Source organism: Pelobates fuscus, chromosome 5, assembly GCF_036172605.1.
Source record: "Pelobates fuscus isolate aPelFus1 chromosome 5, aPelFus1.pri, whole genome shotgun sequence".
NCBI lineage: Eukaryota > Metazoa > Chordata > Amphibia > Anura > Pelobatidae > Pelobates > Pelobates fuscus.
Genome location: NC_086321.1, coordinates 353281428 through 353353516, shown reverse-complemented (window position 1 = coordinate 353353516; position 72089 = coordinate 353281428). Strand labels below are relative to the sequence as shown.

At 44.0% G+C, this 72089-nt stretch overlaps 1 protein-coding gene across 1 annotated transcript; it reads right to left on the bottom strand.

Moving 5' to 3' along the window:
• Positions 1-24639: 24639 nt before the first annotated feature.
• Positions 24640-37220, bottom strand: LOC134610367 (splicing factor Cactin-like). Its single transcript, XM_063453319.1, has 3 exons — positions 37181-37220; positions 36354-36637; positions 24640-25317 (listed from the first exon to the last, which is right to left on the bottom strand). The coding sequence occupies exons 2-3, from the start codon at positions 36514-36516 to the stop codon at positions 24827-24829; spliced, it is 654 nt and encodes a 217-aa protein (XP_063309389.1). The 5' UTR covers positions 36517-36637; positions 37181-37220; the 3' UTR covers positions 24640-24826.
• Positions 37221-72089: the final 34869 nt, after the last annotated feature.

The window sequence follows — 72089 nt, the reverse complement described above, 5'->3', positions numbered from 1 at the left end:
CCTTCTGCCTTCTTCCCTTCTTGACCACCTTTGTATTCCGGGGTCGATCAAGGCTCTGGCTGCGTGTTTTACAAGCTCTGTTTCAGCTCTGTTGCAGCCTGCGAGGTAGTCGTGTCGCTGTCGGCCATTTAGTCGGGTCCGCGTGGTTGCCATTCACTGTCGGCGTTGGGTCGCCCTGGCGTGCCGCCAAGATGTTGCTTGCCTGGTGGGGACCGGGATAACCCCCACCGGTCCAAAGGGGGGGGGTGAACGGGGCTGGGAGGGCCCCAGCCGCATTGTGGATCTCATTAGCCTGGGCGGAGAGCGAGGCAGCGGCCGTCCGCCCCACTCCCCTCCCGGATAGGCCTCAGTCTCCCAGCTCCAGAGCATCACACCAGGACCCAGCGCCACCTGATATCAGGTGCCCTATCTGCACCGGGACACTCCAGGGCCATGTACCACAAAATTCCAGGGTGTTCCAGGCTGAGTAAAGTGGGTTTTTCCCCGATATTAGTTGGGTTCCTCAGGAGCCATAGTGACTTGCAGCCTGCTAGCATGGCCGCCCGGCCCCGCCCCCCGCGGTATACGTTTTTAATGTGTCACAAATGGCTATAATCAGTGGCGGAACTACCTCGGTCACAGGGGTCGCAGCGGCGACTTGGCCCATCACTGCAGGGGGCCCGCCCGCCCTCTGTGACATGGGTGCCTTGTGGTGCGGCCCAGACCGCATGGAGCAACCACTGTGGCCGCAATGAAGGGACTGGGACCCATCGGGTGGCCCATGCTCTTGGGGCCACCCGATTGCAATGGATTTCCTGGGGCATTGTAGTGGGCCCTGGGTAACCCGGCTGGTTACCTCCACTATTAATAAAGGACCAGACCCATTCCGCCCCCCCCCCCCCCCCCAGTAACTGGACGACAGACAGTTCCAGGAGTACAACAACAGCTTTATTGACCATACTTGGCTTTATACTCTCCCCATGCAAGGGGGTGTAACACAGGTAAGATACAATGTCCCCTCCTAGGGTCCTCCCCCTCCCAGGGACACTTATTGTCCCCAGTTCCCTTTGACCCCAGTTCCTGCCACCCAAATACTAGTTGCTGGGCTTTGACTAGGACAAGAGAATCTCTGGTTTGGGCTGTTCCAGCTGCCTTCTGTGATTACCCACATCACTAGCACTAGAAACCTATCTCCTTATTTCGCACAGACTTTTTTGTTATGTGTCTAGCCTTATAGCCTGCTGTTTGTTTTTTGTTTTCTTTCACAATTTCCTGGAATTTTTATTTTCTATACAATGCAATACTTGTATTTAGTGTAGTAATAAAAGGCTGATTAAAATGTAATTTCCTCTATTCTTATCTGCAAAGTGTATAACAGTTTTAGCATTCTGAGACAGATCCTTGATTGGTTGTTTTTCTTACAAACTAAAGTTTAATTTCAAAGAGTGTAAAGCTGTTAAAAGCTCGCCTGATCAAAAGAATGTTTTAAGTATAAATTGACTAGTATGCATCCTCTCAGTATTTTAATTAAAATGCAGTTTCATTTGCACGCTCCAATTAAGTTTGAATTGTTCCATTCATTTGCTAAATGTTTTTGATTCGTTAGAAGACTAGTGGGTAAATGTAATCAACCGAACAAAAGTTCCTTAAAAGGGCATGAAAATAAACATATTTTTATTTCTTTATTGAGATATTTCTATTTTAACACAGGACGACAAATAAATAAAACATCCTCATTACAAGGACCAGAATATGAAAGCATGATCAAACAACAAAACAAACAGTAATCGTGATAATACATTGTTAAAATCAGATGCAAATGAAAAGCAATCTGTTGAAAATATTAGCAAACAGAAAAAGAAAATAACATAAGAAAATTACTGTAACGTCAAAATTAAAAAGTGTAAGTAGATTGCTACGTGGTCTATTTGTATTTTTTAATCAAAAAATTCATAAATACAGTCATTGAACATTGGATTGCATGTACATAAGACTACAAAACAAAGTATACTGTAGACATCTAATAGCAAGAATTGGTTCTATAAATGGACTTTAAATCACTGGATTGAAAGAAATATATATTTTTTTTATTCTGTTTTTTTGTTGTGCACATGTAATAACACAAGCTTGTCTTGCCACAGCAGCAGCGACAGGCATAATCATGACATAGAGATGATGGACAGTAATCTGGCATTTGAAATATTGGCACATTGTTTTTTATATAATAACATTTAACATACGAGTATGAAGAGCCTGTAGTGAAACAGGCAGATGAGGTGAAATTGGTGACATTTTAGACCTATATGTCGGGAGAGAGAGATCAAGAGTGGTCATGCCGGACTGACAATACAGTGTGTTAAACAAAACGTGTATTAGAACATGTGTAATAGGGTATACCTGTACTCCTTGACTGTAGGGACAGCGAGAAGTGTATGACACACATGCCTGGTGAGGATTGGTTAATATGAACTAGTTTAGCAAACTTAGTATAATGTGGCCCCGCTAGGTGAATTGACTTAAACCGTTTCTAATGGTTGATTAGGGTGCAATAACAGAGCTGCTAAGAGCCTCTTGTGGCTAGTAATGTGCTCGGTAAGCTCATTAGCCTTGTGAGATGAAGGCAAGTGGTCAGGGCCGGCCTTTGGGGTGTGCGAGCTGTGCGGCCGCACAGGACGCCATGCCAGTAGGGGGCGCCATGCTGCTGACACAGCTCACACGTGGCCCCAGTGAAAGCTGTGAGTGAATGCTCAGTCAGAGCTCTCTCCTAATGCTGGTCACGCTGCACAGCAAAACCAGCATTATAGGAGTGCTCTGAGCACCCCTAACACAGCACCCGGATTTTATTATCCTCCACTCTAGTGTATTAGAGAGCCTGGGGCGGAGCTACACGACCGGCGGGGGCGGAGCTACACACACTGAACCCTCTGCCTGGTAAGTGAGAGGGGGAAGCAGGAAGGAGTGCCTGCTCCCTCACATAGCTTCACACTGCCCTGCTCTCCCCCACCTACCCACTGGGCTCCTGCTCCCCCCCACCTACCCACTGTGCCCCTGCTCCCCCTTACCTATCCACTGTGCCCCTGGGACTGTGTGCCGCACAAATATCACACACATATATGACACAATACAACCATTACAAATATTACACACAACCTACACGCCTATCGCACACAGACACCACGCACACTACATAATATTATTATGCACCTGGTAGAGGCGCCGACCAGATTCTTAGCATACTGAATCACCAGAGATCATCATGCCCCCCTCCCTGCAAGGTAACAGGGAAGAGGGAATACATTTTTGTTTTTAAATAATTATTAATTTAATAAATATTATATATAAACTTAACAAATATTGCCACACACTACACATGGATGATGGGGTATGACTGGCGGGGGGGGGGGGGGGGGGGGGCGCTGTGATGAATTTTCGCACAGGGTGCCTAAAGGCCTAAGGCCGGCCCTGCAAGTGGTGCAGGTAAAGGGCAGGTTAATAACTGTGCAGGCTGAGCAATAGGTGTCGTCGATATAGCTTGGTAACATAAGTGAGCAGATAATTAGTTCTACAGCACTGGTACAGCAACAGAACCAACCGCAGGTTTTGTCTAAATGAAGCTACAGTACCTAGAGGCGCTTTAATGGTTAAAATCTGCCCTGATGGGTTAAACATGCTTTACTTAACAACTTTAAAGCAATACAAGAATGAAACAAAACAATATGTAATGAGCGGTACATGCTCAGGTTGTGACCGCTGCATACGGATCAGGGGTGTGCTGTCGTCGGACAAAATGGGAAACTCTCGCCAGATCCCAAGAGCGGGGGAGTTGCAGTGTTGAGCCCTGTGTCTCCTGCGTTAGTTCCTCAGGGGGCAGGCCGAGGGTATGCAACAGTCACTTAGCCTCCTGCAGATCGTATATAGGGTGCCGAGTGTTCCCTTGGAATATGATTAGCGTGCGGGAGAGCCTTCACTGGTATTTCTCCATTGCAGCAGCGCCCGAGGAATTAGAAGGTCAGCCTGGTGTGAATGTATGTCAGGTTGCCTGCCAATCATGCAGAATGATCAACTAAGGGCATACTATGCAGACAGCACCCCGAGCTTGGCATAAATGTGTCTAATGATGCGCTTGCTCAACGCTTTCTAAGGACTGTCCTCTAGCACTCACTTGTCCACTCCTCTCCTAACATTTTCACTAGCAGGCAGAAGCTCCTGTTATTCAGTCTGGGACAGAGAAAAGGTGTATGTAGTGAATGTAGAAGAATGGGAACATGCCACAATGTTAGAGAAAAAGTCAGCTTTACCTTAACTAATTTAATTGTCAGCTAGTCCACACGACTTTGATTCCCTACATCCACATGTGAAGAGTAGTAAAAATAAATACATTTTTATTTCAATCTGATGTTACTTACCTTCAAAGTTTTAATCCCCTGCTCTGTACATTAACCCTTAATCACACAGGAGGCTCCTGCAGGGTATAGCAAGTTATAAGCCATGCAGGAGGTAAGAAAATCTAAATGTAACAGAATTTGTAATATAGGAAGTATAAACATTAGATGACTCTTTACAGGAAGTGTTTAGGAATGTTGTTTAAGTCACATACAGGGAGGTGTTACTAGAGCTGCATACATATACATATATATATACAGCTGCATATGAATGGGTACACTCATATATATTTTGATCCATGTTAAATAATTTATTCGCTACACGTTAATGATAAACATTAACACATTAACACTGTAAGTCTTTCGTAAATCTTATAATTAGATATATAATATCAGCGATACATTATTGAAATGTCATAACTCTTGTTATTAAAAAAACATGCCATGTCTACACTTATAACAACCAGCAATTGTACTCATTCCACAACCAGAAGTCCACCACCAACTCTACTCATTCCACAACCAGAACTCCACCACCAACTCTACTCATTCCACAACCAGAAGTCCACCACCAACTCTACTCATTACACAACCAGAACTCCACCACCAACTCTACTCATTCCACAACCAGAACTCCACCACCAACTCTACTCATTCCACAACCAGAAGTCCACCACCAACTCTACTCATTCCACAACCAGAGCTCCAACGATTCCATATATCGTTCTGTATGTAATAATCTACATGTCTCTCTATATATGGATTTAAAACAATGACTCATACGGAATCAACCAACTTTCTTCAAGCAGGATGACACAACAAGCAAAATAGAATTAACCTTGTATATCACACAGTTGAATATATTTGTATTATGGCATTCAAACACAATTTACAGTTGGTATTATTTTAAGACTACTTTGCACTAAAATGTATTGACCTAATGAAGAGCTACTATTTTTCTACAATACTGTGGGATAAGGGTACAGAGAAAATAGCTAATCATTTCCTTTTTTCCTACATGAGTTTATCTGTGAGTGACAGATATAATTCTAGTATAATACAGTTTTAGATGTAAACGGTAAAATGCCAAACATATACTAGTAAACACAACTTGTACTGTAATTTCAAGAAGAACATTATTGGGAAATGCATAGTTTTACTAGATATGATGTACGTAAGGAAAGTGGGCAATTTATTTAGTTTATGTTTTTAGAATAGTTTTTTTAAAGGAACACAGTAGGCACTTTAACAATTTCCTCTTATGGAAGCTGTTCTGTTGCCTGCCGTGCTGGCCACCCTGTCCTACACCCCCCGACCCCTCTCCCCCCCCCCAAAACCCTATATTAAACTGTATAGAAGTAATGGAAAGGCGTCTTCAAGCCATAACTCCATGCCTTCTAGGTATGAGAGCGAGGAATATTACTTCCCCGGTCTCATACCGTACCACACCATAAAAAATAGTGAAGAAGGGCCATCACGGCAAGATGTGCAAATAAAACGATATTTATTGAAGCCACATGTTTTAGATGTGCAAACCTTAATCACGTATACACGTATAATTACATCCAGCATATATAAACCCCATCAGCCGTTCCCATTGGTTAAGTGAACAGTTACATTGGAATATCTAATCACACATTGGGATACCATAGAAACCTTGACGTCAAGCGTGCATGCGAAGTGCCATCACAGTCTCCCACGCAGCTTTATTGCATAGAATGACTCTCTATGTAGGGATCATAGGTGCATCGTGACCGCGCATGCGCCTACGTTCCCCAATCGTTCCTCTGTAAGGAGCATTGTATTGGCCTGTCATAATGGAGGCATGCCACCAGGATGACTTAATCCGAGGTGCAGGACGCTGCAGCGCTTGGAGAAAGAGTTATTCAGGTTTGTTAGTTTTTCTGTTTTTTTATTTTTATTTTTTTACACATGGGGTGCCTGAATGACAAGTGGCATCAGGAAGAAATAAGTTAGAATACATAGAAAGGAACAAAAATGGAGACTAAGCAATTGGCAAAAAAAGAAAGAAACTAGAAGTATTTCTGAACGTGTCAGTATTGAGTTTATATGCATTTTATTTTTACTGTACATTTAGTGTCAAGTCAGGAGCATGATTATTATTAGGTTTTCTATAGTGCCATCTTATTGTACAGCACTATACAATCATACAGTGGGGATATATAACAGCAAGTAATTGACATACAAAATAATGTGTGCAGAAAGCCCTACTTAAAATGAGCTCAATATTATTATTATTATTATTATTATTATCTATAAAGCAAAAAAGCCAAAATATTTTGCAGCTCTGTACAAGGGGTGGACTGACAGACACATAGTTTAAACCAGACACAGACATCCCAACATGCAAACATGTATTTAAGGGAGGTGGCTTCACAAGCTACTGCACCGCGCCCCCACCTCCCCCTGCGCGCCTCCTGCCTCCATGCTGGTGCCTCCTCCCTCCACTCCTCTCATGCGGGCAGGTGTCTGTGAAGCAGGGAGGAAGTAGCTGTCACTTCCTCCCTGGTGGCTGATATCACAGGGGCTCGGTCGGCTCTTAAAGGGCCAGCACCCGACCGGGCCCCTGTTTAATGAGTAGTACGAGGGGGCACAAATCATACACAATATAATGGAAATCACACACACATCAGATTGATGTGATTTCCGGGATACTGTGTATGACTTGCGGGTGTCAGGGAGCCTCATTCAACATGCGGGAGTCTCCCGGAACTACCGGGAGACTTGGGATGTCTGCAGACAAGATGGATGCGCAGGAAGAGAGGTGTTGAGGACCCTGCTTGATGAGCTTACATTGTAGATATACAGGGAGTGCAGAATTATTAGGCAAGTTGTATTTTTGAGGATTAATTTTATTATTGAACAACAACCATGTTCTCAATGAACCCAAAAAACTCATTAATATCAAAGCTGAATATTTTTGGAAGTAGTTTTTAGTTTGTTTTTAGTTATAGCTATTTTAGGGGGATATCTGTGTGTGCAGGTGACTATTACTGTGCATAATTATTAGGCAACTTAACAAAAAACAAATATATACCCATTTCAATTATTTATTTTTACCAGTGAAACCAATATAACATCTCAACATTCACAAATATACATTTCTGACGTTCAAAAACATAACAAAAACAAATCAGTGACCAATATAGCCACCTTTCTTTGCAAGGACACTCAAAAGCCTGCCATCCATGGATTCTGTCAGTGTTTTGATCTGTTCACCATCAACATTGCATGCAGCAGCAACCACAGCCTCCCAGACAATGTTCAGAGAGGTGTACTGTTTTTCCTCCTTGTAAATCTCACATTTGATGATGGACCACAGGTTCTCAATGGGGTTCAGATCAGGTGAACAAGGAAGCCATGTCATTAGATTTTCTTCTTTTATACCCTTTCTTGCCAGCCACGCTGTGGAGTACTTGGACGCGTGTGATGGAGCATTGTCCTGCATGAAAATCATGTTTTTCTTGAAGGATGCAGACTTCTTCCTGTACCACTGCTTGAAGAAGGTGTCTTCCAGAAACTGGGAGTTGAGCTTGACTCCATCCTCAACCCGAAAAAGCCCCACAAGCTCATCTTTGATGATACCAGCCCAAACCAGTACTCCACCTCCACCTTGCTGGCGTCTGAGTCGGACTGGAGCTCTCTGCCCTTTACCAATCCATCCATCTGGCCCATCAAGACTCACTCTCATTTCATCAGTCCATAAAACCTTAGAAAAATCAGTCTTGAGATATTTCTTGGCCCAGTCTTGACGTTTCAGCTTGTGTGTCTTGTTCAGTGGTGGTCGTCTTTCAGCCTTTCTTACCTTGGCCATGTCTCTGAGTATTGCACACCTTGTGCTTTCGGGCACTCCAGTGATGTTGCAGCTCTGAAATATGGCCAAACTGGTGGCAAGTGGCATCTTGGCAGCTGCACGCTTGACTTTTCTCAGTTCATGGGCAGTTATTTTGCGCCTTGGTTTCTCCACACGCTTCTTGCGACCCTGTTGACTATTTTGAATGAAACGCTTGATTGTTCGATGATCACGCTTCAGAAGCTTTGCAATTTTAAGAGTGCTGCATCCCTCTGCAAGATATCTCACTATTTTTAACTTTTCTGAGCCTGTCAAGTCCTTCTTTTGACCCATTTTGCCAAAGGAAAGGAGGTTGCCTACTATATATGCACACCTGATATAGGGTGTTGATGTCATTAGACCACACCCCTTCTCATTACAGAGATGCACATCACCTAATATGCTTAATTGGTAGTAGGCTTTCGAGCCTATACAGCTTGGAGTAAGACAACATGCATAAAGAGGATGATGTGGTCAAAATACTCATTTGCCTAATAATTCTGCACTCCCTGTAGTGGGGTATAGTGATACAAAAGTGAAAGGTAGGATAGAAAATTGAAAAACTGAGGGCTTTTTTTTGTTTTTTGTTTTTTTTAATGACATTTGCAATGGAGGAATCAGGGTGCGGGGAGGGAAAGCTGTTAATAGTTTAATTGATATGCTTTACTGAAGAAGTGAGTTTTGAATGATTTTTTGTAAAAACTGGAGGGTAAAGCCAAACAGAGCGGGGAAGGAAGTTCCACAGCAACAGTGCAGGCAGAAGTCTTGGAGGTGAGCATCAGAGGTGGGAGTACGAGCAGAGGATATACGTAGGTCTTCAGCAGAGCGTAAGGGCCTAGACAGGACATACTTCAGTATGTGCTGCTTCAAAGGAGTCTAAGCCTTTTCCCTACAGTATAAGATTTTGTCCTTTAACTAAAGGTGTCACAGACGTTTTACTTTTTTGTTTGCATAATTTCATTATGATTAACGGTTTTCATAGATTATACAGTGCTATAATATAGTATATGTCTCAAAACAGAAACTGAAATTAAAAAGAAAATCTGCTCTTATTACATCCAAATGTGACAGAATTAAAAGTTTCAATATGAAAGTCTCTGTGCAATCTCCTGTCATGATAATGTGATGGGAATATGCTTTGTCCTAATACAGAGTGTTAGCAAACAAATTAAAATTATACAGAGTGCCCTTGGGCAAGGTGGCCCTATGTATTACGTAATTGTGACACAACTTTAGGCAGGAAAATCTTGCGGTAAATAGGTATAAATGGTCCACACAGCAAACAAGAAGGCACACAAAACTGCTATGTGTGGTCTCTCCTTAACGCCAGATCTATACAATATATTCAAAAATAACCTGCCTCTGGAGCAGTATATGAACTTGAACATCCACCATAATTTAATCGATTTAATTTCTTTATATATTTAACACTTGGATTGCAGATTTGTATACATCCAATGACTAAACAAGGAAGGTTGTGAGCTAAAACTCAGCTGCAATGCATTAATGTCCCGTGAATACTTCCTGCCTTCTATCATCAAAACAAATTCTCAATTGTGCATTTGGAACATTTCCACCAATTTGGTGGCTGAAAGATAAATTGAGCATGGAATCATTAATCTAATGCTTTTTGAGTTTAGCAATAGAAGAGCTAGTATTCTTGAAAATTTAACAGTGGCGTTTTATTTTATTTCATTTTATTTTGAGTTAGCGTTTGATTCTGCATAAAATACACATTTTGTTAAGTCTACATTATCACTAAAATATTCAAGACATTTGGCGAAGCTTACGTTTGTCACTACTGTTGGTTTCCATGAACATTTACGCAATTCATTGTCCAACACTCACACCCTCCATTTTTTCAGCTACATTACACAAGAGATTCTCGCAAACTGTAAATTAAGTACTTACTTTATCACTTAGCATTTATAGCAACTGGATAGAATTTCCAGCAACACGTTGCTTATGAAAAGATTTAGACAGAATATAAAGTGTTGTATTGCATGGGTCCAACTACAAAATGTTGTTGTCCACCACCTTTTCTTTTCTTTTCTTTTTTGTCAATCACTTTTTTAAGGTAAAGTAGTAAAGGTACAAATTAAGTTTTTCAATTGTCAGATACATCATACCTCATTTTTTGTGCTACATTAAGAAGATTGATATAATAAGGAGTTACAACATTGCAATTCGAAATGCTATAAGCATCATACAGTATGCTTCCTTAAATCTGCCTAGAGTAGTGTTATCTGTAATATATGGGGGGTCTCCTACTCCTGATAGATTAACTATAGTGAGGAATCACTAAGAGAACATTTGCTAGGCTAGCAGGCATCCTAGACTATCTAGGGAACAAAAATAGATTAGAGGCAATTAGAAATTCCCAAGCTATGGGTACCAAAACCCCACCACCTTAAAACATTTGTCTGCCCTCCACTGCTGTTGTTCATTCCCCACTCTTCTGTGTCCATACCTGCTTCCCATAGATTATATTGCCCTCTGCACTACAGTTAAGAGACAAAATATAGTTCATGCACATCCTAAGTACAGCTCTCCCCATTTTAAGCCCTTATTGTACGTAACTAAACCCTGTTGGTGCACCCCTAATTTCCACATACCTAATAAATTCCCTCCAGTATCTAGCATACCATTGATGTATTTTTACTGTCCTATGGCCTGCCAGGTCTTTATACCTTTCTTTCATGATACTTGCCCCAATCCATCCTGCTGGCGTTCCTGTTCGCTGGCCATGTGCCATTACTGCACGGCGCAGGAACGTGATGGCGACCATTGGGGAACTGGCTGCATCTATTTTAAATCCTCTCATCATTGCCGTGAAGTCCTGCTGTGGATTTTGTGCCCGAGACTGTGTTTGTGATTATAATTGTTTGTTCTCAGTAATCTTTGGCCTGTTTTGACTTTGTTAATTTCACCATTTGAAGGCGCTGTAATATGCTCTGTTCTCTCTATCTATACTGTCTCAGGTTTGCGTATTGGGTTATACTTGTATTTTTCATGCAAGAAGTTAAACATACCCCTTGTCAACATGTATGTGAAAGTCATGTGTGACTTCATGTGCCATACAAGTGTGTATTGAGGTAACACATATGTTTGAATAGTGACCATCTACACGGGGCAATTTACTTGAGATATTTTAACAAGTTCGGGCCATTTCAGCACTGACCATAGGCTACAAGCAAATCTTTTTTTTAGTTGTCACCTATCAGCCTAGACAGAGATCTTGTTCAGGGGTGCCCATAAGGTACATCCCCAAGTGTTTTAAAACTACTACTCCCATGATGCTTTGTCATACTAAAGGCATGCAAATCATCTTAGGAGTTGTAGATCTACAACATCTGGGGATCTACCTTTCGGGCACCCCTGATCAAGTTGCTCTAATGTAAAATACATACATTAGACTGATGTGATAAAATACCTATAAATAAATTTGCCCTAGCTGGGTTTGTAGAAGACTTTAAAATGCTATCTCCATCCAAATGCCCATCTGGAACTCTTTGGGAATAGCCATGAGTCTATGGGATAAGAACTAAGCAATGTATTAATGTTCTCTTTCTTAAACTAAAATAGTGGTTTTCAAGTATGTGCACCAACCATTATCCCAATACCATATAACCCTACAGTAGTGGCAATAGGGAGTACTGAAGCAATTACGACCAATCTTTAATTGCGGCATGATTATTCTATCAGAGCACTGACGTGCATCACTAATCAGTGACTGATTTCAGGAAACAGATTAACATTCGATAGCCTAATTCACTTTTTTTAAGCATTAAATTAGAATTAAAAACAAGGCGGACATTACAGTAGAAGGATCATAACAAATTTACTAGCGGGAACAATTCCATTGTCTCCATGAAACCAGACTAAAAGCATAGATAATCATCGATTGTTCCATCAGATAATAACTGCTTGTCACATAATTTGTGTTTCTACACTAAATCTAACTCTTGTTTTATTTTCAGGATTTTTTTTAACTTAGGTCTCACATGTCAATAGCAGAAAAAACACAGTAATTATTGAAAAAAAAAATCAAAACAAATCTGTGAGACGTACATCTAGTTCAACATTCCACACTCCCCCCCAAAATAAGGGAAACACCTCAATGTAGTTCTTTTTACCCCTAGATCAACATGGTAATATTGCAATGGATGACCATGTTTTCTCTTGTCGTGTTAATGAACGTGTCAAGAGATGATTGTGTTGACATTGTATGTATTTGTATAATCAATCACATCCACCTAAGGAAATGTATTGTCTCGTTTAAACTTCTCCAACCTCTCCAGCCTTTCTTAATACTTAAAATAGTTAGTTCCCTTTACTTAAAGGGAACATCTGGGCACAATAACAACTTCACTGTAATAAATTATGGTGCCAGAAGGTCCCTACCATGAAGGCTTCAACTATTAATGTTGAATTTAAGCCATTTTGTGAAGGGAACTACTGATTGGCTTAAAGCATGGGTCGTCAACCTGGTCCCTACCGCCCACTAGTGGGCGTTTCAGGATTCCAGGTGGGCGGTAGGGATTTCCAGGTTGCGACTGGGTACCGCTGTGACCGTTTGCGGCTCCGGCCCGCGCGGCAAACCGCCGGGGCCGCCTTCCAAAGTGTCCATCGGGTGGCCCATGCTGTCAGGGCCACCCGATGGATGCGGATTGTAAGGGGGCCCGGTCAGCGCTGGGCGCTTTAACAGCGTGACCGGGCCCCCTGTGATGACATCACAGAGCTGGGAGGAAGTGATTCCCCGGTCACTCCTCCCAGCTAAAACTGAGAGCTGCGCGGGAGGAAGACCAGGGAGTCAGAGTGGGAACTCTGACTCCCATCCACCTGAGCCACCACTGGACCCCAGGGAAAGTCCCCCTCCTGCACCTTAAAGGTAGGAAACAGGAGGGTGACTTAAATATAATGTGTGTGTTTGTTTGTGTGTGTGTGTCTTTGTAGGTATGTCTTGTGTGTGTGTGTGTGTCTTTGTATGTCTTGTTTGTGTGTCTGTCTGTATGTATGTGTGTCTTGTCTTTGTATGTATGTGTCATTGTATGTGTGTCTTGTGTGTCTGCATGTGTGTGTGCATGTCTGTGTGTGTCTGTTTGTATGTGTGCTTGTCTGTTTGTATGTATGTGTCTTGTGTGTTTGTATGTGTGCCTGTCTGTGTGCCTGTCTGTGTCTTTGTGTGTGTATGTGTGTCTGTATGTGTGTATGTGTGCCTGTCTGTGTGTCTGTATTTGTCTGTATGTGTGTCTTGTGTGTGTGTGTCTTGTATGTCTGTGTGTGTGTCGTATGTGTGTCTGTATGTGTGTCTTGTGTGTGTATGTCTGTTTGTGTGTGTGTGTATGTATGTGTCTTGTGTGTGTGTGTGTATGTGTGCCTGTCTGTGTCTTTGTGTGTGTGTGTGTATGTATGTGTGTCTTGTGTGTCTGTATGTGTGTATGTGTGCCTGTGTGTGTGTGTCTTGTATGTCTGTGTGTGTGTCGTATGTGTGTCTGTATGTGTGTCTTGTGTGTGTGTTTGTCTGTTAGTATGTGTGCCTGTCTGTTTGTATGTATGTGTCTTGTGTGTGTGTGCCTGTCTGTGTCTTTGTGTGTGTATGTATGTGTGTCCTGTGTGTCTGTATGTGTGCCTGTCTGTGTGTCTGTATGTGTGTCGTGTGTGTCTTGTGTGTGTGTGTGTGTCGTATGTGTGTCTGTATGTGTGTCGTGTGTGTGTGTATGTATGTGTGTCTTGTGTGTGTGTGTGTCTTGTATGTGTGTCTGTATGTGTGCCTGTCTGTTATAGTGGACTATAGTAAGTGGGCTACCTAGCTCAGCCTTCCTGCTGGGCATTGCTATAAGGAAGGTTAAAAAATAGAAAAAAGGGGGAAAAAAAGGTGGGGAGGGGAATTGAGGAGGGAGAGGAAATGAGCTGACGCACAAATGAGAAATCATATTATGCGCAAACAGAGAAGTCGTCTGAATATCACTGAAAGAGACCTTCGTTTGTTCCTTACGAAAATCTAACCAGATATCAAATATTTAGTCTCGCAGCATAAACCTCAAGGATCTCATTATTCACTAGTAAAGGTAATTTCAATTTACTTTATTGTTTTCTCATTAAACTTTATAAAGTTAAAAACCTTATAAACCTGCATTAAGTAGAAATAAAAAGATAAATGTACGTACATTTATTTTTTTTAAAACACCCTCCTTTCTTAAAAATATTCTGCATTTGCGCGAAAACTGGAGGGCGGTAAGGAAATTTTTTCAACCAAAAAGATGCATTAGTGGGCGGTAGGTAGAAAAAGGTTGACTACCACTGGCTTAAAGTATCAGCTAATAAAAAGAGCCACCCCCCCGTCCGAGGCGCCTCTCTGGCGCTTGTACAAGATTCATGGGAATGTACGGTTGACCAAACCACCTCTTCAGTAGGTGGCAACACTTGAGAGTTCATACATGGACTTGGACTCTGATTTGTTATCTGATCTAGCTTTGGACCTTCTATGCAATCTGTGCTCCCCCTTGCTACCCAACCAATATTCCGTGCTCCTAATGAGCCCATCCTGCTGACAGGAGTAACAGCGTATTACTACTATTTGACCTGACAGGGCAGACTTGGAAGGCCTGTTCAGAGTATTCCTTGAGCCACAGGTACTACGAGAGTTATAGCGTGGGCAATTAGTCTTAATGTGTTCTGGTTAATTACAAGTGTTGCAAGTGAGTAATGCACTTCTCCCTAGAGCTGACAGGAACCTGCCCTGAAAGGTTGGTGTAGGTTGGGACCCAATGGGATCATGGTGGGTAGAGGTGTCTAATCTTGTAGTCAGGGTGATGGCTGTACGGTGTGTGTACCTTTCCTTCTGTCCACATACTTGCGCACTAAGCAGCTTCTTCTCCCACAAGGGGACATTTCAGGAGGAAAATGTACATAAAACTGCACCATAAGTATTACTTGTAATACCTCTTCCACTATGGTAACCTGGCACACTTTCCACCAGTTTGACTACTAAATCTATTCTTCGTGGAGTCCTGTTCCCTTTTCTGCAGGTCATTAAATCTCTGTCAGTAGGCCTCCGGTGTCATAGCATACCGGTCTAATAAATATTCCTTTGCTACAGAATAGTCCATGATACACTTGTCTGGCATTACCCTGTAAGCTTTTGAGCCTCTTCCCCATCAGCTAGTCCCCAGTACCCAGTCCTTTTCCTTGGAGGATGCTTTGCCTCTCAAAATCTTTCAAATAACCATCAATGTTGTCTTCCATTTCCAAGAAGATGTTGAAGTAATTGTGAAGGAGTTTCTTCCTCTGTTTCTCAATGTCATTATGTGGGTGCCATGCCCCTTGACGTAGCTCAAGTTCCTTTTCTACCATTCAAAAATACTCTTCCTCTATTTCTTTTCCTGGAGAATTTTAGTGGCCACTGCGGACAAATGAACTCCAAAATGATTTAATAGTGAGACAAGATGGAGGCAGGCACTCAGGTCCAGGGATGGAGGTAAATACAGTGGTTTGAATTTCTACATAGAATTTGTAGAAATCTATGGATTTTTTTTTTATTTCATGTCATTTATTTCTTCTAACAGTAAGGAATCATTTTATATTACAAATGATAATAGTTCTCTTTTAATATAATTTTCTGACATAAGATAACATCAAATAAAGTCAAGGATCACATCAAGTCTGATGTAGTAAAAGACTCAGTAGTTTAAACTCTCAGAGATGGGCAGAGATGTGCATTTGGCACTTTAGAGTAGCAATCATTTTTTGTTGGTCTAATGCAAACAGTTCCCAAGTAAATTAATACTTGGCTCGGGTCTGTTGTGGATCAGAATGTTGATCTTTGTTATATTCAGAGGAAACCCAAATTGTTGTTACAAGTGCACTCGGAGAAGCAAGAATTAGACACCAGACACCTGTTGGTATTCAAAATAAGCCTCTGACGTTTTTTATTCATCAGCTGGGTTTTATACATTTAAAAAGTAAGTGCTTACGTGCAAATACTCTTAGAACAAAAATAGCAAGGGAATACAGATAAGACATAGGAATAGGACATAGGATAAGACATAGGAATGAGCGCCATGTATACATAACAAATAAGTTTCTGGGTAAGAGAGAACAACAAGATTAGAGTAGAGACATCTTGGGTGGGGGCTCTCTGCTCCCGGGACTTAGACATATATGGTCTTAAGTGTTGTTCAAGCATCAAGCAATCAATCCTGATTCCAAGTTAGCCAATTTTAATACAGGATATCATTATATGACACCTATAAGCTTGAGCCTTGGAATCGAGATAAATTCTATCACAATCCCCTCTTTTGATCCAAGGGTCACCCAAATGTCCAAGGTATATCCAGGCCTGCTAGCCAAAGCCTGTGGGACTTTCATTTATTGCTTCACCACGGTTCCCTTGGACTGAGCGACCACCAGAATCAGCGGAGGAGAGTTCTTTCATTTGTTAGGCGAGGTAACATCATAAAACCTTTCCGAGGTCGGAGCTGGAATGTAAGTTAAGGTACGACCAACAGTAGGTTTGCTTTTACATAGAGAGGTTAGTAGACATGAAAAAAATCTAAAGGTTAGAAAAATAGCCATAATGACAAATATAGCTAATAGCAAAAAGTACAAAATTTTCTTAATTAGTAAAGTCAACCATGTTCCTAGCCCAAATGTCCAATCCCAATCCTCAAATAAGCCGTTATCTTGTTTGATATCCTGTACTAAGTCATGTAAATCTTTTATATGTTTATGGATCATAGTGCCATGGTCAGATAGGTTAAAACAGCACATACCTTCAATAGCTTCACATCCTAAGTCATGTTTCATTAGTAAGTAGTCAATGGCTGCTCTATTCTCAAGGATTGCCTTCTTATTTGCCTGGTTGTCCATAAGTAGCTCTTCTAGGGCCTGTGAAGTGGCATTTAAACCTTTTGCAAGGGAACAGGCTACAGCATTAACTACTCGGGTATTATACAGTGCTAAGCCTGGGACTCCTACCAAGGTGTACGCTAGGGCAGAGTATTCGGCTTTGGATAAGAGAGTGATTTCAGAGTTACAATCAGAAGTAAGGGTGTTTTTAACATCTCTCCTGTCTCTCAGCAGTTTGTGTAGCTGGGTGGTTTTAGTGATCAGGTCAGATTTGGAAAACATGGTCATGGTTAGTCGAGAAATTGCACAGGGACCTCCTGTAATGTTACCTGGGACATAAGCATAAGTAATATTTCCACAGGAGAAAGTCCATCCTTTAGGAAGATAGACATTGTAGTGGTAACTCATAACTTGGTGAGTTTTGGTACAATTCATAGTGGTGCTCAGGGCTCTACAATTCGTGGTATTTTTCCACCATGTGGGGCAAAACAGGGATTCAGTATTAGGGTCTCTTGAACAATTACATGAAAAAGACCAACATAGTTCAGCGCCTGTCACATTAATTGTCTTCAGGGATAGGGGGGGCATGCCTACCAGTGGTTTGAAGGCATAAGAATATAGTTGTAGAGATTTATGGGGTCTATGGGTATGTAGGTACTTCCTCAACAGTGAGATTGGTGTGGGGACAGCTATAAGACAAGATTCTATGGCGTTTTCAGTACTAAGGAGAGGGTTGAGGCAAAAGGAGGTTAAATTGAAAGCCTTTGCTATCTGCAACCATATATTTTCCTGCCATGCATTATTATTTTCTGGTCTCAAGTCAGAGTAGCATATCTGAACAGAGCATAATATGGTAAAGGATATGAACAGCTTCATGTTGGTGGATCAGTCGGAGTGACTTGTTTACAGTGACTGGCGTGTATCCACGTGGCTTTTCCTTCTAGTTTTACCGAGGTAGCCGTAGTCAAGAGCACTTGGAATGGACCGTCAAAGCGTGGTTCAAGTCCTTTCCTCACATGCCTCTTTATCACCACCCAATCACCAGGCTGCAGTTTGTGAGTTGCAGAGTCAGAGTCTGGATCTGGAATAGAATCAAAGACTTGTTTATGCACCTTGTCTAATCTTTGGTGTAGGGCCTGAACATAGGCAGTCATACTACCATGCTGCATCTGGAGGGTTTGGGGAAAATAGAGGCCTGTCTTTGGGGCACATCCAAACAGGATCTCAAAAGGGGATAGGCCATGTCTGGAATTGGGGGTGAATCTCATAGAAAAGAGTGCTAGGGGAAGGAGGCATTCAGTCCAGGGCTTCCCTGTGTCTTGCATGGCTTTTGCAATCTTGTTCTTTAAGGTGCCATTTGCCCTTTCTACTTTCCCACTACTCTGGGGGTGATAAGGGGTGTGGAAGGCCTGACTGATCCCTAAGGCTTTCATAATTTCTTGCATTATTTCCCCAGTGAAATGGCTACCTCTGTCACTTTCAATCACTTCAGGTACTCCATATCTACATACCAGTTCCTTCAGAACCTTGGAATCGAGATAAATTCTATCACAATCCCCTCTTTTGATCCAAGGGTCACCCAAATGTCCAAGGTATATCCAGGCCTGCTAGCCAAAGCCTGTGGGACTTTCATTTATTGCTTCACCACGGTTCCCTTGGACTGAGCGACCACCAGAATCAGCGGAGGAGAGTTCTTTCATTTGTTAGGCGAGGTAACATCATAAAACCTTTCCGAGGTCGGAGCTGGAATGTAAGTTAAGGTACGACCAACAGTAGGTTTGCTTTTACATAGAGAGGTTAGTAGACATGAAAAAAATCTAAAGGTTAGAAAAATAGCCATAATGACAAATATAGCTAATAGCAAAAAGTACAAAATTTTCTTAATTAGTAAAGTCAACCATGTTCCTAGCCCAAATGTCCAATCCCAATCCTCAAATAAGCCATTATCTTGTTTGATATCCTGTACTAAGTCATGTAAATCTTTTATATGTTTATGGATCATAGTGCCATGGTCAGATAGGTTAAAACAGCACATACCTTCAATAGCTTCACATCCTAAGTCATGTTTCATTAGTAAGTAGTCAATGGCTGCTCTATTCTCAAGGATTGCCTTCTTATTTGCCTGGTTGTCCATAAGTAGCTCTTCTAGGGCCTGTGAAGTGGCATTTAAACCTTTTGCAAGGGAACAGGCTACAGCATTAACTACTCGGGTATTATACAGTGCTAAGCCTGGGACTCCTACCAAGGTGTACGCTAGGGCAGAGTATTCGGCTTTGGATAAGAGAGTGATTTCAGAGTTACAATCAGAAGTAAGGGTGTTTTTAACATCTCTCCTGTCTCTCAGCAGTTTGTGTAGCTGGGTGGTTTTAGTGATCAGGTCAGATTTGGAAAACATGGTCATGGTTAGTCGAGAAATTGCACAGGGACCTCCTGTAATGTTACCTGGGACATAAGCATAAGTAATATTTCCACAGGAGAAAGTCCATCCTTTAGGAAGATAGACATTGTAGTGGTAACTCATAACTTGGTGAGTTTTGGTACAATTCATAGTGGTGCTCAGGGCTCTACAATTCGTGGTATTTTTCCACCATGTGGGGCAAAACAGGGATTCAGTATTAGGGTCTCTTGAACAATTACATGAAAAAGACCAACATAGTTCAGCGCCTGTCACATTAATTGTCTTCAGGGATAGGGGGGGCATGCCTACCAGTGGTTTGAAGGCATAAGAATATAGTTGTAGAGATTTATGGGGTCTATGGGTATGTAGGTACTTCCTCAACAGTGAGATTGGTGTGGGGACAGCTATAAGACAAGATTCTATGGCGTTTTCAGTACTAAGGAGAGGGTTGAGGCAAAAGGAGGTTAAATTGAAAGCCTTTGCTATCTGCAACCATATATTTTCCTGCCATGCATTATTATTTTCTGGTCTCAAGTCAGAGTAGCATATCTGAACAGAGCATAATATGGTAAAGGATATGAACAGCTTCATGTTGGTGGATCAGTCGGAGTGACTTGTTTACAGTGACTGGCGTGTATCCACGTGGCTTTTCCTTCTAGTTTTACCGAGGTAGCCGTAGTCAAGAGCACTTGGAATGGACCGTCAAAGCGTGGTTCAAGTCCTTTCCTCACATGCCTCTTTATCACCACCCAATCACCAGGCTGCAGTTTGTGAGTTGCAGAGTCAGAGTCTGGATCTGGAATAGAATCAAAGACTTGTTTATGCACCTTGTCTAATCTTTGGTGTAGGGCCTGAACATAGGCAGTCATACTACCATGCTGCATCTGGAGGGTTTGGGGAAAACAGCTTACTCGCTGTTATCTTCTAACCAACCTCTGTAATTTGCCATAAATTCACTCCATATATGTGGGTCTAGAGTGCCCTCTGAGGGCATGCCAGCTTTCTTAAGTAACCTCTTAACATTCTTAATTGCTCCTTGTCCTTTGTGATGCTTGACAATAGTCAAAGCCGTAAATCCCCCTTGGGTACTTTCAGAGCTACCCATCTTAAAACTTGTAAGGGTTAATTACTTCCTTACACAAGACAAACTGTACAATAACAGTGTATTTAAACACTTATGACCGCTGCAGTGGAATTTTCACAGTTCTGTCTTCTAAACACAGATCAGGAGATCTGCCCTTGGAGGATTCTAACTCAAATTATAAAACAAATGACAAGGCAAACAATACAAATAACTTACAACCCACAGTTCTATTCCACTATCTCAAGATTCCTTTCACAAGACATAACACAACCTCCACCTGAATATAACCATAATACCACAGAAAACAAGTTCTTTAGATCAGACGTTTTTAAAATCCTTACCCACCCGGACCGGGGTCTCAAAGAGCACCAGAGAGTCTAAATCATTTATAGGTAGAAAAATAAAAGCTTTTTCTTACCCGCTGCAGCTGATTAACCGTCTGGGCTCCGAGCCAACCCTTCTGGGTCCGGATGAACTGGATTCGTCTGATCCCGGGGTCACGGCACCAAATTGTTGTGGATCAGAATGTTGATCTTTGTTATATTCAGAGGAAACCCAAATTGTTGTTACAAGTGCACTCGGAGAAGCAAGAATTAGACACCAGACACCTGTTGGTATTCAAAATAAGCCTCTGACGTTTTTTATTCATCAGCTGGGTTTTATACATTTAAAAAGTAAGTGCTTACGTGCAAATACTCTTAGAACAAAAATAGCAAGGGAATACAGATAAGACATAGGAATAGGACATAGGATAAGACATAGGAATGAGCGCCATGTATACATAACAAATAAGTTTCTGGGTAAGAGAGAACAACAAGATTAGAGTAGAGACATCTTGGGTGGGGGCTCTCTGCTCCCGGGACTTAGACATATATGGTCTTAAGTGTTGTTCAAGCATCAAGCAATCAATCCTGATTCCAAGTTAGCCAATTTTAATACAGGATATCATTATATGACACCTATAAGCTTGAGCCTTGGAATCGAGATAAATTCTATCACAGGTCTCGCTGCTAAAACTCATCCTGCAAATATGTGCTGGAGAACTGCAAATGTTTTCAGCTCTGTATTGTGCTGGAGTCAATGTTTATTGAATAGTTTAGTGGCTGATGTTGGCAAAAGCGAATCCTAAATAAGGTACAAGGAGTTCAGAATTAACATAACTCTGGCTGTGTTTATTAACAACTTCTTTTGCGAAACAGGTTATGGCGACAGTCTATGCTGAGCCCTCGATTCATCACAGTTTCTCAAAGCAATTGTGTCAAAGAAATGTATTTGGTTCAAAGGCTCCAGAGCCTGTCAAATGTGACATTTATACAATTCTGTACAAATACTGTACAATGTCAAAAGTAAGAATCATTTTGAAACAGTTTGCCAATAAGGAGTTACTGAGACACATGGAGGGCTGGGGAGTTACTGAGACACATGGAGGGGATGGGTGAGTTACTGAGACACTTGGGGGTTTACTGAGACTCATGAAGGGGCTGGGGAGGATTACTGAGACACATGGAGGGCTGCGCGGTTACTGAGACACATTGATTGGCTTGGGGAAGTCAATGAAACACATTGAGGGGCTGGGGGTTATAGAGACACATGGAAGGGCTGGGGGGTTTAATGAGACACATGGAGGGGCTTGGGAATGGTTAATTGGGCACATGGAGGACCTGGGGGCTAATGAGACACATAGAGAGGCACACAGAGTTCTGGGTTGGGGGACAAATGGAGACAGAGGAACTGGGGGGATGACAACAATGAGACACACAGAAGGGCTGGGGGTGAAGAGAGAAACAAAGTGTGTGGGGGGAGAAAGAGACCCACAAAGGGGTTGGGTGATAGGGAGGTGCAATGGGACAAATAGACAGAAGAGCTAGGGAGATGGTGGCTGGGGAGGACAAAGACACGCAGAGGGGCTGGGAGGGACAAAGAGACCCACACACAGAGGGGCTGGGTAGCACAAAGAGACACACAGAGAGCCTGGGAAGAGAAAGAGACACACAAAGGGGCTTGGTGGAAGAGACAGAGGGGCTAAGGAAGGTGTGGGGGGGGGGGAGGAAGTCACACAAAGTGGCTGGGAGAAGAAAGACACACAAAGTTGGCCATTTTTGTTAATTTGAAGTGGGGGCGCACAAGTAGCTGGTCTTGCCAATGGCACAAAATAGTCTTGAACCGGCCTTGTGTTTGTCTGTGCATCTGCATGTGTGTCAGTGTATCTGTGTGCCTGTATATCTACATGTGTGTCAGTGTGTATATCTGTATCTATGTGAGTGTCATTGTTAGTGTGTGTCTGTATCTTTGTGTAATGGTTTGGATCTGTGTGTCTGTACATCTGTATGTGTTTCAGTATGTATATCTGGGCATCTGCTTCAGTGTTTGTTTTTGTGTCAGTGTTTCTATATTTGTATATGCACATGTCAGTGTGTCGATCTGTGTGTCAGTGTGTATCTGCACTGTGAGAAGCAAGGGGAAGCCTGGAGAATCAGGGGACCTGGGACAGAGGAGAAGCAGAGGGAGATCGAACAGAGAAACATGTATACATTTGAAATAACAGCAACTAGAGTAATAACAAACATGTCGCTAATTTGAGGGGTACAATTTATAGAAATGTGCTGACAAGGGGTACTCAAGCAAAAAAAAAGTTTGGGAACCACTGCTCTAGGAGATAGCACACATGGTCCAATAATTGTAGTTTTCGATCAATTACTTTAGCTTGAAGATCATTAGGAGAAGAGATATAGAAAAACTCTCATAGTTTAGAATTGCACTCACAAATCACTCATTAAAAGTGTGATGGTATGTGTGTTATTACGTCTTTTGTAAGTTACCATGGAACTTTGTTACCACAGCAGAGAACCTTCATTTGATATCTGGATTGAGAAGCTTTTAACAGAGGACAACACGCAATTGCATTTCCACTAATTTACTCAAGGGACTGGGAGTTATTGTTCCAATAGTACTCACCAGGTACATTGTAGTGTTTGCTGTTTTGGTCCTCTACCTGCCCTTCCTATGCACTATTTCCAGACCAGCGGACTGGAGCAGTAATGGTACCAGGGCTGCCCCAAAAATAGATCCTTAGATGTTTTAAAACGCCAGCTTCCATGAAGCTTTGTCTTTCAAAAAGGAATGCAAAGCATCAAGGGAGTTGTAATTCTAACTGTGGATCTACTTTTTGGGCATCGCTGCCCTAAACAGTTTACTAATGGTTTGACAACTTACCTGGCATCCACTTCCTCCCATTAGCTCTCCCTCAGAATCCTGCTGTACAGAGCCACCTCATTGGTTGAAAGTACTGGTAAGTGGATCACAGTCAGACAATGAGTTAAGCCCTGCAGGCAGGATTATCTCAATACAGAATGCTTCTGGCACTCAGGGAGAAGTCAGCGGGCACCCAGTAGACCCCAGATAAGTTGTTGAAACCATCTGCAAATGTTTTAACTCCTAATGGGGGGCAGGGTACCAACACTGCAGTGGTTATGGTGCTTTGAGTGTTTGATTAGCAAACATAATGTAACAATATATGTACCAGGGAAGTATAGGAGGCTAAAATTTAACTATGGCTTACTAAACATTTCCTAGAAATATGTTCACTAATGGACAAGTCTGTAAGAACTATCCAGAAATCCCCTTTGCTTCTCCTTCCACAAATCACTGGCATGAGCTAAATGTTAATTGTTTATATTTGGACATCATCCTTCGAAATGTTTTCTTTTTTACTCTGCTAAATCTAATTAATTTTCTTCTTTTTAACATTTAACTACCACTTCTCTAGAAATTATACCATTCAATAAATTATTAAAAATCACATAACTCAGGTTAACCATTCTCCCCCCCCACCCCCATGTGATGCTCTATAATTAAATTACAGTTAGTGGGCACGTGACAAACAAAATCTGGATATAAAACGGTGTAATAGGTGAGGGACGTGCATATGAGCTGAGTGTAAACAATAGAGCTAAGGATTCTGGGCAATATCTCAATAGAGACTAATTCAGGTGCCAATACGGTTACAAGAAGTTGCAAAAAGGTTGTGTTTGGATAATTTCCATTTAACCCCATGGCTAACAATAAACAAAAAAAATTTGTATTTGTACAAAAGTATTACAATCTCACCCACCAGTGAGGGCACCCAGGATATTTGGCAAAAACATTTATTATGGTCTTGGGTGGAATTTCTAAAAAGTCTTGGTTTGTTTCCATATTTTTTATTTAACACTAAAACTCCAAATTTGATTTTTGTTGCTATACAAAAACAGGAAAGAAATGGTCTAATTTCAGGTCATGGCTCATCTTCTGTATCTGTAGCGCTTAAAGTGGAACCACAGCTGGAAAATACCATTAGAGAACTGACAACGGAAGCCGTGTCGGTGAGAATACTCCCACTCGCGATTGACAATCTTGAAAGCAATGTCTTCATAAGGAGGCCCAGCATGGAAACGTAATATAGCAAAGTCCTTGTTGTCATGGCAAGCCTCCAAGAAATATTCCGGAGTAGATCGTTTGTCAATCAAGTCTGGATAAAATATGTTGAATTTGTAGCCCTGGACAATTTTGGGGGGAGGATTGTCAAAGTCATAATGCGTTTGGTTGTATTTGTTCCACTCAAAGCCTGTATGGACACGATTGAAGAAACAAGGTTTTCGAGGCCTATATTTGTCCGCCCATAGGTAAGCTTTGCTTGTGACTGGGATCTCCACACTGAACTGGGCCTCATCACCATCCATACCTTCTTTCGCTTTCCTGATAAAGATGTCTTCAGGGCTCTCACTGGCATCACCTGGGGAGAACAAAGAAAAAAATATCAGTACTTCCTTCTGTAATTTAATATATGCTATGCAGTACAAATATAAACACAAAGCAGCATCCCACAAAATGTATTTCACTTCTTACTCACACAGTCTTTCAAATCATTATATCATTCAAAGTGATTAAATGACTTTGAGCAGTTAAGTTTGTAATTTACAGATCATTAAGAAAAACACAAGCTTGAAACTTTATTTTTCTAAATGATTAGAGGATCACAAACTATTATAGTTACTTTAACTTTTCCATTATCTACATTTATTTCTACTACTATGTACAGCTTAACAGCTGCCCTCCAAATGGCCAGCAATTTAGAACATTATCAGAAACCTCTCCTTCAATCCAACCCAGTTTGCCCACCACCACAAATGCTGGGTCATTTTCCCTAGGTGATCATTGAGAGTGGGATAATCCAAGCTGTCCATTTACTCTACGTCTCAATGCCTATTAGCTTCTTGTCTCAACTCCTCAATGCCTTATCCAGCTGCCGAATCAGGTTTGGCTGCCAATATCCATCCTCTACCGTAAAAATGTTATACGCAAATATTATATTATAGGAGAATAATATAAATTGAACATCTCAAGACGGGTCAGAGAGCGCTCTAGGAGTGAGACATCCACTAAATTTAGGGCAGGCATGGACATGTATATCCTGGGGCTTCACAGAAATGTAAGGTCCCCAAATGTAGGTATTTTATTTACCCTAGTTGATTAGGCTATAGATTTAAACTTTGATAAACCCCAGAGAATTTTTTAACTATACATTTATTAAACCTCCAATGTAGGAGGACATGAATATTAAACTGCATCATTCAAAACAAAATGATCTCGTCAAATGTAATCATATAATTGCACTAAAGGCTACTTTGTTTGGAGTAAATAAAGTTGTCTGGTGAAGAGTAACTCTTTAAAGTGCTTTCTCCTGCCTGAGCACTATCCATGTGCTCGAGTTTCACTACTTTAGATTGTTCCTCAAAGTTCAGGTAACACCTGCAAACATTCTTCATAAGGTCTTTGGAAAAACCCTATACCATGTCTATGGTTTCAGCGCAATGCTGCCATCTAATGGACAGAATACAGCATGCAAACAGCTTATTGGTCACTGCTGAAAAGCAGCAAATAGTTTTGAAGTATTTCTTTATAAAAACTGGAGAAAGATTTGAGTTTTGTTTTTACTCTGAGCACAGGGTTCTTTCCTGTAAATCTACAGCTGAATAATGCAATAACAATAATAAAAGACAGAAATAGTTATAGTAATTGTACTTCGCACTCATTCTACTGTAAAGAAATAATACATTAAAATATGCATGTTCATTTTAATGCATGCTCAATTCTTATAGAAAAGTAATTAAATGAGATTTCCAGTTGTGGATCAAGAGAAATTGCAACAGCAATTAAAGGAACACTTTAGCTTAACCCCTTCAGGACCGGACTGTTCTGGCCATGTTCTACGTTAAGGACCAGAGCTGTTTTAACACTTTTGTGGTGTTTGTGTTAAGCTGTAATTTTCCCCTGGGGGTTGGGAGGGAGAGGGGACCTGCAGTGCCAGGAAAACGGATTGTTTTCCTGGCACTGGAGTGTCCCCTTAACTACTAAAGCTAATGAAAGAAACTGCTAAATAGATTCAAAGTTTTGTCCTGAGTAAAAAAAAAAAAAAAAAAACACCCAGTGTTTACATGCTTTTTTTTGCAAGTTATTGGGCTATAAGCACAAGTAGGAAATTGCTGTTTCAAAATATATATTTTTAAAATTTATCAATAGTGACATTGTAACACTTATCGGTCATAAATCTCTAAATCACACCTCACATGTACATATATTTTTTATTTTATTTTTTAAAGTAGACAACCCATGGTATCCATATGGGGTATGTTTTCTTGTAGCCACTTAGTCACAAACACTGGCCAAAGTTAGCATTTATATTTGTGTGTTTAAAATGCAAAAAAATGGGGGGCGGGGCCGGACCGCAGAGCTGGACGGTCGCAAGAGAGTTCAGCTCCTGCAACCCATTCCTAATCAAGCATAAAAAACAAAGAAAACAACCTGAAAACGGACCGACAGCGTGGGTCTTCGATGCCACAGAGACACCGGATCCAGGGAGAGGCTGGCTCCATGAGCTTCAGTCCCCAGGAGGTGAGGCCACCGACGACAGAGTTGGGGCCTAAACCAGCAGTGAGAGGGGCAGACTGCCACTGCCCCACTATCCTGCCCATGGGCTGGTTGGGGTGATCCCGGCCCACACCCGGGGGCTGTGCAGCCGGACCCCAGAGACACCAACATTCTGATTGAGGGCCCGAGCACGACACCCAAGATGGCGGTGACCATGTGCGCTAAAACCGGCAGAGGGGATGTCCCTTCCACAACAACCAGAGTAACCAGCGGGGTACCGAAACACGGGTCTAAGGAGCTAGAAGAGTCCTTGCCTAGCTGAATCCCCCAAGCAACTCCACAAGCGACTACTCACCTATCCACTCCATGAGCCATGACACTGGCAAGCGGAGCCGGAGACCTAGCAGGACCCACAATGACTGCCGTGCTCGTAGATAGCCACACCACGCACTGTCTACCTCTGCCAAAGATAACCAACCCCGAAGCGGAGCATGGTGTCCTTACAGTGGGGCTGATCACAAGCTCACCCCACATGCATCCTGCAAAACGGCGACCCCGTGGAAAGCGTAACAAAGCTGCCCAGCAACTTGTAAAAATGCAAAAAACTATTATGAACGCTAACTCTGGCCAGTATTTGTGACTACTAAAAAAGACTGAACATATTTCAATACCCCCATTTGCAATACCTTGGGTTGTCTTCTTTTGCAAATGGTATGCCATAATGGGTGTAATCATTATTCCTGGGCTATCATATGCTCTCAAAGGTAACATAACCAACCTGGCAACTTTCAATGTAAAAAAATGTGACCCTTATATCTGACCCTGTAACTTTCAAAAACACTATAAAACCTGTATATGAGGGGTACTGTTATACTCAGGAGACTTCACTGGACACAAACAGTAAAACGTATCACATGACAGGTGTATAGTCGCCATTTGGGCAGTCGGAATCCAGGACAAACCACCCCCATAACCTAACCCAATAACACACGGACACTAAGTATTATGGGGAAATTTGTCCACAGCTTTATTAACCAATAATTATAATAATAATAATAATAATAATAATAATAATAATAATAATAATAATAACAATAATAAATTAACATATTAAACATGGGTCATTGCCCCCCATACTCCGCCCCCTGGCATCCTGTTCCTTCGGCTACCATACAAAAGGCAATGACCCCCATATAATAACACCTATACATATTTATAACATATTTATAACATACACCAACATTCCAAAGTGCCAACCAACCATTAACCACGGCAGGGGTATACCCGGATACCCCTGCCCCACCAGGTTCTGAGTCACCTCCAGGACTCGAAACCTCTCAACCACCGATGACCACAATCTGTTATTCCACCTCACGTTCATCCAGGGGAGCCTATTTTCTCTCCTTCGGCTCCCCGTCCCGCCACAAGCTCAGACCTTGACCCCTTAAGCTGTCTGAGCTCCGCCACCCCGAAGAAACAGAGCCATCCGGATACCATCCTGCCAACCCAAGTTGAGCAGGTCCAAACCAACCTCCGAGAGGTGAACACCATCCGAGCGGTAGTATCCTGGCAACCCTTCCTCCAGCTCAAGGTGCCGTACTACCACACCCCCAACCTTCCGCACAAAGCTTGCCATCAAGCTATTCACCTTCTTCCTGCACCTATCCATAGCCAACGGATCCCGAGCGTGCCGCCACCGGCGCCTCGGGACAATCTCCGACCACACCAACATGACCCCCCGGAAGCAGGCCCCTCAACTTATTAATGTCCTGCTTCATCCACTTCACCAGCCGTCGTTGCGGCGTAAGGCCCAGGTCATTACCCCCAATATGCAGGACCAGTAAGTCTGGCGCGTATCCCGCCGCCAGCATCCCAAACAGTTTACCACAAACATCCCCCCAGCAGAAACCCCGATACCCAAACCAGCGAACTGCCAACTGGCCCCTCGGAAAACCCAGCTGCTGGCCTTGCGCTCGAGCTGCGGCCCTCCTCTCGGCCCAGAAGACAAACGAATGGCCCACGATCCATGCCTCACGCCCTGGGGGGAAAAAACAAATGATGAGGGAAGTCCGACAGAGACCCCCACCCCAGCCCAAATAACACAGAGAACCGTTACAGTACAGCCAGTTACAAGTCGCTCATCCCCAACATATATACTTTTTTTTTTTTTTTTTTGCATAAAACGGTCCCCAAACTCATTATTCCAACAGACCCAATCGGACATAGGAACGGAATCTTACTGATTCCCACCTCCCGATCCGTTTCACCACCTCGTCCCCCAATCCCAACCGAGCCGCCTCCGTGGCAGCCCCAATACGGAACGAGTGCGTTCCAAATCGTTCAGCATGAAACACTAACTTGCCCAAGCCCAACCGAAAAACTTTCGTGAACTGAAACCGAGAGAGGGAGGATCCGTCGGCATGCACCAACAAGGAACCCCCCATCACTGGCCTCCGAGCCAGGTATTCTGCCGTAGCAGCCAACGGGCACAAAGCCGAGCCCGGCAAGGCCCCCAGTGCCACGTCCCAGCCCATGCCGCGGACATCCGTTTTGGAGCTGCCAAGGTGCACCACCACCTTCCCATCCAAGACACGAACCCCCGAAAATTGCAAGCCCCCTTGCACCATCTTATTAGCGCTCACCAATTCCCCAATTCGGAATGCCCCAAAAAACGCCAAAATAAACGCCACCTTGAACAGAGAAGCCTCGAACCCATCGAAACAGATTTCGGGCAACAAACCCACCAAATCCCCCAGTAGTCGAACCGACACCGGGCGCCTGGTATCCGGCGACCTGCGTCCCTTGCGATAGCCCTTCAGGGCCTGCCTGATAATGAAGGTCTTAGTAAAGTCCTCCTTCCCATGCCATCTGAACAAAAACGCCATCGCCGCCATGGACCTGTCCACCATGGCAGGCGACGCCCTCTTTGCCAGCAACTGACAAGAGTACCACAGGAAAGCATCCCGCAGGGCCTCCCCGCTGTCCATGGCCAGCCCGTCCAGCGACCGCTCCCACAGGCCCCAAACCTTACTGTACGAGGCCCAAGTGGCCGGTGCCAGAGAAGCCTTCACAAGTCCTCCAAGCAGGATGTTCCCAGCTGCCAAATCTCGTCCGGGCAAGCCTGCCCGTCCTTCGAAGCCCCCGGCGCCACCAGCCAGAATCGGGACCACTGAAAACGAGACAGAGCGTCAGCCACCTCATTCAAGTAACCGGGAACATGCCGTGCGCGAAAAACAACATTCCGAGACATACACCAATCGCCTAAGCAGCCTAACCACCGGCCTCGAGGCCGCAGACTGACGATTCACCGTGTGAACCACCGCCATGTTATCCGAGAAAAAGACCACTTTCCGATTACGCAGCCTGTCGCCCCATAGTGCCATCGCAACCACTAACGGGAATAACTCAAGGAAAGCCAAGTTGCGCATAAGAGGGCTCGAACCCCAAGAGTCCGGCCACCTCTCCGCACACCAACAGCCCCCAAAGTATGCCCCAAAACCCACACTGCCCGAAGCATCCGTGAAAAGCTCAAGCTCGGCCGATGACCTGCCCTCCTGCCTGAACAACACTGTCCCATTAAAATCCCGCAAGAAGGCATCCCAAATGCCCAAATCCTCCTTCATGGCCGCCGACACCCTGATGAAGTGGTGCGGAGACCGAACCCCCGCAGTAGCAGCCGACAGGCTGCGACTGAAAACCCGTCCCATCGGGATTACCCGACACGCAAAATTGAGCAGCCCAATCAAAGACTGGAGCTGCCGCAGAGTAACCTTGCGCGCCCCCGCTACAGCGGCCACCGCCCCTCGAAGCCTGTCCAGCTTATCCCGAGGCAGCCTGCATTCACCCAACCCAGAGTCAATCTCCAGACCCAGGAAACTCAGACACGTGGTCGGGCCTTCAGTTTTATCCGCCGCCAGCGGAACCCCGAAGTGGCTCGCCACCCACTCAACCGTTCGCAGTAGGCGCAGGCATTCCAAGGAATCAGCCGGCCCCACGCACAGAAAATCATCTAAATAATGTACAATAAAACGATTCCCTGCTTCCACCCGCACCACCCATTCGAGAAAAGTGCTAAATTTCTCAAAATAGGAGCACGAGATGGAACAACCCATGGGCAGGCACAAGTCCACGAAGTAGTCCCCTTCGAAGAAACACCCCAGCAGGTGATGACAGTCCCGGTGGACCGGCAGCAGTCGAAACGCGGCCTCAATATCCACCTTCGCCATCAGAGCCCCACGCCCGGCCCGCCGGACCAAATCGACCGCCCGGTCGAAAGACGCATAAGACACCGAGCACAAGTCCTTATGAATACCGTCATTCACCGACTCACCCTTCGGGTACGAGAGATGATGAATGAGCCTAAATTTACCCGGCTCCTTTTTGGGAACCACCCCGAGTGGGGAAATCCGCAGGCCTCCCAGTGGAGGCACTGTGAACGGGCCCGCCATGCGGCCGAGCCCGACTTCCTTGCCCAGCTTCTCCCTAACCACGTCCGGGAAGTCAGCCACAGACTTCAGGTTGCGCAGCCTTCCCGATCCCCCCACCCGCTCCTGAAACGGAATGAAAAACCCCTTCTCAAAACCCGCCCGGAGAACCGCGGCATCCGCCCTGTTAACGTAGCGGCTTAGCCATGGCTCCATCGCGCTTAGCCTCACTGGGGTTAAGCCCAGGGGAAGCGGATGCTCCCCCTCCACCGGCCGCGGCCGCAGCACCGGCGCCACCGGACTTCCCTTTCTTGAAGCAGCGGTTGAGCCCATGAGCGCCTCCGCAGCCGGAGCACTCGTGCTTGAAGCGACAGGCGGTCCCCCATTTGCATTGGCCCTCATTATAGAGCCAACATAAGCCCTTTGGTAAGGCGGCCGACGAGGCGGACTGCCCCCTAGCGCCGGCCGAGCTCTGAAAGGGCTGCGCCTTTTGCGCCATCATTAACTTCATCCAGAGCGGCAGGTCCATTTGGTCCCACCGCATCCCCGGGTTAGCCGCCAGCCGCTGCCTAAACTGCTCATCGTACCGCCACCACGCCAACCCACCGTAAGTCCGATACGCTTCCCAAATGCCATCCAAATAACAAAACAGCGAGGAGCATAACCCCGGCGATTTCTCGCCGAGCACGCTAGCCAGCACGCAAAAGGCCCTCAGCCAATTCCCGAAGGATTTCGGAATCTTGCGATACCGCTTCCTTTTCTCCTCTTCCTCCTTCTTCTCGTCCTTCTTATCCTCTTCCTTGAGGTCTATAAAGTCCTCCAAGGGGAGGAGGGAGAAGATCTCACAAAACTCCCCCTTCCATATTTTATCCTTCACTTCCTGCTTCAAATGGACCCCCAACGGGCCCGCAAACGACACATACGCGTGCTGTCTAGCCGCGTCGGGAATGCCCCCTGACAACTCAGCCCTCTCGCTCCCAATCTCCCCTACCTCCTGCGGCAACACCATATCCCCGCCCGAACTAGGCCCTGTGGAGTTCCCAACCCGCGAGCCCGTAGCCCCAACGCCCGGGGCCCACACCTGACCAATGCCGCTAGTGTCACCCCCCGCCCCCAATGAGTGGAGTAGTGCCTGAAGTGTGGTAATTAATGCGTTAGAGTGTAATGACCCACTGGACTCACCGGCCAAGCCCCCCGAAACCGGGACGGCGGGGGCTGCAGTGCGGATCGCCCGACCTCCAGGAAGAGGAACTTCCGCTGCTGTCACGCCGACCGGGGAGCCCACCCGGTGATCAGCCTGCGAGGAGGCGGAACGGCTCCGAGACCTAGGACAAGGAGAAGAAGTCCTGGGTAGGGTGTAACGGACATCAATACCCCTCCCGTCACGACCCCGGGAGCGCCTGCTCTGTACCGAAGCCTCCCGCTGACCTCTACCACCACGTGGCACCCTGGGACCCCTGGGGCTACGACTCCTCCCGTCTCTACTAGCAGGCCGCCCCTGCCGACCACACCTAGGGGCTGCCGCACATTCCCCTGCCGAGCTGTCCGAGGGGGAGCAGTGCCGACCCGACCTCCCCCGCGCCTCCCGGGACCCCTGCGACCTAACGGGTGATGGACTATCGCTACCACTCTCAGAATCCGGGCCCCCCCGCCGCCCGACCACTACCGAGGAACCCGATCCCCGACCTCCTGCATTCTTCCGACTGACCGCTTCCGTAACCCCTTTTCCTGCGCCTATCCCCACCGCCCCTTTACCCCTACCCCCCTTCTGACTAGACCCCGACAGCCCGGACCTACCCACCACCCCTACGGGGGACCCGCTTTCCGACCTGGCCACCTCTCGAGACCCCCCCCTGCCCCTGGAACTCACCCCTTTCGATCTACGCTTACGCTTAGGGGCCCCGGGACCCTCCCCCCTTAGGACTAAGGCCTGGGCACCCCCCACTGGCCTACTCCCGCCTCTCTCCGTGGCAGAGCTCCCCTTAACAACCTTCCCGCCAAGAGGGCCCCGGCCGGAGCCCCCTGCACTTGCCTGCTGCCTCCCAGGCCGGCCATACGGTCTCCCGGATCTGGCCTCGTCATCCTCGGTACACTCCGATGGGGGGGAAGCCCGCCCCGACCTCCCCTCCGTGGATCTTGCAACGCCAGGGGGCCGCCCGGCCACGTCCGACCCGACAGCAGCAGCGCCCCCGTCCACGACATCCTTCTGCCTCCGAGTGCTCGTCCGAGGCTCCGTCCGCACGCGGGGAGGCAAGGCCTCGACCACGCGGCTCCCGGGCCTGCTGCCGGACGCAACCGGAACCCCACTGCTACCGGGGACAACTTCACCGGGCCCCGTGCCCGGGCTCAGCCTCCTCGGGGGCCTCCGGGCCCTGACCGGTCTCCCGCCATCGCCGTCCCGATCCGCCGCCTCCGCCAGGGCAGGGCCGAGCTGTGCCCGTAGCCAGTCCACACCCTGATGCCGTGCTGCCGACCTGATCCCCTCTAGCAATCGCTCCACGTCGTCCATTGGTCCTGCAGAGGAGACAAAGAAAATCCAACCGAGCAAAGTCCGCGCACACCGAGGTGAACACAAACTCAACCGGGTAGAAAGTTAGAATGACTCACCTAAGATGGCTGCTCATTTAAATAGCCCATCCTACTTACCCATAATCCAACCCTTGCTTACTTCCTCCTAAGCCCGCCTCCTAACCCCTGTCAAGGCCTTTTTCTGCTTAGCTGCGCTCTAGCTACATGGGGCTACAACAATATCAGTTTGGCTGTGAAAAAATGCAAAAAACTGCACTTTCACAGACAATAAAAACAGTAAAACAGTACCCCCATGTACAGGTTTTAGGGTGTCTTGGAACGTTACAGGGTTAAATACAGTGCTAGCAAATTAAATTCTCTGGACTTTTGGCCTTGGTTGTCAGGCAGGTCCCTCAAATTGCAATCAATAAAATTACTTAATTATGTAAAATATTACATAAATATACACGTAAAATTTAAATTGCCTGTCAGTTCAAGCAGTCCCCCTGCAGGCAGATACACGGAAGTCTATTGCAGCCATGTGACTGCTCCGTTCGAGATCACATGGCTGCGGGGGCCTAATTCGCCGAGGGTGGACTGCCTGGGCTGTCAGGCAGCCCCCCCAGACCGGGAGCAATGCCGATCGCCGGCGGGGGAACGGCAGCGATCGAGTAAGTAATTATTACCGTTATGACAGTTCAGGACCATATTAGTCCTAAAGGGGATTTTTCCGATGACGGTCCTGAACCGTCAGCAGTCCTTAACCCCTTAAGGACCAAACTTCTGGAATAAAAGGGAATCATGACATGTCACACATGTCATGTGTCCTTAAGGGGTTAAGGGGATAAAGGAAGACTATAGGGTCAGGAATACAAACATGTTTTCCTAACCCTATAGTTTTAAATCCACCATTTGGGTGGCTTGCCCCCCCCCCCCCCCTTAACCCCTTTTAGAAGGGCCGCATGGGTCCCGGCATTGGCCCCGCACCGATCTGCCTCCTTGGTGACATCATCAGCATTGCCGCTTTTTTTCCCCATAGGGAAAGCATTTGATTGGCGGAAATCAGAAGGAGATGGGGCCAAATGCCATTTTGGCCAATCAGCATTTCCTGATAGAGATGCATCTATAGGAGGAAAATTCAGCGTCCCCATGCAGAGCGTGGAGACACTGAACAACAGTGTTGCCTACTTTGCAGCACTGCCCCAGGAAGCATCTCCAGTGGCCATGTGAGGAGTGGCCACTTGGAGGTGTCCCTAGGGGGAAAAGTAAACACTGAAAAGGCAGTGTTTGCATGAAAATGCCTTAAGGAAACGATTATACTCACCAGAACAACTACATGTCATGTGTCCTTAAGGGGTTAAGGGATCACTATAGTGTTTGTATTCCTAACTCTAAAGTTGTTTTAGCACTTATAGTATCCCTCTAAGAGCCAAGCTGGATTCACAACATCTCAGAATGTATCAGAGTTCTAATACTGTTTGTTTGAACCATTAACTAGAACTATTTCATAGCATTAAATTGGTTATCATGTTGGTCTCCTCTGAACGGCCATTCCATTCAGTGTTAAACTATGTTCATGATGTTTAGTACTGAACGAGGGTCACTGGCCGCCACAGCCTGACCCCTAATGGAATTGTGGCCAAGACAGATTACGCACTTCCTTCTAGACACACCAATTCATACCAGCAATGGGGACTGTGATAGGCTAAGAGCTGCCATCTGTCACGCTCAGCCAGTCACTTCTGCTCAGGCTTCGGCTTACTCATCAGCCCTAACAGCACACAGTATGATGGACTTCCGGAAACAGAAGGACAGTGGCAGGAAACTCCAGACACTATAACCACTTTAATGAGACGAGGCAGTTACAGTGTCCCTTTAAAGCATTGATTAAGTCATGGCAACATTTTACATTTAATAGCATGTACCAACAACATATAAATAAATGTTGTTACATTCAATTAGTAAATACCTGTGACTTGTAGTTGTTGCCTGCAGAGCACCAGTCTTTGTTGGTCCTCTTCAAAGTCTACTACATGAGCATCAAAAGGCAGCTCCTGGTTACTCAGCAGCTTGGGGCTGTATTTTCCAGCATCATAATCATTGAGGCTCTGCTGGATTAGGTCTTCTTCCATGAGTACAGACTCCCCACCTTCACCCTTGCCATCACCTTCTTGGGCACTGCTAGAATCCTCTGGGGCATTGGCTGCAGAGGATGAGCCAGGTTGCTCTGAGACAGAATCTCCCTGGTCTGGCCTTGGAAGACAAGAAATGTTTACTGTATATGAGATAGTCAATTACAAATGTTATATTTTCAGTGTTAGAACAAACCAGTTAACACACACACATATACATAGATACACACACACATATATATATATATTTATTATTTGTGCTCGGTTACTATCGTATAGTGAAATACCTTGTGATTGGAATTAAGTCGGTCTGGTGTGCCGGAACCGACGTAGGGGGTAGGCCTGTAAAAGAGGGTCTCCCCGAATGAATTGTATAAGAGGGAGAGGTGGGTGGGGTGAACAGCGTGCGTACGGCAAGGTAGGAAGGGGGGGTGGGGGGGGAGTAGCGTTTATATAGGAACGCTAACTCCTCCCACAAATACAGGCCTTACGGCCTTAAACTTGTGGTCGGTTAATATCGTATAGTGAAATACCTTGTGATTGGAATTAAGTCGGTGTGGTGTGCCGGAACCGAAGTAGGGGGTAGGCCTGTAAAAGAGGGCAAAAGGAAATGCAAGAAAACACACTTATTGCACTATAATTATATAAAATCAGTTTGCCTTACTTCTTATCCGTTAGGAATGTTCTGTTTTATAATGGGGAAGAGAGGCTCGCTTTCCACACCCTGCTCTTGCTTCAGTTTGAAGAGTTTCTGACGCAAGACGTCCTGGTGTCTCTCTCGAAGCCTAAAAATCAACGAAAAAGATAAATAAATATGAATCAGTCTGCCAATTTTACTGCATACTTAACAAGCCATACAACGTGTCTTTGTGGAGTCCCATCACGCAAAATGTTCTTTACCTAGCTCTGGCCATGTAAGCCCTAAGCTGCTGCAGGAGACTCTCCCAATACCCAATATCCAGGTTCGGTCCTCCTTTTCTAATCTTGCTTTCGATTCCTTGAAAAATCACCTGAAGCTGGTTGTATGTCTTTCCTTTAAATACAGCCTGTACATCGGTGGTGACAGAGGCATTTACCCCTTCTCGTCTTTCACCTATGCAAACGAAGGTAGGTGGTCTACGTGATCTCACAGGAATCTACGTATACACTGATTGAAGAGGGCTTTACCAGAACTTGCAGTGTAAGTAAAATCTGGGTTACACAGCACTAGGGTGCAATTGGAAACTGGGTTAAATTAGGGTTAGATTTAGCAACTGACTACGATTCATTACACTTACAGTTACAGTAATATTAATGGGTAAGATTAAGATTTTGGGGTAGGCTTATTGAATCATTAATCAGACATGTATAACCATAATCTAGGGGTAGGCAATCCAGGCGCTCAATGTGTTTTGGACATCTCCCCTGCTGCTTTGCCAGCTTAATGGCCATAAGAGCATTATGGGAGATGTAGTCAACAATATTTGGAGTGCCAAAGGTTGCCTACATCTGCACCCTAGCCTTAAATTGTGTACCTCCTGGTGCTGCAGAGCAACCTCTAAACCTCTGTGTGCTTTAACTCACCTTGCAGCACCTCACTTAGCAGCCATCTTTGGCTGATACCTTGGGCATTCTGAAAGATTGGGGTGACCGATTTCTATGGGTGACAAATCTAAGAACAACAGATTAGCTGATATAGCTGCAAAAAGCCATAGGAACAGGATGGTAAATGAATCTGTGCAGAAGGTGGAACAGCAGCTGGTCACAAACCACTAAGTGCCAAAAAAAATAATAAATTAACAAATACAATCATAAAATAAAATAAAAACAAAAAGTCTTCAGAATACTCATTATAAAGACTTTTTGTTTTAATTTAATTTTATGATTGTATTTGTTAATTTATTATTATTTTAAATAAAATAAAAACAAAAAGTATTTAGAATACTCAATTGAGTATTCTAAAGACTTTTTGTTCTTATTTATTTTATCTTATGATTGTATTTGTTTATTTATTATTTCTGGCACTTAGTGGTTTGTGACCAGCTGCTGTTCCACCTTCTGCACAGATTCATTTACCATCCTGTTCCACTTGCTAGTGGAGATGTGCTTGCTGATTGCTACCTGAATGTAAGTGCAATCAGTGCAATAAAATTGTTTTACATTTTAACAGGACTACTCTATGTATATATTTCTATCCTTTGAGGATTTCCACTTGAAGAGTTCCCTGTATACAGATACCCCTAAGGGGAGATGAGCGCAGACCATCTGTACTTCTTGTAAGTTCTCTACCTCGTGGGCGCTGTTTCCACTTGCCATTACATACTTCACTATATATAATTTATTATCCTTTAGATTTGTTACAGATCACGTCCTGTTATACACGTTGTATCTTTACTTGCACCTGTTATATTGTATGTGCTATCCCACCTTTTGAGCTCCTTTGGCTTTTTGCAGCTATATCAGCAAATCTGTTGTTCTTTTATACATTTCATTTTGAGTGAGTGAGGTACACTCTTGGTGATAGCACATCTTCACTTCTTAGGTCACGTTATAGTAAATTTTTTGTACAAATCTAAGAGCAACACCAGTTTAGAGAAGAAACCCCAGAGATTAATTTTGAAAGCCCACATCGAGCAAATAACAGCTACCGTAGAGGATGCATAGTAACATGACTCTTTAGCTTCCCTATTGACTGATGTGTCATAAAACGTCTAAAAATAAGAAAATCTTGCTGTTAAAATGTTACTTGAAACTACTACAGATGTAAAACAGCTGCTAAACACATCTCATTTTACATTTATATATCTGTGATCCTAATAACAGAGCAGTATGATCACACATGCATACCAGACATATACCATAGCATATGCATGTCTCAAATGTGGCATCCAATGAGTTAAAACACTGTAAGGATACAGCGTTAAACAAACAGGGTTATTTACTATACTGAGAATTTAAAGTGAATTTCAAATTTAAGGTAAAATTTCAATTTGGCTAGTCTTACCTTAACTTTTAAATTCAACAGCACTGTGTCCTATTTCCAGAATTCAATCACAAGTAGTATGGAATGTGAGCTTGAAATAACGTTCGAGAACCAGAATTTGACTTTTAAGTACACAATAAGAACAGAAAGGAAAGATGTCACACTGAACTTATTATATGTACAAGGGATGTGTCCAGCTACATCTTAATGTAGGACCAGATGGTCCTCCGTATACCCCATGTTACATTCATACCTGCACTTTTGAATATTTTTTTTTACATAAAACAAAAAGTTAAAAATAAAAAAAACCACATTGAAGTTTGCCTAGTAAATTTAAACATATGTTCTTTATGATTTAACATGAAATAAATATGGACTTTTTATAAGACGCAAACCCTAATGTCCGGGGACTAAAAGATTAGCTCTTTTAACTAATTTCAAGAACACAAAGTTAGAAATGTCTCCGGAGATTTTACAGAAGAAACTAAAACAAGTGAAATGCAGCCTCAGTAAGAAAAAACAAAAACAATTAAACTATATTTGTCTGTTTCTCCTGTCGTTTCGATAGTTATACCATTAAACCAGCTATGAACTAATAATTTTACCAATTACCAGAACAATGGCATTTTCTTTTCCTATACAGTATACAAGGATATAAAAAAAATGAGGGGGTTAAGAATATATAGCAAGCATAAAGGGGCAAACAAAATAGTTGTGTCTACAAACCATATGTTCTAAAATGATCAACTTGTCTAAGAGTTTTATTATTCCTCCATGCTCCATTTCAGTAAACTTGGGTGCCCTCTTCGAAAACATCTATTAGATGATAAAGAAGAAACAATATAAAGGTTAGAAGTTGAACTTACTTGCTTTTTTGCACGATCCTGTTCTGCAGGAAGCCGCACAGTTTCCTTATGAGATGAATCCTTAACTATTTGAAACAGCTGGTTGTCTGTCTGTGTGATCTGTACGGATGTGTGTGTGTGTGTGTCCGTTCTAGTGGAGCGTAAGGGGATTTGTGCTCTTAGTTCTTACTTCTATTCATAGAATGAAGAAATATTATTCAGATTCATTCTAAACGTTCCAATTACCTCTGTCCTTCCTACCCCAGAGGGCAGATTAAGCACTAATGCTCAAATCTATGCACTCTTGCAGAAGAATTATCATTACTTAATATTTTGACATCATTTTGTTATTTTTTTTCTTTTTTATTAATTCTTCATACCATTATGTCTTTTGTGAAAGAATGTAATACTGGCTAGCCCTGAAGCAAAAAGTGTTTATAATTGAGTGAAACGTGCCTTACATGGGTGCAAATATCTGTTTAGAGTGCATTTGTGTACACAACTTGTCTACCTCAGCTTGCTAATGTTTTCATTAGTTTACAGATTGAGCTACTTCGAGCTGAGCCAAATTTGCATTTAAGATGAACGGTCGTTCTTGCTTTTTCAGCACAACTTTAATGACATTTGTTTAGTCTTTATTTTTTCAGAACAATGATTATATTAATTAATTTTAAGTGGGATCCAACATTTTTCAGAGTTGTGTTTTGGAATTAGCTGCATAGGCTGCGTTGGGGTTTATTTACCAAACAGCAAATTATATTGAACTAAAAAGCAAATTGTAAAATATAGGCTGTAAATTGTAGCTATACGTAAGTTGGAAATTTTTGAAGACTAGCAATCCTTTCAATTCAAAGCATGAATAAACTCAATAGAAAATGTAACACAGTTATGAGCAGAGAGATGAGGCAAGAATAATTAATTTATCTCATCTAATTCAACCTAGCACAAGATTCTTAATGATACTGCCGTATTCCTTTTAATTAAAGGAGCAGACCAATATTATATATATATATGTATATATATATATATATATATATTATTTTTTAACAATTTAGTAGATATACCCCAATTAAACATGCATGCATTTAATTATGTTTTTTAGTTAGGGTATAACTAAAACAGCTATCAAATGCTGTGGATTTCTTGTCTGAAGCCTTTGCATGCCCTCCCCTTTTAATCCCGCCCAGACTTTCTGTGTCTGTCCAATCACAGACTTCCCAATGCAGCTCAAGGAGAAGTCTTTGCAAGGCAAGTGCTCTTCAAAGTGTCCCTTTGAGGTCCTAGCATATTCTATTCATGTTATTGTTTTTGCTGATAAAATATTGCTTTATATTACTGAACCACCAAACCACCTTCTTAAAATGTTTATCATTAACGGTCAGTCACGGGTTTTGAAGCAAATCTTTCCATACCTGTAGCTCTGGGACTGTGTTTCCCATTAAGCGTGTCATACATGCTTACACTGGTACTACACTAGAGATCTGGTCACATAAAATATCCGGGAGTCTTCATCCCTAGAGACATAGGTGTGCGCACTGGGTGTGCCGGGCACACCCTAATCCCCGCGGCATGCCTCTGGATTGAGACCGGCAGGGGAGATCTCAGGATTTCCCCTGTCGGCTCATGCAGAGTCGGCGCTATCCGAGCGCCGGCTCTGCTCTAAGCCTCCCTTCACCGACCCACAGGCAGTGAGAGAGGCAGGAGAGGATCCGGGGAGCTCTAGCCAGCAGCTTCGCCGGGTTGCTCTCACGAGATCTGAGCATTGCCACGGCAACGCTCAAATCTCGCGAGAGTGAACTCTAGCCCCGCAGGTTAGAGTTCACTCTCCACTGGACCACCAGGGAAGGCAGAAAGGATCCCCCTCCCTACATAAGGTAAGAAGGGAGGGGGATATTAACTGATCTGCCCCCACCTCCACCCCCACAAATCACCCAAACATACAGCACACCAACACATACAGCACACAGACAGCACCCACACACATACAGCACCCTCATACACATACAGCACCCACACACATACAGCACAGAGACAGCACCCACACAGCATCTACACACATACGGCACCCTCACACACATACAGCACCCAGACACATACAACACTCAGACATCACCCACACACATACAGCACTCTCACACACACACAGCACCCTCACACACACAGCACCCACACACATACAGCACCCTCACACATACAGCACCCTCACACACACAGTACACTAACAGCACCCTCACAAACACACACCGCACCCTTACAAACACACAGCACCCTCACACACAGCACACTAACAGCACCCTCACACACACAGCACACTCACACACAAACAGTGCCCTCACACACAGAACACTAGCAGTACCCTCACAAACACACGACACCCACACACAGCACACAAACAGCACACACACAGCACCCTACCACAGCACACTAACAGAACCCTAAAAAACACACACACAGCACACTACCAGTACCCTCACACACAGTACACTAACAGCACCCTCACAAACACACAAACACCCTCCCCACATAGCACACTACCAGCACCCTCACACACACATCACACTAACAGCACCCTCACACAACACACACACACACAGCAGTGTATATATGTGTGTGTGTATATATATATATATATATATATATATATATATATATATACACATATACACGCGGCCTGTGTTTGTGCTTTATGGTGCACACCCTAATGCAATAGGCTGTGCACGCCTATGCCTAGAGACAGAACCACCTGAAACTAACTGTCTTTTGGCCCATTTGGGAAGGGCTTGTTTAAACGATTCCCAAAACTGTTATGGCCTCTTCACATGCTTCCTATATTACTTTCCATCAAACATATTTAATTCTATCTTCAATAAATTTCTATGTCAAGGTAAAAATCTGACGATAGCTTTCTCTTATGTGCAGCAAGCCAGGTTCAGCTTTAAAGCGGCACTGTCATGCCCAACTTACCTTTCCCCAATCAATCCTCTTCTCTCCCTCTGTCAGGATCTGTTCTTCATTTCTTCCTGTCTGCTCTAGTTTTCTTTAAAACATAAGACAAAGTAGGGACTATTTGTGTTATGGAGGTTTCCTACCAGGGCCGGACTGGGTATGAAAACCAGCCCTGGAAAAAATTACATACCAGCCCCATAGCATTGCGGAGTCATCAGAATTCAGCTTAACAGCCCATTAAAATGCGGACGGCATATAACGCCGTAACAGTGTTAAAGGGACACTATAGTCACCCAGACCACTTAAGCTCAATGAAGTGGCCTGGGTGCAATGTCCCTCAGTTTTAACCCTTCACATGTAAACATAGCAGTTTCAGAGAAACTGCTATGTTTACATTTGCGGTTAATCCAGCCTCTAGTGGCTGTCTTCCGGACAGACACTAGAGGCGCATCTGCGACGTTGGAGGCACATTTCGCCTCCATCGCGCAGAGTGTCCATAGGAAAGCATTGAGAAGCATGAGCATTCAGCTCCAGTGACGTCGGACGGGGGAGCTGACGTCAGACAGGGAGGAGAGGTCACCAGCACCGAGGGAGCCTGGCGCCGGATTAAGGTAAGTAACTGAAGGGATTTTAACCCCTTCAGCGCCACGGGAGGGGGACCCTGAGGGTGTGGGCACCCTCAGGGCACTAAAGTGTCAGGAAAACCGCTTTGTTTTCCTGACACTATAGTGATCCTTTAAGAGTTTAAGGGGTTATTTTGGCCTGGGGAAGCCGAATGGTTATACACCTATGCTTTAAACCAGGAGTAGACATCCTTTGCCACTCCAGATGTTGTGGACTACACCTCCCATGATGCTTTGCAAGCCTTAATGGAGATGTAGTCAAAAAACAAAGGGAGTGTCGAAGGTTACCTACCCCTGCACTAAACCAAAAATATATAATACAGTTCCTACCCCATAAATATAATATTTAATGCTATAATATTTAATGCTCTCATCCAACCCCCTTCCCTCCACAGTTCCTAATAAATATATTACAAATATAATTCACCCCTGTAGCCCCCTCTATTTACATTTCCTTCTACACACACACATATATATATATATATATATACATATACATATACATATACATATATAAAATATTCATTGGGCCACAAATATAAATGTAAAAAAATATAATCATTGCCTCATCTCAAATTCCCAAGTCAGATCTTTCCCGCCCCCCCTCCCCCTATCTAATACACTGCTGACCCCCCCCCCCCCAATATACTGCTGTCACCCCCCTCCTCTAATATACTGCTGACCCCTCCCTCCCCTAATACACAGTTGACACCCTCCCCAATACATTACTGCCCCCCTTCTTCCCCTCCCCAATACATTACTGCCCCCCTTCTTCCCCTCCCCAATACATTGCTGCCCCCCCCTTCTTCCCCTCCCCAATACATTGCTCCCCCCTTCTTCCCCTCCCCAATACATTACTGCCCCCCTTTCTTCCCCTCCCCAATAGATTACTGCCCCCCCTTTCTTCCCCTCCCCAATAGATTACTGCCCCCCCTTCTTCCCCTCCCCAATACATTACTGCCCCCCCCTTCTTCCCCTCCCCAATACATTACTGCCCCCCTTTCTTCCCCTCCCCAATAGATTACTGCCCCCCCTTCTTCCCCTCCCCAATACATTACTGCCCCCCCTTCTTCCCCTCCCCAATACATTACTGCCCCCTTCTTCCCCTCCCAAATACATTACTGCCTCCCCTCCCCAATACATTACTGCCCCCCCTCCCAAATACATTACTGCCCTCCCCTTCCCCAATACATTACTGCCCCCCTCCCCAATACATTACTGCCCCCCCTCCCCAATACATTACTGCCCCCCCAATACATTACTGCCCCACCTCCCCAATACATTACTGCCCTCCCCTTCCCCAATACATTACTGCCCCCCTCCCCAATACATTACTGCCCCCTCCCCAATACATTACTGCCCCCTCTTCCCCCCAATATATTACTACCCCCCCTCCCCAATACATTACTTCCCTCCCTCCCCAATACATTACTTCCCTCCCTCCCCAATACATTACTGCCCCCTCTTCCCCCCAATACATTACTGCCCCCTCCCCAATACATTACTGGAGGTTGAGTGCCTCTTCTTATTCTTCTATGGTTTGGATTCTTCGACTAAGAGTTAATTTTTAAGATCCGTAAACTTAATTTATTTTTTTTATATCATTAACAATGCTGAAGAGATCTTGGTCAGTGGTATTTTGAGGGTGATGTGAAGACATCTCTGTGAAGGATCTGTCTTCTGCTTCCGTGGGGGTTTGTGGTGTAAAGAAAGAGAATAATCTTTTTTTCTTGTTGTTCGTTTAATTTTCTGTTTTGTCTGGGGTTTTAGAGTCCTGCATTCGTTTAGAGGACATATTTCCCCCCCTCTTTTCCATTCTCTTCCCTTCCCACCTTCACTTCCTTCTTCTCTTCCCTTTCTGGGAGAGAGAGAGGGAGAGGGAGAAAAAAAAAGAAAAAATCCACACGCTATATACAATTAGTTACAAACAGAGCAGTAATATATATCACACAAAAACGGGGATACAGCTGTTAAAAGAAAATTAAATAATAAATAGTGTAATATGTCCAAATCAATTTTAAATGACACTTTTTACTGGTAACACTCGCAATGTGGTGGAATTAGTATCGCCTTAAAGGTGCTGCCCCCGATGATGTTGTGCTGTATTTTAATAAGTTAAGTTAATTTATATATTTTTTGTACTTTACATTTGTTTTTGTTTTTTGTTGGTAAAGGTTTTTAGATATGTTTAGACAAACCCTGCTTCTTCCATTCTGACCAATGCCCCACGTCTTAATTGGAGTCAGTCTGAATGTAACAGAATGATAACAGTGACGTGTTCAGGTACTGCATGTGCTGTTGGGTTTCCTGTGAGGAACTGTGCGATATCATTTCCTAAGAGTCAAGATTCAGAGGCAAATATCTTGTATTACAGCAAGTATTTTTCTAAATATGGTCATACATAATCAGGAGTTTCTGTTCATATCCTCCTTCAAGATTTAAGCAATTTCAATATCTTAATCGTTTGCCAGACAAACGTTTAAAGTCCTTTGTCTTAATCACAATAATTAGAATCAGCAGTAAATTTCAACACAACTTTGTAGCTCCCCAGAATAAAGTTTATTGCCAAGAGCTAACCTAATTTATGAACAGCTACGCGAATTAATACTCGCTTGTCAGCTGAATATGAATCCTTCTCCCAGATTCTCTAATTATAGTTCCACAGAGGTTAAAGGGACAATGCGTTACACTTAGGTTGAGTTTTCTAAACAAAACTCTCAAATCAAACATTTAAAATATCCTTGCACTTGGTTAATTTTGTTAAAATGTAACAATACGAATTTCAGTTTGCAAATTTCTGTTTAGTAATGAAGTTACCCACAGTAAAAATGACACAACGAAGATAGCTTTTCCTGCGAATACGACCAGGAGGGGAGGTCTGCGTCCAGTTTTCTCATGACACTTTCTCCTAGAAGAGGTTCCTTGCTCTGGGAAACAAGACATAACGGTATTAACTGAAAATGTGCCTTAACATGTGTTTGCATTCCAGGCTACAGACGGATTCACAGAATTCCGACTAGGCTGGTGAAGAAGGGAGAGAGGTGAAAAACGAACAAACCCATCAGAGCAACTAAGCTACAGAAATCTTCCCAGTTTCATACGATAAAACCTAAAGCATTATTTCATTCCTAGCTACAAACATTTATTGCAGCCACACTATCCTTTGAAACCCATGTGCAGCATTTAATGGACAACTGTCCCCTGTACAATATTTTTTCATATGATAATCGTTTCAAGTTTTCGAAGGAAATTGATACTGTGTTAAATAAAATATATTTAGAAAAAAGTTAAAAAAACAAAAACAAAAACTAATTCCTACCTTTAGTATATGACAGGATCCTTCAGACATATACATAAAGCTTGGGTCAGACAGTGTTTGGAAACCTCTGTTTAGTCTCTATGGTCCTCTCTGATTCGTAGTGCAGTGACATCATCAGACCCATTAATTATCAAATACAAATACTGTCTAACCCAAGGTGTATGTATATGGCTGACAGATCCTGTCATATACTAAAGGCAGGGATATAATTTTTCAAATTGTTTTTACATATACTTTGGTTAACAAAACTTGATGAAAGGATCATTATATTAAAAGTTAGTGTTGAGGTGACATTTCTCCATTAAGGTCTGATTTTTTTTTGTCATTAATCCATCACTTTTTATCAAAACTAAAACATCCCAGTATTTAAAAACCTTTATGCTTTTTGAGTTTTTTTTCGTAAAACCAATTAGATGTTACATTTATTTTCCAACAATTATCTGTTGTATTTTCCGTATCCCGGGTGCAAACATTATCAATCTGCAGACTTGAAAGGTTATTAATCAAAATGTGTATTATCGGGAATTCATTGTGAATTCCTGTCACGTCCCCCTGTGCCTCCATGCAGCATGACTGCATCTGATCGATGCGGTTTGTAGCGGATTGGTACCGGGCTGTCCCACGACATGTATGAGAATAAGTGTATTTGGTCATATGGCTGGTTTAATGTGTATGTACATGTATAGAAAGCATGGTATCCGGGTATAATGACAGTTAAATGTATGTAAAGAATTGTATTCCTCTAGTTGTTCGGTAGAATCATTCAAATAAAACAAGGGAATGAAACTACCGAACAACCAGACCACCCAGGAATGAGTGTGCCTCCAATTACCGTTTGCAACAATGTTGCAAACAGGTAATTGGCAATCAGTGCAGTGTGGTCTTTGTCCTCTGGGTGGCCGCCATTCGGGAAACAAACACGTGGCGGCGGCCATCTTAAACTACCGAACAGCGGTGTTTTGCCGTCGAGTGTCTGGAACTAAAATCGGACACTTGACTAGGCAAACACCGCTGAGACCTCCATACTTCCAGAAATTCGTATGGAAACTACCGAATGACCCGCCGTTCGGTAGAAAGAGCCCCATAAACAAGGGAATTCATTCAAACCCTCTCCAGGCTCTATAACACAGGCAATTCGCCTGTTTTCATTCCCTTGTTTGTGACCGACCGCAGGGCCAAAATGCATGGAACTGTTTTCGGATACTTTACCCATGCGGTCGGTCAAATCTTTGGAACCCCATATCTCACGAACCATTCATCCGAATGGGCTAATTTTTAAGTATGTTGGTCCCCCAGAATAGAGCTATCTGGGGATGTTGGATTTGTGGATGTACCCCAAGTATTTAGGGTACATCCAAAACTCGGGGAAAACTGTGTACACAATAAGGGGATTATGATGCTAGAGGAGGGGAGGAGATCTGTGGGAGGTTACTACTTAGAGATTGGATAATGTCTTAAGTGATAGAACCTCCTCCCTTGCATGGGAGAGGGCTTTATAAGGAACTGTGGAATAAAGCTTGTCAGTCTACTCCTGAAACTGTGTGTCGTCCAGTTATTGGGATTGCGATGGGGATACTGCTGTATTACTTTACCTGCTGGAAACCTTGCCTATGGACTTAACATCACCTTGTTCCTGAGCCTCACTGGAATCTCTAGTGGAGAATAGCTGTGCAAGATCGGCTCTCCGCTACATTGGTTGGCAGCGCTGGGATCCAAACTCACAGAGGAACAAGCGTAAATGGAGTACGGATGGAGATTGATTTTTCTGCGCTAAAACGCTCCACGCTAAAGGACCTCCTAGAGGCAAGGGGTATACAAGCCAGCAATAAGAAGAAAGCAGTACTTGTTACAGAACTCATGGCAGAGTACAGAATGGAGGGCGATTCAGTTCCGGCACAGAGGGAGCCGGGAGGAACACCACAAGGATCGGAATTCCAGAGGCAGGTTCAGTTCAGGCTATCCTTTTATGGGGAAAACCCCCCAACAGAAATTGTTACCAGGACAATATCCGAGGTACAAGAATTCATCCTAAGGACACAGGCACCAGAACAAAGCTCTGCAATTAATGTGCCACAGGAAGGTAAGCCTAAAATACCATACCAGGCTTTTAAAACATATGTGGAGGCAGAGGAAAATATAGACGCTTTCCTGCAAGACTTTGAAAGACTGTGTGCACTGCATAAAATTAACGCAGAGGACTGGGTACCTATTTTGGCCGGAAGGTTAACCGGGAGGGCAGCAGAGGCATATCGGACTGTACCTCATGACGAAATAAGGAATTACAGTAAAGTGAAAGAAATTATACTCGCCAGGTATGCTATAACACCCGAGGCATACCGGCGGAGGTTCCGGGATCTAAAGAAAACAGAGAAGGACTCGCACGCAGAGTGGGCATGCCGATTACAGGGGGCAGCGCTCGGGTGGGTGCAAGCTAGCAAGGCACGTTCTATGGAGGATGTAATACAAATGTTGCTGATGGAGCAGTTCTATGAGGGAGTAACCAATGAGGTCCAGGAATGGGTAAGGGACAGAAACCCTACTTCCCTTACCGAGGCGGCTAGGAAAGCGGATGACTACCTGGATGCACGCAGGTCACAAAAACCTGCAGCTCCAAAAGCAACCTTTAAAACATTCGGGGGAAACAACTACACCCCAGCTCCACCGAGACCGCTACCACCACCTCCACCACCCGCTGCACAGCCCCGGTTCCGACAACCCACCGCTGGCCCCTGTCATCACTGCCAGAAGTGGGGACATTATAAAAGGGAATGCCCACAGCTACGGGACCGTTCCACCTGGATTCGTCCAGGCCCACCTCCACCCAGGGCGGCCGCAGCCCACCACTACCAGGACCTAGTCACCACCCCATATGGTTCCGCAGTCCCCATTACTACTGTGGAACAATGGGAGGTACTGCACGAGGCAGATCCGGTCCAGGCCAATGTGGATAATCTACGGCACCATCGACAGACGGTATATCTGAATGGTACAGCAGTCCGGGGATTACGAGATTCGGGAGCCACCATCACTTTGGTACAGAGCCACCTGATTTCAGATCAGGCAAAACTGAACAAAACTGTTGCCGTCCGGGTAGCTGGGGGAGCAGTGTACCGGCTACCTACAGCAAGGGTACATTTACATTGGGGAGCGGGGGCAGGGGAAGTGGAGGTGGGGTTGATGCCACATTTACCGGTGGAGGTTTTATTGGGGAACGATCTGGGGAGGCTCACTTCTGCTTTTGAGCCCCAGTCACCCACCACAGGAGAGGTCAACCCTGTAGTCACCCGACAACAGGCCCGCACCCAGGACCACAACACACTGCCGGAGGTCCAGGTAAGCAACCCTACCCCCCCTCTAGAATGTGTCCCCTGGGCTCCACCTAATGAATTTGTAGCTGAAGTCGCAACAGACCCCACGCTTCAGGTGTATAGGGACAAGGTTGGCACAGGTTCCCCCGGGGCGGAGGGAGAGAAGTTTATCTGGGATAAACAACTTTTATACAGGGAAACAACCAAACAGATTACGGGGTTAGACCCGATAGCGAGGAGACAATTAGTGGTACCACAGCGGTACCGGGCTGAATTACTCCGGATAGCGCATGATATTCCGCTATCCGGACATCTAGGGGTTAGTCGCACCAGGTACAGACTAACCCAGAGTTTCTTCTGGCCAGTGATTAGCCAGGAAGTACGCAGATATTGCACGACTTGCGATACCTGCCAGAGAGTGGGAAAAAGGGGGGATCGCAGGAAGGCTAAACTTCACCCCTTACCCATAATAGAGGAACCTTTTAGCCGAATAGCGGTGGATCTGATAGGCCCCCTCAATAAAGTTAGCCCGTCAGGAAAACTGTATATTTTAACGGTCGTAGATTATGCCACCAGGTATCCAGAAGCAGTGGCTCTGACCAACATCCACGCTGAGACGGTCGCGGATGCCCTCATGCGGATATTCTCCCGGATGGGATTACCCAGGGAGATTATCTCGGATCAGGGTACCCAGTTTACCGCAGAATTCACCCAACACCTCTGGAGGATCTGTGGCATTAAGCCTATTATCAGCGCCCCTTACCACCCCCAGACGAACGGGCTCTGCGAACGATTCAATGGTACCTTGAAGCAGATGCTCCGAACCTTCGCAGAGACCCACAAGGACTGGGAACGATTCCTGCCGCACCTCCTATTTGCATACCGGGAGGTGCCGCAGGAATCCACAGGGTTCTCCCCGTTTGAATTATTGTTTGGAAGGAGGGTCCGAGGCCCATTGGATCTTATTAGAGAGCATTGGGAGGGAGACCGGAGCACAGATGGCACTCCCATCCTACCATATGTGTTGGCCTTTCGGGACCGCCTAGAAGCGTTGACCAAGACGGTACGGGAAAACCTTCAGGAGGCCCAGACCCGCCAGCGTACATGGTATGATCGGGGAGCCAGGGACCGTAGCTTTCAGGTCGGGCAGAAGGTACTAATTTTAAAACCTGTCCGACATGATAAGTTACAGGCCGCCTGGCAGGGCCCATATAAGGTGGTGGAGCAAAGATGCGATACCACCTATATTATCGGCCCCTGCACAGGGACTGGGGGGCGACGCATGCTCCATGTGAACATGCTGAAGCCCTACCACGAGCGTACTGAGGAGGTAACCGCCATCTGTGCCCCTAACACGGAAGAGTTTGACAGCTTACCCCTCCCCGATTTGCTGGGGGATGGGCAGCTGTCCGGAGATTTAGGGGAGGTTACGCTGGGAGATCGGCTGAGCCCACAGGAGCGGATCGAGGTACAGCAACTATTGGAAGAGAAACGCGACACGTTCTCTAATGTACCTGGATACACGCCTCTGGCAACTCACCGGGTCGAGACCCCAGGGCAACTACCCATACGCCAGACGCCATACCGCATTCCAGAAGCGGTACGGGCAAACATGCGTAAGGAGATCGACGAAATGCTCCAACTGGGGGTGATTGAACCCTCAGACAGTCCTTGGGCATCTCCTGTAGTCCTCGTACCAAAGCGAGACGGTACGACCCGCTTCTGCGTGGACTATAGGAGATTGAACGAGAAGACTGTATCTGACGCCTATCCGATGCCCCGGATAGACGAGTTACTGGACAGAATGGCCAGGGGCCAATACCTCACCACTATTGACTTGTGTAAAGGGTATTGGCAAATCCCCCTGGCCCCAGACGCCATCCCGAAGTCGGCCTTTGTCACCCCATTTGGCTTGTACCAGTTTAAGGTCATGCCATTTGGGATGAAAAACGCCCCAGCCACCTTCCAAAGGATGGTGGATCGACTCCTAGATGGATTCCAGGACTATACATGTGCCTACCTGGACGATATTGCTATTTTTAGCAATACGTGGCAGGAACACTTAGCTCACATCGGAGCTGTACTAGATAGGATAAGGGAAGCAGGTCTGACCTTGAAGCCGGCCAAGTGTAGTATCGGCATGGCTGAGGTACAATACCTGGGACATAGAGTAGGGTGCGGTAAACAAAAACCCGAACCCGCCAAAGTAGAGGCTGTAGCCCAGTGGCCCACCCCTAGGACTAAGACCCAGGTTTTAGCGTTTCTAGGGACAGCAGGGTATTACCGGAAGTTTGTTCCCAATTATAGCGCCCTGGCCAAACCCCTCACTGACCTGACCCGTAAGAACCTTCCCCGCCAAGTAAACTGGACCCCGGAGTGTGAGCAGGCATTCCAACAATTGAAAAATGCACTGATAAATGCCCCTGTCTTGGCAGCTCCCAATCCAACTAAACGTTTTCTTGTTCACACAGACGCTTCTATATTTGGATTGGGGGCAGTACTGAGTCAAGTCGGGGCCGATGGCGGGGAACATCCAGTGGCTTACATCAGTCGCAAACTGTTACCTCGAGAAGTAAGCTACGCCGCCATCGAAAAGGAATGCCTGGCTGTGGTGTGGGCCCTAAAGAAGCTACAACCCTATTTATATGGACAGCCCTTTTCCTTGCTCACGGATCACAACCCGTTAGTCTGGCTGAACCGGGTGGCTGGAGACAACGCCAGGCTGCTGCGCTGGAGTTTGGCGCTACAGCCTTTTGACTTTAATATCCAGTACCGGCCGGGTAAGCAGAATGGAAATGCTGACGGGTTGTCAAGACAAACTGACTTAGAGAAATGATCCGTGAGCCCCCGGACATCCCCAAGCCGATCCGTGTTGGATCAGACTGTGTATGCCGGCTTGTGGGCAAGGGGGAGCAGTGTAGCGGATTGGTACCGGGCTGTCCCACGACATGTATGAGAATAAGTGTATTTGGTCATATGGCTGGTTTAATGTGTATGTACATGTATAGAAAGCATGGTATCCGGGTATAATGACAGTTAAATGTATGTAAAGAATTGTATTCCTCTAGTTGTTCGGTAGAATCATTCAAATAAAACAAGGGAATGAAACTACCGAACAACCAGACCACCCAGGAATGAGTGTGCCTCCAATTACCGTTTGCAACAATGTTGCAAACAGGTAATTGGCAATCAGTGCAGTGTGGTCTTTGTCCTCTGGGTGGCCGCCATTCGGGAAACAAACACGTGGCGGCGGCCATCTTAAACTACCGAACAGCGGTGTTTTGCCGTCGAGTGTCTGGAACTAAAATCGGACACTTGACTAGGCAAACACCGCTGAGACCTCCATACTTCCAGAAATTCATATGGAAACTACCGAATGACCCGCCGTTCGGTAGAAAGAGCCCCATAAACAAGGGAATTCATTCAAACCCTCTCCAGGCTCTATAACACAGGCAATTCGCCTGTTTTCATTCCCTTGTTTGTGACCGACCGCAGGGCCAAAATGCATGGAACTGTTTTCGGATACTTTACCCATGCGGTCGGTCAAATCTTTGGAACCCCATATCTCACGAACCATTCATCCGAATGGGCTAATTTTTAAGTATGTTGGTCCCCCAGAATAGAGCTATCTGGGGATGTTGGATTTGTGGATGTACCCCAAGTATTTAGGGTACATCCAAAACTCGGGGAAAACTGTGTACACAATAAGGGGATTATGATGCTAGAGGAGGGGAGGAGATCTGTGGGAGGTTACTACTTAGAGATTGGATAATGTCTTAAGTGATAGAACCTCCTCCCTTGCATGGGAGAGGGCTTTATAAGGAACTGTGGAATAAAGCTTGTCAGTCTACTCCTGAAACTGTGTGTCGTCCAGTTATTGGGATTGCGATGGGGATACTGCTGTATTACTTTACCTGCTGGAAACCTTGCCTATGGACTTAACATCACCTTGTTCCTGAGCCTCACTGGAATCTCTAGTGGAGAATAGCTGTGCAAGATCGGCTCTCCGCTACACGGTTATGCTGTTAAAAATAATAAAAACTTACCTAAGGCAAGTCGGCGTGCCATTCAGCACCCTAGTGGCGCAATCCCAGACCGGTGCGGCGTTCTAATACTCGCTGGCCGTTGTGGTCCAAAGCAACTATGTAGCCCCGCCTCCGTCATCAACAAAGATGGCGCTGACGTGCGTGTCACGTCACGCAAACGGCGCACACGCACGTTTTGGGGTCAAAGGCTATGTACAACCAATCATAGCCTTAGCAGGGTTATTTAAACTCAAAATAGCATTTGGTCAGTGCCCTGTCGTGGTTTCCACTAGTTGGTTAACAGAGAGTGCGTTCCTATTCTAGTTCTTTTTGGTATTTGACTTTGGCTTGTATTTTGACTTCCCCGTATTTCTGGTAACCTGGACTTTCGGCTTGTTTCCTCGTTGTGTCTCTTTCTGTGTCCCTGACCTCAGCGAGTATTTTGACTATTCTTTATTTACGTTAAGTCCGGCCATTCTATGGCCCGGTATACGTTATCCTTGTTCATTGTGTATTACATAGTTTTGCATGTTGGGTCATATAGTAATCGTGACAATTTCAGATTGTAGCCCAAAATAACCGATCCAAAAACATAATTGACTTGCCAACATTTGTAATTTACTTAAAATCCATTTCATACTTTAGCGAATAACCCTGTTGATCTTATTACAATTATATTTAAATACATTTACAATAGGGATATTTCTATGAAAAGTCACCATTTATCCCAACTCGGTTAACCCCTTAAGGACACAACTTCTGGAATCAAGACGGAATATTTCCGTCATGTGTTCTTAAGGGGTTAATATGCCAGGGCAATCCTTAGCAACAGCAGCAATATTCTGTTTTAAACCTTTTATCATGTAAACCGTATCTTACATTCCAGAAATTCAAAAACAAGAATGACCCTATGCTCAAAACTTTCAGGAATGGGTCTGAATGTTTTCTCCATTCTTCAGAAAGAAAGAAAGATTAGACAAGCTGGTTATCTGCATTTATTAGGTTTTTCTGATGTGTCCTCTCTTCCATATAAAATTCGTACATGTATATTAACATGGAGGTTGTCTGGCTCAATGTAGGTCAGGTGAATAGAAATTATATAATTTATAAACTGAAATTATAACCCGGAATTTTATATGGAAAAAATGGACTCCGCAACGAATACAATATGATCATGGTTATTTTTTTTTTTAAATTACTACAACTTTATTGAACCTTTAATACTTTGGTTTCCAATACATTTGTCTAGCAAGAAACTCTGTGGAATACACGGTAAACCTTGAATTCATGGCACTTAAAGGGACACTATAGTCAACTGAAGAACTTTGGCTTAATGAAGCAGTTTTGGTGTATAGAACATGCCCCTGCAGCCTCACTGTTCAATCCTCTGCCATTTAGGAGTTAAATCCCTTTGTTTATGAACCCTAGTCACACCTCCCTGCATGTGACTTGCACAGCCTTCCATAAACACTTCCTGTAAAGAGAGCCCTATTTAGGCTTTCTTTATTGCAAGTTCTGTTTAATTAAGATTTTCGTATCCCCTGCGATGTTAATAGCTTGCTAGACCCTGCAAGAGCATCCTGTATGTGATTAAAGTTCAATTTAGAGATTGAGATACAATTATTTAAGGTAAATTACATCTGTTTGAAAGTGAAACCAGTTTTTTTTCATGCAGGCTCTGTCAATCATAGCCAGGGGAGGTGTGGCTAGGGCTGCATAAACTGAAACAAAGTGATTTAACTCCTAAATGACAGTGAATTGAGCAGTGAAATTGCAGGGGAATGATCTTTACACTAAAACTGCTTTGTTTAGCTAAAGTAATTTAGGTGACTATAGTGTTCCTTTAAGATTTCTCAGAAGGGACCAAGCTGCTAACAAGACAATTCATATTCTGGATTACCTCCTACAAGGCTTAGATCACATTAGATGACAAATCCAGTCAGTTTTAGATTTAGTGGACCATTAACAGCTGCAAATGTTAGCTATGTCTAGAGGTTTACTTCTTATTAAAGTAAAACACCAAAACCACTACAGTGGTTAAAATGCCAGGAGTAGCCCGCTTATGTGGTGATTGGAGTGTTCCCTTAAGTATATTAATATAGCAAGATATTTGGTATAATCCATGCAAGTTTCCTTAATGATGTTGTTCTAGGTTGAGTGACAGTCCCTTAATCTGGTGCAAATCAAGGTTGATTGCAATTAAAAACAGCAGGATAAATTAGATGCCAAATATTGCATTATTTTGTGTAGAGGTAAAGAGAGACTATACACTTATCAGGACCAATCAACACTTTAAAAAAAGTTCAAGGATGATCATAAGCCTGTGCAGAGCAGGCAGCAGTCATTTATGCTCTCCCCATTCAACACAACCGATGTTGAGTAATGCAGGGCAACTGAAGTGTAACCAACATAACCCCTTCAGAGCCAGAGGTTCTTACAACCAGTGGTGTATCTTGGTTTTGTGCTGCCCTAGGCAGGACAAAACTCAGACACCCCCCCCCCCCCGCGCGCACGCGCGCCACCCCCACCCAACCCTTCCCCCCTGCCCCGCCTTCTAAATACACACACATTCACTGACAGATATGCATACACTAGCTAACAGACACACACAGCCAGACACACACAGTCGGACACACACACACACACTAACAAACACACACAGTCGGACACACACACCAACAGACACACACAGTGAGACACACACACCAACAAACACACACAGTCGGACACACACACTAACAAACACACACAGTCTGACACACACACTAACAGACACACACAGTGAGACACACACACTAACAAACACACACAGTCGGACACACACACACTAACAGACACACACACTAACAGACACACACTGTCGGACACACAGTCAGACACACACTGTCGGACACACAGTCAGACACAGTGGTGTATCCTGGTTTTGTGCTGCCCTAGGCAGGACAAAACTCAGGCGCCCCCCTCCCACCCACGCCACCCTCACCCAACCCTCCCCCCCCCACCCGCGCCACCCCCACCGAACCCTTCCCCCGTCCCGCCTTCTAAATACACACACACACACACACATTAACTGACAAATACGCATACACTAGGTAACAGAAACACACTCACTAGCAGACACACACACAGTCTAACAGACACACACACAGTCTAACAGACACACACTTACAGACACACACACTGACATACACACACACACACACAGACCCACACACATACAGACATACACACACACACATACAGACATACACACGCACACACACACATACAGACATACACACACACAGACCCACTAACAGACATACACACACTTACAGACATACACTTACAGACATACACACACACACACACACTAACAGACATACACACACACACTAACAGACATACACAGACATACAAACACACTCAATCACTCACATATTTAATACATTTTTTTTTTTTTAATTTAACCCCCCCAGCCTCCTTACCTTTGGGAAAGCTGGGGGGGGGGATATCTGTCTCCCTGGTGGTCCAGTGGCTGCTGGGAAGTGCGGGTAGGTGGGCGGCCGGCGAGGGAGCACTTCCTCTGAGCGGTCTGCTCAGCTCCCTCGCGCGCCGCAGAGTGATGCTGGGAGGCGGAGCCGGAATATGACGTCATATTCCGGCTCCCAGCCTCACTCTGCGGCGCGCGAGGGAGCTGAGCAGACCGCTCAGAGGAAGTGCTCCCTCGCCGGCCGCCCACCTACCCGCACTGCCTAGCAGCCCGCCGGCCGCCCAGCATGCCTTGTTAGCCGCAAGGCTAACAAGGCATTTGCCCTGGGCATTTGGGGGCGGCTTTTTTTGCCGCCCCCTGAAAAATGCCGCCCAAGGCAAATGCCTTGTTTGCCTCGCGGCAAATACACCCCTGGTCAGACACACACACTAACAGACACACACACACTAACACACACACTAACAGACACACACACACACTAACAGACACACACACACACACTAACAGACACACACACTATCAGACACACACACTCACATTAACACATTTTTTTTTTTTTTACTCCCCCCCCCCCTACCTTTGGGAATGCTGGGGGTGGGGGGGTTCTCCAATTCCCTGGTGGTCAAGTGGCTGCAGGACGGCACTGGCGGGCAGGCTGGGCGGCCGGCGAGGGAGCTCTTCCCCTGAGCTCTCTGCTCAGCTCCCTCGCGCGCCGCCCGCAGAGTGAGGCTGGGAGGCGGAGCCGGAATATGACGTCATATTCCGGCTCCCAGTCTCACTCTGCGGGCGGCGCGCGAGGGAGCTGAGCAGAGAGCTCAGGGGAAGAGCTCCCTCGCCGGCCGCCCAGCAACCAGCAACCAGCCCAGCATGTCTGTTAGCCGCAAGGCTAACAAGACATTTGCCTTGGGCATTTGGGGGCGGCGTTTTTTGCCGCCCCCTGGAAAATGCCGCCCAAAGCAAATGCCTTGTTTGCCTCGCGGCTAATACGCCCCTGCTTACAACAGAACAGAAAGGTCCTCTGGCAGTGGAGGAACAATTTTCAAAGGGCCAGTAGCAGAGTGTATCCCCTGGTTTACTTGATAGGCAAGTTGTCCACTTCTTTGCATGTTCAGGCAAAAGATGTTCATGAAGCACAAGACCTCTGTGCAAACAGGCGAAGTTGGGTCCTCTCAAATGCACTCAAAAGTCAACATCATGTATGGACTGTAGGAAACCAAGAACCATTACCTACAGTGGAGAATGATGGACTTTATTTCAACTATAAATGAAAGTATGAACATGTAAAAATGTGCCTCCACCGGAATAATTTAGGGGCAAAGTAAATCGTGAAGCTCAATGTTATCAGCAGTGGTGTATCCTGGTTTTGTGCTGCCCTAGGCAGGACAAAACTCAGGCGCCCCCCCCGTCCTGCCTTCTAAATACACACACACACACAAATTCACTGACAGATACGCATACACTAGCTAACAGACACACACACACACACTCACTAGCAGACACACACTCACTAGCAGACACACACTCACTGTCAGACACATACACTCTCTGATATATAATATAATATATATATATAATATAATATATAATATATATATATATATATATATATAATATAATATATATAATTTAATATAATATATATATATATATATATATATATATATAATATAATATAATATATATAATATAATATATAAATAATATATATATAATATAATATATAAATAATATATATATAATATAATATATAAATAATATATATATATAATAATATATATAATAAATATATAATAATATATATATAACAATATATATATATATTGGACTTGTATGTGGACTTGAATATGGACTTGTATGTCTTTGAAGTTTGGCACAATAAATTGTTTATATCTTTAAGAAGACCTTTCGAGTGCACTCTTTTCATCTGCATATATTGAAGGCTGAGGCAGCACCGAGGCAAGCACAAGACCGGTACATTGAGTGCGGGATATTTGCAGTTTGTATAATATAATATATATATAATATAATATATATATATATAATATAATATATAATATTATATATATATAATATATATATATATATATATATATATAATATAATATAAATATTATATATATAATATAATATATATATATAATATAATATATAATATTATATATATATAATATAATATATAATATAATATAAATATTATATATATAATATAATATATATATAATATAATATATAAACTGCAAATGTCCCGCACTCAATGTACCGGTCTTGTGCTTGCCTCGGTGCTGCCTCAGCCTTCAATATATACAGATGAAAAGAGTGCACTCGAAAGGTCTTCTTAAAGATATAAACAATTTATTGTGCCAAATTTCAAAGACATACAAGTCGACGTTTCAGTCCTCGTGGGACTTTTTTCAAGACAATGAAAGGCAGAAAAAAAGTGATTTAAATATACCTTACAGGTGATTTGATTGGAGAGTAGGTTATATGAAAGAGAGGCTGTGCAAACGTGAAAGTGATTACTCAACTTTGAAATAGGGATTAACCCCTTACGTGCCTAATAGAAAGGCCTGATAGTGAGTGTGGTTACGGCCAAATGTCTAATAATCTGCACTCGCAGACATATTAAAATTCAAGGATAAGAAATATCGAAGCCACCTTAGTTTGACTAAGTGTTTAAGAATCTATTTGAATATTTAAACAAATTTGTTAAGCAAAGTTAAACAATACCTTACGATTGCTACATTTTTAAACAATAACATAAGGTGGCTACGTTTTTAAATTGGAATTCCAAGTGCCAAGTGGTTGCAGACCTAATTATAGATACATTGTAGAAAAAAACTTCAAAGTATATTTAAATAACCCTAGGGATACTATGTATATACTTACTTAATTATATTACAAATTAACGACCATACAGTCTATGGAGTATAACAGGAGCACCCATAAGCTAACATGCCTAGCTACATTAAAATTAAAATTAATATATGATTAATATATGATTGATTTAACAAAAAGTCTCACGAGTTAATCACCAATAATGGTTTTTCTGTGACCTTGAGTACAGATATGTCTCAATTACTATTATTTACGAAACTGTGGCTTCTTTATCTTTTCGGGATGAAGCAACTGAGTGGGTTGATTTCATTAAGTCCCCCCGGGGACAAAGTTCCTAATGTGAAGATCCAAAAGGCTTCTCTTTGAAGAAGTAGGACATCTCTGTCACCCCCCCTGTTCGGGGCCGGAACATGTTCAATGCCCATAAATTTCAATGTGGGCAGTGTATGCCCTATTTCCAGAAAATGTTTGGCTATGGGGGTGGTTGCTATGCCGCTGGATAACGCAGTCCTGATGGTAGATCTGTGTCCCCTCATGCGCTCCCTGAGGTCATTAGACGTTTTGCCGATGTACATGAGTCCACATGGGCAGGTGATGCGATTGACTACGTGTGTAGTGGTGCACGTGATCCTTTGCCGTATCCTGTATTCTTTACCTGAGCGAGGGTGGTAAAACGCTTTGCCCGGGGTCATACTATTGCAAGCCATGCACTTCAAACAACGATAACAGCCTGGACTTTGAACAGACTGATGCGCCATAGATGTATCTGTATGAACCAGATAATCTCTCAGGTTCCTGTTTCTCCTATAACTAATCATAGGGGTATTCTGGAATATCGTCGGTAGTGTCTTGTCTTTTTTAAGAACCTCCCAGTTGTGTCTTATTTTCTGGGACATCTCACCCGATAGTGAATGGAACGTTTGGGGGAAGATCATTCTATCTTGGTTGCTTTTAATTTTAGGGCCATCAGTATAGTTTTTGAGTGCTTTTGAATATGCACACTCCAGCATCTGTCTTGGATATCCACGTTGTGAAAATTTTTCAAACATTTCTTGTACCTGGTTTGCTGCTTTTGTAGAGTCAGAGTTGTTCCTCAGTATTCTCATAAATTGAGATACCGGTAAAGATTTTATGAGGTTGGGTGGATGGTGACTGCTGGCGTGTAGTAACGTATTGCGGTCAGTTTCCTTTGCAAATAAAGTATACCCCAGCTTGTTATTTTCTATAAAGATACGAAGATCCAGGAAGTCGATTTGTTTGTTATTAATTTGATGGGTAAGTCTTACTGGTGAATCCAATTGATTCAGTGACCCTATCATGTCATGTAGACTTTGTTCCTCACCCGTCCATATGATGAACACGTCATCGATATATCTCAGGTATTTCAGAATATGATGACCATATTTTTGGAGAATGTGTACCTGTTCATATGCATGCATGTATGCATTAGCATACATGGGTGCCATAGGGGCACCCATCGATGTCCCGGATATTTGTATGTAGAATGCTTTTTCAAATCGAAAATAATTGAGTGTAAGACATAATTCCAATAATTCAAGTATATATTCAATCGGGGGCTCTATACGTTCTTGGTACTGTGTTAGTACTTGGCGCATCGCCTGGATTCCCTCCTCGTGGGGAATTATGGTGTATAAACTGCTTACGTCAATGGCTGCTAAGAAAACTCCTTGTGGGGGGAGTTCTATAGAATTTAAGGCTGCTATGACTTGCGCCGAGTCTTTGACATAGGTAGGTAGTGACATTACCGTTTTTTTCAATTTTGTGTCTAACCATTTCCCTATGGGTTCTAACAATCCCCCGATCGCCGATACTATCGGTCGTCCTGGTGGGCGCTCCAGGTTTTTGTGAACCTTAGGCACTGTGTATATGATCGGGCACCGAGGGTGGGTTTCAAATAAGTACTCATATTCCGTAGTGGTGAGGTAACCTGCTTCTAAACCCCTTTGCAGTGTCTGTTGAACAACTTTACTGAATTCATAGGTGGGATCTATTAGCGTGTATTCATAGACTCTGGTATCCTTTAGTTGTTTAAGGATTTCCTCCTTATAGTCGTCATATTGTTGGACGACTATAGCGCCCCCCTTGTCCGCTGGACGTATGGTAATGGACATATCTTTAGCCAGGCTGTTTAAGGCTTCTCTTTCATCTTTAGATAAATTCGGGCGTCTTTGGTTCCGGGTAGTTGTAACCTTCATTGTATCAAATTTTAACATTTGTGAAAATGTTTTTAATGTAGGGTTTAAGTTGGAGGGGTCAAAGGTACTTCTCATTTTAAACTTTTCGCTGTTCTCCTCAATTTGATGTTGTTGATTAGAATTTTTAAAGAAATCTGCTAAACGGAGTTTTCTGTTAAATTGAAATTGCTCAATTTCCCATTGGAATTTGTTAATATTAGCAGTCGGAACAAATGAAAGTCCTTTATTTAGAAGCATAATTTCTGTAGTGGTGAGGTTTCTAGTGGATAGATTAATGATAGGGTTAACTAGCGTCTCCTTGGCGGTCGTCCCCTGTGTCCAGTGCCTTTTCCCTTTCTGTCCCCTCCTGGTGTAGTTTTGATGTTTGGGGGGCGCTCTGTGCCTTGGTGGTTCCCACTTGTTGTTTCTCTCACCAGGCCAAGTCCCGGTTCTAAAAAAGACGTATTATATGATGCTGTGGTATTAGAGTAAGCCCCCTCTCTTTGCGAATCCTTGTAATCAGAGTCAGATGCCGACTCTCCAGAGGTAAAGTCGACAGTAGATGCAATGGGTTTTCTAATTCTAGGCTTGTAGGTTCTATATGCGGTCTGGTGTTATCTCCTGATAGCCACCTGTATACTCTATGCTCTGAGTAATCTGCTTGTACTTTGGTAAGTTTTTCTCTTTTGAACCTGACCAAATCGTTTTTATATTGTTTCAGGTCTTCTGTTAGTTTCTGGATCAATGTGTCACAGTTGGGTGCTGTAATAGTAGTTGTATGCAATACTTCATAATTTGAGATTTTAAATTTAGTGATTTTTAGTTCACGACCTACCTCCTCGATCACCACCAGCATCAGGTCCAGGGAACACTTGTTTAGTATACCAATCCACTTCCGACACACTTCAGGGTTGTTTCTTCCAATAGTTGGAACGTTTTTAATCCGAAAACCTCTGGGGATTTTTTTCACCAGGAACTTGGCCTGGTGAGAGAAACAACAAGTGGGAACCACCAAGGCACAGAGCGCCCCCCAAACATCAAAACTACACCAGGAGGGGACAGAAAGGGAAAAGGCACTGGACACAGGGGACGACCGCCAAGGAGACGCTAGTTAACCCTATCATTAATCTATCCACTAGAAACCTCACCACTACAGAAATTATGCTTCTAAATAAAGGACTTTCATTTGTTCCGACTGCTAATATTAACAAATTCCAATGGGAAATTGAGCAATTTCAATTTAACAGAAAACTCCGTTTAGCAGATTTCTTTAAAAATTCTAATCAACAACATCAAATTGAGGAGAACAGCGAAAAGTTTAAAATGAGAAGTACCTTTGACCCCTCCAACTTAAACCCTACATTAAAAACATTTTCACAAATGTTAAAATTTGATACAATGAAGGTTACAACTACCCGGAACCAAAGACGCCCGAATTTATCTAAAGATGAAAGAGAAGCCTTAAACAGCCTGGCTAAAGATATGTCCATTACCATACGTCCAGCGGACAAGGGGGGCGCTATAGTCGTCCAACAATATGACGACTATAAGGAGGAAATCCTTAAACAACTAAAGGATACCAGAGTCTATGAATACACGCTAATAGATCCCACCTATGAATTCAGTAAAGTTGTTCAACAGACACTGCAAAGGGGTTTAGAAGCAGGTTACCTCACCACTACGGAATATGAGTACTTATTTGAAACCCACCCTCGGTGCCCGATCATATACACAGTGCCTAAGGTTCACAAAAACCTGGAGCGCCCACCAGGACGACCGATAGTATCGGCGATCGGGGGATTGTTAGAACCCATAGGGAAATGGTTAGACACAAAATTGAAAAAAACGGTAATGTCACTACCTACCTATGTCAAAGACTCGGCGCAAGTCATAGCAGCCTTAAATTCTATAGAACTCCCCCCACAAGGAGTTTTCTTAGCAGCCATTGACGTAAGCAGTTTATACACCATAATTCCCCACGAGGAGGGAATCCAGGCGATGCGCCAAGTACTAACACAGTACCAAGAACGTATAGAGCCCCCGATTGAATATATACTTGAATTATTGGAATTATGTCTTACACTCAATTATTTTCGATTTGAAAAAGCATTCTACATACAAATATCCGGGACATCGATGGGTGCCCCTATGGCACCCATGTATGCTAATGCATACATGCATGCATATGAACAGGTACACATTCTCCAAAAATATGGTCATCATATTCTGAAATACCTGAGATATATCGATGACGTGTTCATCATATGGACGGGTGAGGAACAAAGTCTACATGACATGATAGGGTCACTGAATCAATTGGATTCACCAGTAAGACTTACCCATCAAATCAATAACAAACAAATCGACTTCCTGGATCTTCGTATCTTTATAGAAAATAACAAGCTGGGGTATACTTTATTTGCAAAGGAAACTGACCGCAATACGTTACTACACGCCAGCAGTCACCATCCACCCAACCTCATAAAATCTTTACCGGTATCTCAATTTATGAGAATACTGAGGAACAACTCTGACTCTACAAAAGCAGCAAACCAGGTACAAGAAATGTTTGAAAAATTTTCACAACGTGGATATCCAAGACAGATGCTGGAGTGTGCATATTCAAAAGCACTCAAAAACTATACTGATGGCCCTAAAATTAAAAGCAACCAAGATAGAATGATCTTCCCCCAAACGTTCCATTCACTATCGGGTGAGATGTCCCAGAAAATAAGACACAACTGGGAGGTTCTTAAAAAAGACAAGACACTACCGACGATATTCCAGAATACCCCTATGATTAGTTATAGGAGAAACAGGAACCTGAGAGATTATCTGGTTCATACAGATACATCTATGGCGCATCAGTCTGTTCAAAGTCCAGGCTGTTATCGTTGTTTGAAGTGCATGGCTTGCAATAGTATGACCCCGGGCAAAGCGTTTTACCACCCTCGCTCAGGTAAAGAATACAGGATACGGCAAAGGATCACGTGCACCACTACACACGTAGTCTATCGCATCACCTGCCCATGTGGACTCATGTACATCGGCAAAACGTCTAATGACCTCAGGGAGCGCATGAGGGGACACAGATCTACCATCAGGACTGCGTTATCCAGCGGCATAGCAACCACCCCCATAGCCAAACATTTTCTGGAAATAGGGCATACACTGCCCACATTGAAATTTATGGGCATTGAACATGTTCCGGCCCCGAACAGGGGGGGTGAAAGAGATGTCCTACTTCTTCAAAGAGAAGCCTTTTGGATCTTCACATTAGGAACTTTGTCCCCGGGGGGACTTAATGAAATCAACCCACTCAGTTGCTTCATCCCGAAAAGATAAAGAAGCCACAGTTTCGTAAATAATAGTAATTGAGACATATCTGTATTCAAGGTCACAGAAAAACCATTATTGGTGATTAACTCGTGAGACTTTTTGTTAAATCAATCATATATTAATCATATATTAATTTTAATTTTAATGTAGCTAGGCATGTTAGCTTATGGATGCTCCTGTTATACTCCATAGACTGTATGGTCGTTAATTTGTAATATAATTAAGTAAGTATATACATAGTATCCCTAGGGTTATTTAAATATACTTTGAAGTTTTTTTCTACAATGTATCTATAATTAGGTCTGCAACCACTTGGCACTTGGAATTCCAATTTAAAAACGTAGCCACCTTATGTTATTGTTTAAAAATGTAGCAATCGTAAGGTATTGTTTAACTTTGCTTAACAAATTTGTTTAAATATTCAAATAGATTCTTAAACACTTAGTCAAACTAAGGTGGCTTCGATATTTCTTATCCTTGAATTTTAATATGTCTGCGAGTGCAGATTATTAGACATTTGGCCGTAACCACACTCACTATCAAGCCTTTCTATTAGGCACGTAAGGGGTTAATCCCTATTTCAAAGTTGAGTAATCACTTTCACGTTTGCACAGCCTCTCTTTCATATAACCTACTCTCCAATCAAATCACCTGTAAGGTATACTTAAATCACTTTTTTTCTGCCTTTCATTGTCTTGAAAAAAGTCCCACGAGGACTGAAACGTCGACTTGTATGTCTTTGAAATTTGGCACAATAAATTGTTTATATCTTTAAGAAGACCTTTCGAGTGCACTCTTTTCATCTGTATATAATATAATATATATATATAATATAATATATATATATAATATAATATATAATATAATATATATATAATAATATAATATATATATAATATAATATATATATAATAATATAATATATATATAATTTAATATATAAATAATATATATAAATAAATAATAATTAATATAATATAATATATATATATATATATATATATATATAATATATATATATAATAATATATATATATATAATATATATAATATATATATATAATATATCATTAATTTAACCTACCCCCCCAGCCTCCTTACCTTTGGGAATGCTGGGGGGGGTTTCTTTACCTCCCTGGGGTCTAGTGGGGCTGCCGGTCGGGCTGCAGGGCTGGTTGCTGGGCGGGCGGCTGGCGAGGGAGCTCTTCCTCTGAGCTCTCTGCTCAGCTCCCTCGCGCGCCGCAGAGTGAGGCTGGGAGCCGGAAGATGACGTCATCTTCCGGCTCCCAGCCTCACTCTGCGGCGCGCGAGGGAGCTGAGCAGAGAGCTCAGAGGAAGAGCTCCCTCGCCGGCCGGCCGCCCGCCCGCCCGCCCAGCAACCAGCCCAGCAGCCCGACCGGCAGCCCAGTTAGCCGCAAGGCTAACAAGGCATTTGCCCTGGGCATTTGGGGGCGGCGTTTTTTGCCGCCCCCTGGAAAATGCCGCCCAAGGCAAATGCCTTGTTTGCCTCGCGGCTAATACGCCCCTGGTTATCAGTCCAGTTTGAGTCTTAAGACTTTGCGTTATCCAGGTGCTTTATAGATGAGAAGCAGCAGCCAGTTCCGATCCAAGATGTGTGTAGCGGTACTTACCTTATCCGGGGGCCGGACGCGGTCCTCTCTTCAAGCCGCGCGCGGTCCTGCGGCTGCACGAGCCGCGCGCGGCTCGTCCGACTGTTCAGACAGGAAGGCGGGCAGTGACCGCGAGAAGCGGTCACGTGTCCCGCCTGCAGCTAAGAGCGCGCCGCGAATCTCGGGCGCGCTCTTAAAGAGACAGTGGGAGCCTAAATTGCAAAAAGGCTCCCATTGGCTCCTGTCATGCCAATCACCCCATACACTTACCTGTTGGGGGAGTGGAAGTGACAGGAGCCAATCATATTAGTTTGAAGGCTACTTATACTTACCCTTTTCCCTTAGTTCCTTGCCCTATCGTGGTTTCTGCTACAGTTCCCTTTAGTGCTTGTTGTGTTCAGTTGTGTTTCTCCGTATTTGACCTTGGCTTTGTATTCTGACTTCGTTTTCGCTTTATCCTATTCTGTACTGTTTGCCGGCTTGCTGATTCCTGTGTACCAGTCCCCGGCTAGTTTTCGTTTACGCTGTCTCTTTGTGCCCTTGACCTCGGATCGTTCCTGACTCTGTCTTATCCTATTACGTCGAGTCCGGCCACTCTAAGGTCCGGTAGACGTATCTCTCCTCTGTACTGTCTTCTGTTAGGCTGGATCCTGCGTGTAGGGGTATATACTCGTTACATTACGATAGGGCCATGGACCCCGCAGATTTAGCTCAACAGATGGCGACCCATGAGGCTAGATTTGTAGAGCAGGATCACCGTATGGATCAAATAGCTCAGGCTCTCCAGACGCTCTTAGCTAGAACCATTCCAGCAACCGCACCTAACCCTCCTGCACCCCTGCTTCCTGAAGTATCGACTATGCCTAACGCTACAGCACATTTAACGCCTCCTCCTAGGTATGGAGGGGATTCTAAGACATGCAGAGGGTTCATTAACCAAATAGAGTTTCATTTTGAAATGTATCCACGTTCATTTCCCACAGAGAGGTCTAAAGTTGGGTTCTTTATGCACCAACTTACCGACAAAGCACTTGAATGGGCAAACCCTATTTGGGAGGCTAATGGACCTATGGTGCATAACTTTCACAGTTTCCTAACAGCTTTTCGCAGAACTTTTGATACTATGAAAAGGTCTAAGAATGCCGCTAGAGCATTAATGAGGGTTAAACAGGGTTCTAGGTCTGTGGCTGATTACGCTATACAGTTTCGTACCCTTGCCTCACAGGTCGATTGGACCAATAATGGGTTAACTACGGCCTTCATGGAAGGTTTATCAGACTCTATATTGGATGAGGTAGCAGCTAAGGAGCTTCCTATTGCCTTAGAGGACCTTATTGACTACCTCATCGATATAGATAATAGGATTCGTGACAGGCTCTATACTAAGAACAGGAATAGACGTTTTGTTACACCTATTCAACCCAGAGTTAATATACCGGAGAGTGTTAAAGTATCTGAAGAGGAACCTATGCAATTAGGGGTTGCCAAACTCTCAGATACTGAGAAATTACATAGGAGAAGGGAGGGACTCTGCCTATATTGTGGTAAGAGAGACCATATGGTAAAGGAGTGTCCTCTGCTCCCGGAAAACTCTCGCACCTAAGACCTTATAGGGGACTGGCCTTGGGTGTGATTTCTAAGTCTCCTACATTGCCTCCTAACCGACTGCTTCTCCCTGTTTCTTTACATATGGGAGAGAGTTGTATAGTTGAAAACATAGACGCCCTGGTTGATTCTGGGGCAGCCGAGAACTTTATAGACTCTGGTTTTGTAAAGAGAAACAATATTCCCATCAGAAAGAAGGTGATTTAAGACCTTGCATTGATTATAGAGGTCTTAACAAGATCACCATCAAAAATGCTTACCCTATACCTCTAATAACAGAATTGTTTGACAGGCTCAAACATGCTACGGTATTCACCAAATTAGATCTTAGAGGAGCATACAATTTGATACGTATTAAAAAGGACCACGAATGGAAGACAGCCTTTAACACTCGGTCAGGTCATTATGAGTATACCGTCATGCCATTTGGGCTTTGCAATGCCCCAGCAGTGTTCCAAGAATTTATTAATGATGTCTTAAGGGACTTTATTCACTCATTTGTTATTGTGTACTTGGATGACATTTTAATATATTCTACTGACATTCACGCTCATCACAGACATGTTACAACAGTTCTGAAGACCCTTCTTGCTAATGGTCTTTATTGCAAATTAGAAAAATGTCTATTCGACCAGTCCGAGGTCCAGTTTCTAGGGTATTTGATTTCCGCCGAGGGTTTTCGGATGGATCCCCAGAAGCTCGCTGCAGTCATAGAATGGCCTCTGCCGCAAGGTCTGAAAGCCATCCAGCGTTTTCTGGGTTTTTCTAATTATTATAGACGTTTTATCAAAGGTTTTTCGTCTATAGTAGCGCCTATTACTCGTATGACTAAAAAGGATGGCAATACACGTGTCTGGTCTACTGAGGCACTTCAGGCTTTTGACTTTCTTAAAACTACGTTCGCCTCTGCCCCTATTTTACAGCATCCTGTCCCCTCATTGCCATATATACTTGAGGTTGATGCTTCCGATATAGGGGTAGGTGCTGTCTTATCCCAAAGAGAGTCTCCTGACAAGCCATTGCATCCTTGTGGATTCTTTTCTAAACAAATGTCTAAGGCAGAGAGGAATTATGATGTGGGTAATCGCGAACTCCTTGCTATCATTTTAGCACTCAAAGAATGGAGACATTTGCTAGAAGGAACTAAGGATCCTATTCTCATATTTACAGATCATAAGAACCTATCCTACCTTAGCGAAGCTAAAAGATTGTCTTCAAGGCAGGCTAGGTGGTCACTGTTCTTGTCTCATTTTAATTATATAATCACCTATAGGCCAGGTGACCGGAACACCAAAGCGGACGCTCTGTCCAGACAATTCGAGACTATTGACAAACAGGAGATTGATGTCACTCCTGTCATTCCCCCAGACAGGATAATAGCAACTACTATATTGTCTATTTCCTCGTCCCTCTTGCAGGCCATACAAGCGAAACAAAGCATGGCACCTAGCGAGAGGCCTAATGATAAATTGTTCGTTGACGTTCCCGAGAGACGGGATATTCTGTCACTGTATCATGATACTAAGACTGCTGGACATCCTGGTATTTCCAAAACAGTGTCAGCCGTTTCTCGGTATTTCTGGTGGGATACCTTACGTAAGGATGTTACTGACTATATAAGTGCTTGTACTACTTGTGCATGTATGAAAACTTCTCGTAGAGTTCCTTGTGGGCTGTTGCATCCGTTACCCGTTCCCGAGAGACCTTGGTCTAATCTATCAATGGATTTTATTGTTGAATTACCCCCTTCGAATGGTAACACAGTCATCCTAATGATAGTAGATCGGTTTTCCAAAATGGCTCACTTTGTGTCTCTTCGCAAGTTGCCCACTTCCAAGGAATTGGCTCTTATCTTCGCTAGAGAAGTGTTTTGATTACATGGTATTCCCTTATCTATTGTATCCGATAGGGGTAGCCAATTTGTTTCCAGGTTCTGGAAAGCCTTTTGTTCGGAGATGGGTATTTCCCTCTCATTTTCTTCCGCTTACCATCCCCAGTCTAATGGAGCTGCTGAACGTGCCAACCAGTCTCTTGAGCAGTACCTCCGTTGTTTTGTGTCTCACCATCAGGACAATTGGTCTGACCTGCTTCCTTGGGCTGAATTTGCTCGGAATAATGCCACTCATGATTCTTCCGGCAAAAGCCCTTTTTACGTTGTCTATGGCCAGCATCCCGTTGTTCTTCCGGCTGCATTCTCCTCACAGGGCATGCCAGTTCTGGATGAGCATTTGGCTGGTTTGCGTAATACTTGGGAGCAGGTTCAGCGTTCTTTGGTGGACTCTGCTGCCCGCCAGAAGGCTCAGGCTGACAAGCATCGCAGAGCGGCTCCTTCCTATGTTGTGGGGGACAGGGTTTTGCTTTCCACACGGAATATTCGCCTCCGGGTGCCTTCTATGAAATTAGCTCCCCGCTTCATTGGTCCTTATCGCATTATACATAAGGTTAATCCCGTTTCTTATGCCTTGGGTCTGCCTAAGAATTTGCGTATA

Coding starts and splice junctions, on each gene's coding strand:
- LOC134610367 (XM_063453319.1), bottom strand. CDS start 36,516: ATGGAAGAAGACCTAATCCAGCAGAGCCTCAATGATTATGATGCTGGA. Junction 25,318..36,353: donor GCAACAACTACAAGTCACAG/GTATTTACTAAT, acceptor TGTTCTCCCCAG/GTGATGCCAGTGAGAGCCCT.